This window comes from Ambystoma mexicanum, chromosome 1p, assembly GCF_040938575.1.
Source record: "Ambystoma mexicanum isolate Mex_15411 chromosome 1p, UKY_AmexF1_1, whole genome shotgun sequence".
Lineage (NCBI taxonomy): Eukaryota > Metazoa > Chordata > Amphibia > Caudata > Ambystomatidae > Ambystoma > Ambystoma mexicanum.
The window spans coordinates 233,429,846-233,501,934 of NC_090921.1; the positions used below are offsets into that span (position 1 = coordinate 233,429,846).

At 47.5% G+C, this 72,089-nt stretch overlaps 2 non-coding genes across 2 annotated transcripts; both read left to right on the plus strand.

Annotated features, from left to right (window-relative positions):
• Positions 1-40,593: 40,593 nt before the first annotated feature.
• TRNAS-CGA (transfer RNA serine (anticodon CGA)) lies at positions 40,594-40,675 on the plus strand. The gene has a single exon. It is a non-coding gene; the product is annotated as a tRNA-Ser (tRNA).
• An 18,541-nt stretch (positions 40,676-59,216) lies between these two features.
• On the plus strand, positions 59,217-59,298 carry TRNAS-CGA (transfer RNA serine (anticodon CGA)). The gene has a single exon. It is a non-coding gene; the product is annotated as a tRNA-Ser (tRNA).
• Positions 59,299-72,089: the final 12,791 nt, after the last annotated feature.

A 72,089-nucleotide genomic window follows, 5' to 3' on the forward strand; every position in this document is an offset into this window, starting at 1 on the left:
AATAGAGCCCTGCTCCATTTGACACTGGCACAGGCCTATTGACTTTATCTGTCTGTTAGAACACGTCCTCTGATTCGGGTGTCTTGACAAAAGTATTGCCTATGATTTTTTATCCCCTATTCCTTTGTTTTTATTCAATGTGCTAAATGTGTTTTGACTATGGTTACCATTCATTCCGCGGGTACGCTTTTCTTTCGTAAGACCGAACTGTCATTACTGTCAAAAAGTGAGCGCTGCTTAAACCCCGGTAACGTCTTTTGTTTCACAACACCGGTCTGTCAAATCCCAATGTACTTACCTTGAATTGACCTGAACCAAAGGAATTGGTTGTGTGTGGTATATTTAGAGTGTGGTTTTGTTTAATAGAAGTGAAGTATTTTGTGAACAGATGGTTTAAAAAGAAATGTACTTATATTTTTTAACCTGAAACCTTGAGTCAGTGTTTGCTTGAGTCACAGTAATTGTAGTCCTTAGTGTAATTCCTATTACTGCTCATTTGCTCTTGAGATAAGCCTGGCTGATCCGCTACTGCTACCGCTATAACTGTTTAGTACAGGCTTGTACCAAAGGTGAAATTGTACTACCTCTTGTGGACTTAATTGTCTGTAGTGTTCCGTAAGGGTACTGCAGAGGATTCTGCCTAACACCAGGTGACAATCGATGATGAGAAAGAGACAGTTAACTGCCACAACCTTACCACCCTGAGAATGTGTCCACGGAAGTGCCACATTGTGTGCATCCCTAGCTACTTAAACACAACCAATCCCATGTGACCAAAAGGAACACATGCATGGTGCATATCCCACCCACCCCCCTGCAAAACAGGGCATGAAAGTACTGGTATGCCACCCAAACCCTCGCAACACCCATGACCCCCGTCTGCCACACCATACCATGGTATCCAATAGCAAAACATCAAACCATATGCACAACACATGACACAATAGTCATGAAGTGCCACGTGAGAAATGTAAATAGACACCAGACAATTACACCTGACATGGAATCTGAAGAAATAGCTGACCAAAACCTCACACCCTGAAAACTGTGGCACAAATGCATGCCACCAGTGGTGCAAGCAACAAAAGTCAGAATACCTGTTGCCATGCACATTGGACAATAGCAAATTGACATTACAAACACTGTGTGCTGCGTGTGTGTCCCCTGCAACACACCGCTCACTGGACAGCACAGTGAGTGTGCATTGCGTTGGGGAAACCCCTTGAGCGTCATAAAAATTAAGTACAATCAACAAAATAGTAGACAGTGATGCATGTACACGATCAATGAATCGGAGGTGAACATGGATTGTAGGTACACAGCATGCCTGAGAAGGCAATCTGGGTGCACGTATGTGCATGGTGTCGCCATAGTAGGTGTGGGGTGGCGTTGCCTAAGCATATGTAAATAAGGACATGTATCGAATACATGCATGTGAAAGGAAGTGAGCCTCAGTGTCCTGTACACAGCACATGTGAACATTGCACTCAAGGACCCCCCTGTGTGTTAAACCACACCAATCCCCTGACACCTCCAAATCAAACCCAACATAGGATCAGCTATTAACCAGCAAAACATATCATATACAGATTACCCCACATTGACAATGGCAGACAGTGAGCAATCACTGATTCATTGAAAATCTTTATAGGGCCTACACACAAAGTGCATCAAAGCGCCTCAAGGAGGGAGGGAACAAAGGAGAATAACAGTACCTTCCTACAAGTCCTTCAAACAGTCCAGAATGTGAAAATGAATAATCAAATCAAAGTACATAGTACAAATGCCTGTAACAATAAGGGAGAGTCTAGGGAGGGAATGTGGGAAAACAAAACTAGCATCAACATTGCTATGCCTGACGGCAATAGTTGCAGTGCAAGAGTCACATAAGGAGGGGGGGTGAGGGAAGAGGTGAGGAGAGTAACAAAACAAGTGACAAACTATGGAAGGTCGATGAATAATCAAGATAGTGCTGGGGAGGGGGAGAAGAAACACAGATGGGAAAGGGGGAACAGACGACCTGTAATCAGTGGTGGAGGGACTGATGATAAAAGTAAGTGCCAAAATAAAACTCAAAGGGGTGAAGGTGGGGGGGGTGGATGGACGGAGGCAGAGGGGGAAGTTTCTGCAAAGAACAAGCGGCTACGTATCACCATGCCTGACGGCAATTGGGGTAGTTCTGGAAAAAGACAGACAGAGGACAAGGAGGAGTGGAAAGGGTGGTGGAGAGGGAGGAGAGAAGGGAGGAGGGGTCCACGGTGTAAATGCAGGAATGGGGAGAGGGCGAAAGAAAGCACATGCAGGGGGCAGAGGTAAAGAAGACGTGCAGAAGGGGAGGGGGTGTGATGGTGAAGGGAAGACAGAAGGAGACTGGCGGGGGCAGGTGGAGATTGGCGGGAGGCAAAGGAGACAGGGGGAGACTGGCAGGGGGCAGGTGGAGACAGGCGGGGGCAGGTGAGACAGGGGAAGACTGGCAGGGGGCAGGTGGAGACAGGCAGGGCGCAGGGAAGACAGTGGGACAATCAAGGGACCCAGAAGGGTGGTGGACAGGGCTAGACAGGGCCTCCATTGTGGGCCTTTGTTAGTGGTGGCAGGATCCAGCCTCCCGGTTGGCCGGATTGTCACAAGGGCCAAGTGCAACCAATGGGAGGGGGGAGCAGGTCCAGGCCACAAACATGACAGTCAAATCAAAAGCAATGTGACCATACTTCAAATGGCACAACAAAACACCAGGCAGGGCTGCCAGATGGCCAAAGCAGGGCAAGTAAGGAATTGGGGGTCGTTGAAATGCGTGGTGACAAGGATAACTCAGCGTGCAGCGTTCATGTGGCATATCAAAATCACTGTAGGCCAAGTGTCCCAATGCAACATTGTCAGCACACTGACCCCTCCCATCATCAGTGTGTGTTACACAGCCAAAGGGTGCATGGTACCGCCTACAGCAGGAAGTGCATGAACATAGACAGTCAATTCATAAATAAATCATAAGCAACATGATGAAATACACAGTCAACAGAATACTCACCAAAATGAAGTACAGACATGCATTGGAGAAGCCATCCAGAATACCCACTATGGGTGTACACACAAGTAGGACTGCAGGCTGGCCACAGATATGACGGAAGCCCAATGCCCCTGTGTGAGATGCTGTCACACCGAGCCATCCTTGCGAGCCCATGGAAAGGGGAAGCAGGAGTAGCATATGTATCAGGACCCCAAGCAAAACACATACACGAGACAAGCCTGAATGGGCCCTGTTCGAACACACAGTGGATGCCTGCAAATGCCACAAAGCACCACACTGTCACATGAATGCACAATAGACAAAAAAAATTAAATTAATAATAATTTGTAGGAAAACAAACAAATAAAAATAGTTATTTGTAGAAAAAAAATAAAAAATATTTTGCAGGGAAAATAATTATTTTGTGCAGTAAAAAAGAATTAAACAAAATATTATTTGCAGGAAAATAAATTAAAAAATAAAATATTTGCTGGAAAAAAAAGATATTTCTAAAAATATTTGCAGGAAAAAAGTCACAAAACCTTAGCAGAAAAAAACATTCTTTAAAAAAATATTTGCAAGAAAAAAAATTACATTTCATATTATTTGCAGGAAAAACATTTTTGTTTTATTATTTGCATGAAAAAATAAAAAAATCATTTTATTTTCAGAAAAGAAGAAAAAATCAAAGAAAAAAAATTGCAGGAAAAAACAAACAAATCAAAAATGGCCATATAGACCTGGGGGTGGGCACCTAGGAGGGGGAAGGTACAGGGTGCACCTCAACACCCATATGTGTTGATGTTGAGATTAAAAAACCTCTGTTGGAGATAGGTTGTCGTCGTCACCCTCTGGATGGAAATCAGAAGGTGGATGCGGCTCAGTTGCCTCACCACGCCTATCTGCGCCTTCCCCTCAACGGCAGCAAGAATGCGGGTCTGGTAAGGCAGGCCCTGCATGGCAATGAAAAGTAGGTCAGCATGCATTACCTCACATGTCACACGTGCTTCCTCCTGCAAGGACTAACGTGTAAGATGGAGTTCTGCCTGCATGGCCTCACATGACAAACAGTGCGACTCCCGGCTTGCATGGGGCTCAGCTGAGATGGTTCTTTCAAGGTGCACCATCCTGTCTTCCGCCCGTCTACTCTCGTTCATCCAGAGCGCACCCAGAGTAGATCAGAGGGATTGGTGTTCGACCCTCAGGGCCTCACGGTGTGCCTCTGCTTGAGCATTAAGTGCTTGATGCAGAGCCACCATTTCAGCCTGGCGCTTCCTGTCAGACGCCACCATGCCCAGCTTGAGTAAGCGGCAAGTGGACCGCGTAGCCCGCTGCTGGAGCTCCACTTGCCTTTCAGAGGGGAGGATGGAACGGACCAAACATTCCATACATTAAGCCATCATCTCAAATGCTCCCGCCTGTTGCTGTGCTATGGCATACATGGCATGCTCCCACTCAGTTGACCCCGGTGGAACACAGCCACCGCGTTTCCGGACACCACACTTGCTGGGCCCAAGTAACCGTGGTCCTTGCTGGGATGGTGCCACCCGCGGCTGTAGGACTGCATCCCTCCGTCGAAATGGTGCCTCCAGGAACCTGGCCAACTGGTGTGGAGTGTGACCCTGCACCCGTAACCACCACAGGCGGACATTCCAACCGCGCCTGGCACCCTACTGCCGGTGTCGCGGACAGAAGATCATCCAACACAGGATCACTTACCGGCGACGATACGTCATGATGCAGATCTGGCTCAACATAGTGGTCAGAGGATACATCAGAGCCTGACTCAGAGTCAGCTCTGAACATGATGGCCTGGAGCATCAGTGGGTTCTCGTGGGCTGCCACCCCACGACCTCCACTGGTGCCTAGTTGTTGTGAACTGACCACCGTGTCTGGGATGATATCTTCATCCTCTGCCTCCAGTGCGTCATCACCTGCAACATAAACAAAAGAAACATGAACACGCATGTCAGTAGCACATACCACACACATAGAGATCACAACATTGACAACCAACACATGAAGCAGCCATGTCACAGGCAACTCAAACCCCAACATGCATCCAGTGGCATTGCAATGCAAGGTTATCCCAAAATCAGAAACGGATGTGTGCAAAATGTGATGGCAACACATGTATTGCATGTTGCACATCACCTGCATCACACACAACCTCTAGCAAGCACATATCCAAAGCAGAAATGAGAGATGGCAACAAAGAGATGGCACGTAGCATAAGCATGGGGGAACACACAAATAGCCACAGCTGGCAATCAAACCAAACACACCATGACACATGTAACATGCATGTTCACGTGCACCACTGAACTACCTTCGACTATGCAGACTACATGTGTCACAGGAGGCACCACGCGAGTGTGTTTCAATACAGTGAAAGGAGGGACATGGCTACATACATGGCAGGTCACTATCACACAGCAGCATTGTGTTGCCATGTTGAAGGGCTGAACTTGGCCCAGGAGTGGATGTGTGCGGTGCAGTGCATGTGTAGCCCCTCGACTTCCAATATCAACATGTACGTAGTGATGTCAATCTCCAAACCTGACTGTAGTGTAAGGGCAATTGCAGCCATCATGTGTTAATGGCATGCATTATGTAGCATGGATACTGTGAAACCCTCACCGTCTGGGGAATAGCAGGGAGGCACTGAATGGCAATGAAAGGTTCCCCAAAGAACTGTGCATTGGTAGACAGTGTTGGCATGCGTCTATTGCATCTCGTCAGTCAAATGTCACTACAGACGATGAGAAGTGGACATGATGCAGGACAGATGATGAACCATCATTAGTACACCCATGCATGCAGAAGACACAACAGCAGTTGAACATAGGCAGGGGGCCTGTAACATGGGGGAGCCACATGCACGACACAGATGTGGACACCCTGAAGTCGTGCGAGATGACACACAGACCCACAGCGAGCATGAAATGGCTGTCCAAGTAAAATGACACTTGGATCATCCTGGAGACGTACTACAATGAGAAGGCGGTCAAGGACACCTAGGGGCATACATGGAATGCACATGGAGCATGATTGTGCACAGATGTGCACGGAGAGCGACTGCCATCAGCAGAGTCAGAGTGAGACACACTGCACTAAGGACAAAGGATGTATATGACATGATATGACATCTCATTAAGATTGCCCTCATACACAAGTGGCTCAGAGCGCAACCAAGTAAAGGGAGGGGAACAAGGGTGAAAAGAAAATGTAAACAACGATCTTTCTGGGCACAGTGACATTGAGAACACGCAAGTGCATGGAGAAGGGAAAAAGGGGTAAAGTCCCTGGAAGAGAGAGAAGTGGAAAGTGCTGAACAAAGGAGACTTAAAAATGAAAATGAAGTCTTATGATAGAATAGGCATTGAAAAGGTGGTAGTGCAGCTAGCAAGTAGCAAGTGCAAGATCATTTGGATAGTGCAAATCTGATAAGTGCTGAAGTAGAGTGGGGGACTGTATGGGTACACATACAGGACCCATTGCAATGGGAGGTCTGTAGGCAGTGCAGCAGGGTGAGCAGGTACTTGGACCCGAAGGACAGAAGTTGTGCAGGTGCACAGTGCCAAAAGAGGAAACTGTTCAGCTGGGGAGAAGAGGGGCTAATGCAGGAGCAAATAGGAAGGTCTTGAGGTGCTTCCAGAAGCAGATATGTTTCTCCTCACGTTTCAACGTGGCAGGTAGGCTGTTCCAAAGGGAGATCCTAGCCGTAGACACAGATCTGCCGCCAGCTTATTTCTTTGATACACGACTGACCCGGAGGGAGTGTGACGTAGAGGAGCAAAGGACTCGAGAGGGGAGGTATTGGCAGAGGGATAGTTGAAGGTATTTTGGACCCATGCCCCAATAATCCTTGTGCACAATGCAGAGGGTCTGAAGTATCATCCTTGCATCCACTGGTAGCCAATGAAGGGATTTCAGAGCTGGAAAGATATGATCCCAGGGCTTGAGGCCAAGGACAAGTCTTGCAGTCCTGTACTGGGATTAGTGGTAGAGGGCGGAGTGTGGAGGCAGGTAGAATATTGAAAGAGCCTGTCACAGTAGTCCAACCTTGAGACAACCAGAGCTTGAGAGACTATGAGCTTGTAGGTGAACAATAGGAAAGGCACAGTACCCTGAGGAGGTTAAGCAGGAAGTTAATATATCTCAAGAAACATCAGAAATGTGTGTGGAGTCAAAGGTGACCCCAAGGTTGTTGGCCTTGCAGGTGGGGGTAGGAGGAGGGCCGAGGGGGGCTGGCCAGAGAGTGAGAGGAAAGGATGGTGAAGGTGTACCGATGAGGAGGATGTCAGTCTTGCTGGCATTTAGACAGAGATCGTTGGCAGTACACCAATTTCAAATGTCAATGAGGCAATCAGAAATGAGGGAGGTAGAAGAGGTGGCCATGGGCAGCCTGGAAATGAGTTGAGTGTCATCAGCATAGCACTGGAAGTCATAGTAGAAAATGAAAATGCAGTAGGCGAAAGCTGCCAGGTGCTATTGTAAAGCCAGGCTGAGAGGTCAGACCCCTGGTGAACACCACAGGTAGAGAGGGAGATTGATGAAAGGAAGGACCCAAGTTGTAGCTGGGAGGGTCACACACGCCAAACACACAGTAACACGCATCAATACTCACCGGACGATGCATCATAATCCATCCTCTCTCCCACTCCCAGGATTTGTTCTTCCGGGATGAACTCTGCAGCGATCTCCTCATGCTGAGTGAGTTCATCCTCCTTTGGTGGTAGCCTACCATCAGTCACCAGAGACATGGAATAATTGGAGGCACGCTTTTGTTTTGCACTGCGTCAGAGGTAATTCCAACGCTTGTAGCAGCCCTGAGCCGTGCTCACCTGGAATCCCATGGCTGTCACACCATCCGCAACATGCTGCCAGTGGACCCAACGCTGGGCAGGCGTTGTATGGCACTTTGGGCCCACAAGCATATCGCGTTGATGTGCCGACACGTAGTCCACAAGGTGGTCCAGTTCCTGCTTGCCGAAAGGCTTCTTCCTCGACATGCCGGAGGCCGGAGCTGTGTCTGGGGTCCCAGCCTCTTGCGCAGGAGCACCACCCTTCCTACTTTTGGGCAGTGGTACTGACCCTGAGTGGGAAAGGTGGCCCTGATCAGTGGGAGCAGTGGCGCTGGTGGACTGGACCAAGGCAGTGGGTGTTGGAATGACGGAAGGTCTGGCTTGGGTCGGACTCACTGCCGGGGTGGTGTTGGCTGCATCTGCCCATGCAGTTACGACCACCGGCTGCTTGGGGCAGCAGATGTCATAACTGCCCCAGATAGGTGTGCCCCAGTCACAGCTACACTGGACACATATGACCCGCACCTCCGGACAAGATGGAAATCGTCCTGGGGGACCTCGTCACGCAACGCAACATGCGCTGCCTAACCCCAAGCCCGGGTGGTGGTCCCCACAGCTGCACCTGCAGCTACCACCATCGGTGGGCCCGTGACAGCAGATATAAGTTGCTGTTGGGTCATATGGGTGCCAGGTTGTGATGCAACAGCTGCATCACCAGGAGCCACAGGGGGTGGTGGCATGTCTGCACCAGCACGTGGCTGGGCATCCTGCCCCAGTGGGGCACCCCTGCCTCTTCCCCCTCTGTAGCCACCCCGGCCACCCTGGACTCCCTGTCCTCCCTGGTCTCCGTGCCCACGTGCCCGACCATGCACACCCCTGGGAGGACACCCAGCTTTGCCCCCCCTACCCTTTGGTGGCCTCCCAACCATAGCACAGATGGTAAATAGCCGATGGGAGGTGCACTCAACAATTGTCTTGGGCAATCGGGTTGAAGGGGGCATGGTACTGGATGGAATAGGTACCCCTGTGCTCCTGCAAGGCTGTCTGTGACCCCTGGGGAAAAATGACAGTTCACGCAACGCTCAGGCCCCCCCAAAAATAAAAACATTTAAAAAGGAAAAATAAATAGTGAAATTACAAAAGAAAAACGTGCATGCGTCCCTGGTAGCCCACGTGCGTGGATTTAACCTCCAGCAGTATGGTGTGGCACCAAGGGACACAAAAAACACATACACGTGGAACACTCAGGCTACTATGACCTCGAAAACGGTACGCGATGCACAGGGGGAACCACAGTGGGAAAAATAGCATGCGCGACTCACCTTCTGCCTTGCGTGGAAAAGAAAAAGAAAAACACACGCGCTTGTGTTCATAGGCAACACCCCACCAACAGAAGAGGTACAAACTTCAAATGCTGTGAAGTAATCGCGTGTGAATCCAGAAGAGTAAACACATGCGTCGGTCTCCACGAACAGCACGTACAGTGGACTGCTGGCCTGCGCTCACCTTTAACCCGTACGAGGGAAAGCCCTGCGCACATCACGTCACTTACGTGCTTACGCGCTAAGGCCCTTTCCTCGAATTACACGCTGACATGCTGTTTTTTCATATGCCAATTCACTCTGCATCAAGCTGGCTACGCAACAACACGCGGAAGACCACACTTTTACCCAGAAGGCCATTTTCCTGCCCCCCAGAGCTCCGGGGAGCCTCCTACAAGCCATCTGCTGCTGCCTGCCTGCTGCCAACAGTACCCTGCCATTTGGTGCCTGCACATCAGCCATCTGCAGTGGTCCAGTTGCTGTGACCACCCCTGCTGGAACAGAAGACTCCCGACTGGTAGTCCATCGCTCCACAACCCAGCCCCAGGACCCAGTTGCCCACTCACAACTGCCTCGGGGGTTGCCATGTCCGACACAACACCATCCGGCACCAGTGGCAACCCCCCAGCATGGAGGCAGAGGGCTGCCAGCTTTAGTGCTAATGAAGTTGGCATCCTGGTGCAGCAAGTCCTGGGGCATTATGATGCCCTCTTCACACCATCGCGCCGATAAGGAACAACGAAAGATATTTGTTGATTTAGTGAATTGGTTATGTAATATGTGTTGATATATCTGTTATAATTTTGTGTAAAGTTCAAATTTTGGACTAAAACACAATGAAGATTATTTTTATGTAAGCATCTACCAGTGGTGGGACGTTCTATCACATATCTAGTTTCAGATACTATATACCATTTGTAGTGTAGGTCACATTGGAATTGTCCTGCCGACGGGAGTGGGTGTGCGGCATCCCATTGAAATATCCTCTCTTGGGAGGGAGTCAACGGGTAGAGGTCTCTTATCCTCTGAAGAGGTTTGCATTCATTACGTTGACGCTGGCTCCTGTGTCCACAATGAATTGATGATACAGCCCTCCTATCTGGATGGTGACTCTTGGGGATGTGCCATCATCTGCCTCTGCACTTATGAGACACTCGTACTGCCTGCTGTATCGATCCGTTGGGGTTTAGTCTCCCTTAGCATATGTATAATCTTCATGCTCCACCGGTGGGTTCTCATATGGGTTTCTCATGTACTCCTGGTACTCCGTTTCGTGGTGATGAGTATATTGCTCTATAGGGTTTTGCTGGTAGTCTCGCTCTCTGTGGAACGGTAGCAGCATCTGCAGTGTAAGGTCATTCATTGTTCTGATAAATCTGTTCAGGGGCTGAGGCGGTGGTATGGGCCTCCCTAATGGCAGTCTCTGGACAGTCTGCTCTGGGTACATTCTTGTGTTAAATGCCCGGGCTGGTTCCTGGGGCCCCATCGGTCCTCCTGGCATGGGGTTCCTGTAATTTGGGATAGTCTGTGCTTCTTTCCTTGATCATCACCTGGAAATGGTTTTCCCAACCACATCTCATACACATTTGCCCTAGGGCTGGGCACTGTCCTCGATGGAGAGATTATTTATCGCCTTTAGATACCTTTCATATGGACTAGTTTGTCCTGCTCTGCTTGGACCGCTTTGGCTCCTGAAGCCTGCTGTCAGTGCCGATTGTATTTCGACCTCACTGTACGCCTTCTTGGGGTTCTCCATTGCAGCTGCTTGGACATCCACTCTCTCGTTGACTCTTTCCAGATCCAGGATTTCTGGGAGAGACAAATGCTTTTTCAGATGTTTCTGAAATATTGATGACGTGCACCCCTCTATTATTCAGAGTCGGATGGTTTCATCCTCTGAGAAGTTAGCAAAGTCACAATGTGTAATTTTCTTTGGAGTCTGAGTACACACTCCCCTATTGTCTCATGGGGCAGTTGGGTGCATTGATTGCAAGAGTACCTTTCATAGTCTCGGTTAGGCAGAACTACCAGTTTTCTGTTCACCGGTGCCGTCTACATCATATAGGTGGTTCGCTCTTGTGGAGTGATAGTCTTTATGAAGCTTTTTATTGCTTTCCCTGCGAGATCGATAAATATGTCTGCAATGTTGGGTGAACCTTGGTCACCCACCGTCTTTATAAAGTCATCAGATTCCTCCATCCATTCCTCCAGCCTTTAGCCTTGGTCATATTGAGGTTGTAATGAAATTGGCCCTGGTCTCCATAGGAATGCTGCTCTTGATGACATGCTTGCCATGATGCCAGCAGGCCCCCCTGCCTGCGTTCCCGGATCTGCGACTGCCTGAGGGTTGTCAACCATGTGTCTCGTGGGTATCTCCTCTTTCCGTTCCCCTCTCGCCTGTGACGGATGGGTGTTCTGCGCTTTTCTCGTTGTTTGTTGCTGCCTTATGGGACGGCGTCCTTGTAATTGCGCACTGTGATGTTCGTGGTGTTGCCCACCTTTATGTGGGCAGGCCTTGTGTCCCATCTGCTATCTCTTTTGTAATGTATACAGCGGTATCCCCCTGGTTGTTCGGGTTTGCAAACCTTTGTATCAATGTCCAACTTGGGCCTATCCACTCATCTGACAGTGTGTGCCCTTTTCCATTTGCTTTTGTATTTCCTTGTCTGTGATTCCTGCACTTTCTTTTTTCTGTCTTTATTGTGTGCTTTTGTTTCTTTTATCTTTTCTTTCATGCCCGTGCTTGCACTGCAGTCTTTATTGCTGTATTATTATTTTGTTTCTATACCTCACATCCTGCGACAAAGTGATCAAAGGCCTGATTCATGGAAGTGTTTTATAATGGCGCAATCCCATAGGAAAACGTTCCATGAATCACCCCCCTAGTCTCTTCTGTCCTGACTGTGCGTGCCCTGCAGTCTTTATGGTCCCACCTCTTTGTTTGTATATCCTGCGACGGCGGGATGCGGGGGCCGATTCATGGGACAAATAAGTGCCGAATAAGTGGTGCATGCTGGCACAAGCGTGAAAAAGCAAGCGCACGCTTGCGATTCATAGAAGGCGTTGCGCGTGTTTTCCCTGGGATGTGCGCCAAATCCGTGGGTGGCGCACATGGGCGCACACGTCACTGCAACATCCCGAACACTGTGCGCGACACGCACAGTGAAAGCGCACACCATTAGCGCACACACCAAAAAGGGGGCGGAACACGGGGTTTATTTATTTGATAATGCACACCAAGCCCTTGCGAAGATGGGCGCAACAGTACAAGAAGTCTCAAAGCTTAGTTACAGTGCCTACCACAGGCTAGTACATGCATGTAAATACAAAGTAAATTACAGTATATAATACAGTACAGATAGTTGCCAGGGTCAGCAATAGAAGGAAGTCTTAACATATGCATAGCAGGATCAGGCTAGGGGGGGGGAGGTTACATGCCGTTGGTGTGAAGCCATTTGAGAGCCTTATTTCTGAATCTGGTGTAGGGTAGTGGGCGTCTGAGGTCCAAAGGGAGTGTGTTCCATGATTGTGCAGCTTTGACAGGGAAGCTAGATCCTCCCGCCGTGGCCAGTTTATATCTAGGGATTTCAAGCATTAATGTGTTAGCGGATCTCGTAGGTCGGGTTGAGGATCTTCTGTTTATTTTTTCAGATAGGTACGGAGGTGCTAGATTATTTAGGCATTTAGGAGTGAGAGATATAGTTTTAAGGAGGTTTCTGTCCTTTATTTTTAGCCAGTGGGCCTCTGTCCGGTATTTGGAGATATGCTCTCTACGTGGGATGTTCAGCGCTTCTCTTAGGGCGTTATTTTGCAATCTTTGGAGTTTGTCAGTGACAGACTTGTTGGCTCCTGAGTATAGGGCGTTGCAATAGTCTAGTCTAGACATGATAAGAGCATTGGCCAAAGTGAGGTAGCTGGCGCTGGACAGGAATGGTCTGGCAGCTCGGATGAGTTTGCAAGTGTAGGTTGTTGTGGAGGAGAGGGAGTTCACTTGCTTCTTAAGGGTGAGAGAGGAGTCCAAGTAGAATCCTAAAGTTTTAACCTCTGGCATAACCTTAATGATGTTGTTGTCAATATTAAAGGATGCATAGTTCGGGGTGAGGCCATGGGTGGCTATCCATGCCTGAATGAGGATGTATATCTTATTCACCATGGCCAGGTCCGCTTAATAGTTGCCCGAAAGGGGTATGAGGATCTGAGTGTCATCTGCATCATTTGTGTAGGTGACGCCCAGTCTGTCCAACTTGTCAAACAATGGCTTGGTGAAAATGTTATACATGGTGGGTGAGACACAGGAGCCCTGTGGGACTACACATGTTATTTGGATAGGATCAGCGCAGGTGGATGCAGAGAAAACTCTCATAGTCCGGTTGGCTAGAAAGGATTGGACCCAGGCTATAGCTTCCCCTGTGAACTTGGCAGCGAACCTGAGGTGTTGCATTAAACTGCGTGATCCACCAAGTCAAAGGCTGCTGACAAGTCACCAAGCCCCAGCACACAGACCAATACGTGATCAATACGCTTGCTTGCTTTCCGTCCCAGCCGTAAACAGAGCCAAAGCGAGCGGCACAAGCTTTGAAGTCCTAGCACCAAAAGCTTGGAATGCGCTCCCACATAACCTAAGAAATGAACAATCCCTCACAACCTTCAGGAAGGTGCTAAAAACTAATCTCTTCAACTAGTCTATTGCCAAATGTACTGCCTCTAATACTGCTCCTATGTAACCCTGGAACGCTGTCATGTTTCTTTTTTACCTGTACCACTGCCTATGAACTATCTGTACCATGTCATAAGTGAATATTCTGTAACAGCGCCACGATGCCCTCGGGCCGCTGGGCGCTTTATAAATTCAAATAAATAAATAAATAAGTCCAGTAAAAGTAGCAAAGCTGTTTTTCCACTATCCTTTAACTCCTCAGTTTTAGTCTTAAGATCTAGCAAGGCTGTTTCAGTGCCATGGAGGGGACGGAAGCCCGATTGCCGAGAGCCTAGTAGATGGTTGGCTTCCAAGTAGTCTTGAATTTGGAGGTAGGCTACTCTATCGATAATTTTAAGTAGGAAAGGTATGGTAGTAATGGCCCTATAGTTGGTTGGGATAGATGGATCAAGGGTTTGTTTTTTAAGTATGGGAAGGACCCAGGATTCTTTCAGGTTGGCCGGTACTGTGTTTGATTCAAAGGAGGGTTTAATGAGCTTCGAGATAAACGGGCTAGGTCTCTAGCTGCATCCTTTATTATTTGTGCTGGGCAACTGTCGCCCTTACAGTTGGATGGCTTCAGGGAGAGGATGACCTTTTCAGTGTCGATAATTGAGATAGTTTTGAAGCTAAAAGGCGGGATGGTGTTAGGCTCAGTGGTCCATGGGATTTGTTGATTAGCAGGGGGCAGAGAGTCCTTTTTATTGGTTATTTTGAGTTGGAGGGTATAGATTTTAATCGATAGGGCGTTTTGTATGTTAGTACACCATATCTTGTCCTTGGGGACAGTGTCGGCTGGTTGAAGGGGGGATTGCATTTCCCGGTGGATGGAAACGAGTTCCTTAGTATTTGATTTGGCATTATTAATTCTGTCATTGAATAGATTTTTTTTTGTATTGATAATTCCATTCTTGTAAGATTTTGAGAATTGAGTTGGATTGGCTTTTTATTGTCGGTGGGCGAGTTGCGCCAGATAGCTTGGAGCTTTCTTTTCTGCCTTCTTAGGTCCTTAGGTTGGAGTGTGAACCAGGCATTCAGGTGGGCTTCTTGATTGCCTTTGCGTAGTGTGGGTGGTGCAATAGTATCTAGTCACAGCTTTATTGAAAGTGTCCACTAAGGTATCTGGGTCAGTATTATTCTCCAGGTAATTGATAGTGGGAAGGAGGAGGGGGATGAGTTTTTCTGTAGTAATGACTTTTTTGCTTCTAGTTGGGAGTGGTGGTGTCATTCTTATAGTTTTGGGACTGAGGAGATCAAGTGTGGCAGTGAAGTTTATTAAATGGTGGTCTGTCCAGGGTTGAGGGATGATGTCGGTAATGGCAATGTTACAGTTGAGTTCGGCTACCCAGTCGAGGGTTCTACCTTTAAAGTGGGTAGGGGTGAGGACTTTTTGGGTGAGCCCATGGTCATTGAGTAAGGCAGTTATAGCGTGGGCATTTTTTTTAAAACTCTTTATTGGGTTTTTAGATAACATTACAAACAAACAAACTAACACATCATAAATAAACATGAACAAAACAAAGCTGGCTGTCGGCCCCAAGCGGGGGTATTCCTCCGCCTGTTCCGTCTTCGAGTAAGCAAGGAATCTCTTCGCTTTAAGCTGTCTCTTTCCCTGTAGTGGTTTTGAAAGTGTCTTAGTTCATGGCCACCCATGCTTGGAGGTCTGACGTGTGTTTTTCCCTTTACTGCTCCTCCTCCCCTCCCGGCTCCTCCTCTCCGCTCTCCTCCCTATTTTCGAATAAGCTCTGCATCAGTGAGTTCTATGCCGTTATTTTTTGTCCTATTTCCCCTTCACCTTTCTGTACCGTCCTCATCCACACCGCCGTTTCAGTCATCGCCCATTTCTGAAAATCTGCCCACCATGAGTCTATCCTCGGGCCCTCTCTCGATTTCCATGCCATTGCTATCCGCCGTTTGGCTAGTATGCATATCAAGTCTTTCATTTTTGCGAGTTGCGACGTATTCTTGCCTCCTCTTGGGAAGAGGCCCAGCAGGTACATTTCAGGATTTCCTGTTTGTATTTGGAGTCCACTTCCCGCCACTTTGCTTCTGATTCCATCACAAAAGACCTGTATCACCGAGCAGGTCCAGAACATGTGTATCATGTCCGCTTCCTCTTCCGGGCAGCGGGGGCATGTGCAGGGATCTCCCAGCTTCATCTTATTCATTCTCTTAGGTGTGAGGTACGCCCTATGTGTAGTATATAATTGTGTCACAAGTGCTGGGATATAACGAAGAATCCTCCAAATCAGATAAGTCTATGTCCACCTCCCCTTTCTCCTCACCTGTCTCTTCCAGAAGACTTCCTCGTCTGTGGGACTTGTCCTTTGGTTTTTTCTTCTTTGTGAAGAGATATGGTTGTCCGCGGGAAGAAGCCACCCTGATTCCCTGATAAACAGGGAAGCAGTCGGCCCCTGTCCCGAAGATGCCAGGAAGAGAGGAAAAAAGCAGCCGCTTAAAAAACCTCTCACCGGATGTAGTTGTCAGTGTCGGAGGAGTTGACTGGTGAGTCCGGAATGCAGGTGAAAACAGGAAAATCTATCCGATGAAGTCAAAGCTGTAGTATAGTCCGGGATAGTAGAGGTTGAAGCAGGAGAATCCCGAGGAACCGGGATGGAAGTACACACCAATGCCAGATACCGGAACGTGATCCGGAAAACAGGAAGGGATAGAGGAGCCCCGAAAGGCCCGGGAACCGATAGAACGGAAAAAACAGGGAAATATAAGGAAGGGGAAGAAGCAGTAGAAAGGAATACTGCTTTAGGTACTGAGTAAATCAGTCAACAGGAAAAAGTACTGGAAACACAGTAGCACGGCAACAAAGCGAAAGAAACAAAGTTGCAACGCACAGAACCCAGAGAGGGGCGTGGTTAAATACGGAAACAAGAGAAAAGGCTAGACCGTTAAACCAGGAAGTGAAAGGAAAGACACACAGAAGAAAAAGACTAGACCGCCAAACCAGGAAGTGAAAGAAAAAACACACGGAACTTCTAATGGCGCCGCCAACGCCAAGCCTTCCATAAACGCCAGCGACCACAAAAAGACCGCGGCATGACAGTATGCCCCCTCCTAAGCGGCACCCCCCCCGGTTTACCCGGGAACAGACGGTGAAACCGCTGAATCAACGCTGGAGCGTGTACATGAGACACTGGTTCCCAGGAGTCCTCTGAGCGTGGATATCCTTTCCAGTGGATGAGATACTCCAAGCGACCCCGATGGTAACGGGAGTCCTGAATGGAGGACACCTCATACTCATCAGAAGGAACCATCTTGGGAACCGGATCTCGTGGCAAAGTGCGACAGTAGGGATCACCCTTGCATTCCCTTAGGAGAGAGGAATGAAACACCGGATGGAGACGGTGCATATGTTTTGGCAACTGGAGACGAAAAGCCACAGGATTGATCTGGTGAAGTATAGGGAAAGGACCCAGATAGCGGGGAGATAGTTTAGAGGGGCGAAGCCAACGAGGCAGAAACCTAGTAAACAACCAGACCTTGGTACCCTTACGCCATGCCGAAACCGGCTGGCGCTTAAGGTTGCAGTAAGATCGGTACCGGAGACTGCTAGCTCGCAAGCAAATCGTGGCAGACTTGTGAGCATCCGAGATACTGGTAAGTAGGGCATCAACAGATGGAGTTGTAGAAGGAGGAAAAGAGAGAGAAGGAATAAAGTTGGGATGGAAACCATAGGAACAAAAGAAAGGACTGAGACCAGTGGCACTGTGCTCTGCATTGTTATAGGCAAACTCCGCAGTAACCAACAGACTAACCCAGTTGTCCTGTTGGGCATTAGTGAAGCATCGGAGATATTGCTCCAGAGTGGCATTTGTTCTTTCTGTCTGTCCATTGGTCTGTGGGTGGAAACCGGATGACAAAGCACGTTCCATACCCAGTCTTTCACACAGTTCCTTTCAGAACTTTGAGGTATATTGTGATCCCCTGTCAGAAATAATCTTGTCCGGGGTACCATGTAAGCGAAATATTTCTCTGGCAAATACAGCCGCCATCTCAGCTGCGGTAGGAAGACCCGCCAAGGGAGTGAAATGTGCCATCTTAGTGAAGCAGTCAACAGTTACCATGATGCATGAACAACCCTCTGAAGGTGGCAGATCCACAATGAAATCTGTAGAAATAACGCTCCAGGGTCTCTTTGGAAGGTCCTGTTGTTGGAGATACCCAATTGCCTTTTGAGTGCTGTGCTTGGATCGACAACATACCGGGCATGACTTGACGTAGGTTGTAATTTCTTTGGCCATCCCAGGCCACCAGAACCTGCGAAGAAGCAACTCCAAAGTGTTCTTTATTCCTCTGTGTCCTGCTGTTGGATCATCATGGCACCATTTTAAAGCCGACTGACGGGTGAAACTGTCTGGTAGAAATAATCGTTGTTGTTGAAAACATAAACCATCTTGCATGGATAGATCCTTCGGGAGAGGGTAAGTGGACCGCGTGACCTTACGGACTCTGTCCAAGAATGATTCCACAGAACAGATCACTTTAACTTCTGGTAACATGAGGCTGGGAAATTCCTTAAGAACCCTGTCTGGATCTGGTCTTCTGGAAAGGGCATCAGCAAGTATGTTCTTGGAACCTGGTAAGTAAGTCAGTACGAAATCATATTGGGAGAAAAAATGTGCCCAGCGAGCTTGACGTGAGTTGACGCATTCCATCTTTTGCAGGATTTTAAGATTCTTATGATCTGTTCTGATTTCAAAAGGATGATTAGCTCCTTGTAGGAGATGTCGCCATTCTTCGCATGCGGTTTTCATTGCCAGTAGTTCTTTTTCTATTACCGAATAGTGTGTCTGGCTGTCATTCAGTGTTTTGGACATGTAGGCAACGGGATGTTCTAACCCTTCATGTTCCTGTAGGAGAGCTGCCCCAATTGCTGCAGAAGAGGCGTCAGTTTCCACAATGAATCTTAGATTCTGATCTGGTTGATGAAGTACCGGAGCAGAGCAGAATTCCTCCTTGAGAAGTTGGAAAGCCCGGTCTGCCTCAGAAGACCAGGTAAAGGGCATGGATGACTTCTTTAGCAACCTTGTAATGGGTAGAACTCGATCCGAAAATCCTTGGCTGAATTTGCGATAAAAATTGGCTAAACCTAAAAACCTTTGGACGTCTCTGATGGTATGAGGTGTTGGCCATTGCAAGATGGCGTCGATCTTATCGGGATCCATGCGGATACCTTCTGAAGACAGGATAAAGCCAAGATAGTTGACCTCTGAGACTTGAAAAATGCACTTGTCAGCATTGGCCTTGAGTAGATTGTCTTGCAATCTTTGAAGGACTTGGTGGAGATGATTAGCATGAAGTTGAGCGTCTTTAGAATAAACCAAAATGTCGTCGAGGTAGACGACAGCACAATGAAAAAGTAGATCGGAGAAAATGCGATCCATGAATCTTTGAAATACAGATGGAGCATTGACAAGACCAAACGGCATAACACAATATTCATAGTGTCCGAAGGGGGTGCGAAAGGCCGTCTTCCATTCATCACCGGATCGTATCCTCAAAAGGTGGTAGGCTCTTCTTAAATCAATCTTTGAGAAGATCTTCGCCCCTTGAACAGCTTCCAGGATGTCTCCGATCAGTGGCATGGGATACCTATCTCTGAGAGTAACTTGGTTAAGACCCCTGTAATCAATGCAAGGGCAAAGTTCATCGGAACCTTTCTTTGGAACAAAAAAAAGTGAAGCCCCAGCAGGAGAAAACGAAGGTCGGATCAGGCCATGATGTGAATTAGCATCCAGGTATTCTTTAAGTGCCTTCTTTTCCTTAAGGGAAAGAGAAAACATCCTTCCAAAAGGTACAACAGCGTTGGGCTGGAGAACGATCTGACAATCCTCTGGTCGATGAGGTGGTAACTTCTGAGGACCTTCGTCCGTAAACACCTCCTGGTAGCGGAGATATTCTCTAGGGATGCTGTTTACCTTTAATACCTCCGAACTAGTATTTAGCTCCGGAAAAACATGAATCGTAGTATGTTGGGTCTGTGAGGAACATGAACTACGACAAAAAGCTGATGTAAATGACAGTTGGTTCTTTGTCCAATCAATAGTCGGATTATGCTTCCGAAGCCGCGAAACTCCCAGGATTAATGGAAAATGTGCTGCTCGGATGAGGTCAAATTGAATGGTTTCGTTGTGATGTAGGATCTTCATCTGTATAGGAGGTGTAGTATGAGTGATAAGGCCCGAGCTGAGTGGTCTACCATCTACACCCTCTACCTTTTGATCCTCGTCTTTTTGCAAACGGCGAATGCCAACCTTTTCCGCCCAAACCAAATCCATAAAGCAACCGGCAGCTCCACAGTCCAGTAGTGCCAAAACCTCATAGGACTGTTTAGAGAGGCATAACTCTACTCCCACTACCATAAGACGGTTGTCTTCTGTGGACGGTGTGGGTGTGACTGATAAAGAGACGGAGGGACCAGGAAATCCCCCTCGGTAACTTGTCCCAACTAGTTCCGAGGACTGGCGTTTCCCGAACGTCTTGGAGGCACGTTAGGACAGTCTCTAAGAATATGTTGATTGGATCCACAATACATACACAGGTTGTTCTCTCTGCGTCTTCTTCTTTCTTCCGAGGTAAGTGGCCCTCGGGTAGTCCCAATTTGCATTGGTTCCTCTTTCGACATACAGGTGGGAGAGGGACAGGAAATCCCAGGATCAGGTGTAGCAGGAAATCCACGCTGTTTTCGACGTTCTGAGATGCGGAAGTCCAGCTGAATAACAGTTGACCACAAGTCGGTTAAAGTAGCTGGTCGGTTAACCCTTGCTAATTCATCTTTAAGGTCTTCCCTTAATCCTCTGCGAAAGATGGTGTACTGAGCGTTCTCTTGCCAGCCTGCGTCAGCAGCCACCCGTTTAAAACGGGAGATGTATGACAGAAGATCCGAACTACCTTGTCGAATATCCAGTAACTGTTCACTGGCGACTACCGCAGACTCTTGCCTTTCAAAAGCCATCTTGAATTGGGCGGTGAACCCGGCATAATCTTGGAGTAAAGGGCTGGCACTGGTCACCAGAGGGGTAGCCCAAGAAAGAGCGTTACCCGTAAGGTTAGAAATTAGAAAACCTATACGGGCTGAGTCTGAGGCATATGTTTGTGGTCTGAAAGTGAAATAGATTATGCATGCCTCCATGAACTCTTTGAATCTAGCTGGAGAGCCATCGTATTTACCGCAGGCTAAGGGCATGGGAGGCAGATCACTCCGGGACTGTTCGAAGTGATCGACACGCTGCCTCAAAGCAGCGTTTTCGGCTTTCACAGCCTGTAATTCTAATGTCACATTCTGCATTGCAGTGAGCAAATCTTGGACCTGTTCCGAAATAGACATTGTGTTCTCTTCGTGGCATTGCAAACTGTCACAAGTGCTGGGATATAACGAAGAATCCTCCAAATCAGATAAGTCTATGTCCACCTCCCCTTTCTCCTCACCTGTCTCTTCCAGAAGACTTCCTCGTCTGTAGGACTTGTCCTTTGGTTTTTTCTTCTTTGTGAAGAGATATGGTCGTCCGCGGGAAGAAGCCACCCTGATTCCCTGATAAACAGGGAAGCAGTCGGCCCCTGTCCCGAAGATGCCAGGAAGAGAGGAAAAAAGCAGCCGCTTAAAAAAACTCTCACCGGATGTAGTTGTCAGTGTCGGAGGAGTTGACTGGTGAGTCCGGAATGCAGGTGAAAACAGGAAAATCTATCCGATGAAGTCAAAGCTGTAGTATAGTCCGTTGTATGTTGTTTATCTCCGGCCCGCAGCTTTGCGCCTGTGGTTTCCTCGCCCACAAGCTCTGACGTTCTCCCCGGCTGTTCAGCTACTCGCGCCCGCCATTTTGTTTCACGCAAGCAGCTTCTCTTTTGCCTTTTCTCTGCAATCCGACCTCCGATTTCCTTCGGGAGACTCAGCAAATGTTCTGCAGATATTCCGACGTCTATTCTGTCACTTTCAGATAAATCACCAACGTTTTGGTACCAGTTTGATTGGATCTTCTTCAGGATCTTGAAGGAGCTCCTCAGTCGTGCCTCCTACCGCATGGCCACCAAGCCACGCCTCCCTCATAGCGTGGGCATTTTTGTTGTCTGGCTCGTTAAAGGCAATGTTAAAGTCACCCAGCAGCAGCGTTTGAGAGTGGTTTTGAGTATTGTTCGCTATAAGGCTATTAAGGTCATCTTCGAAGGTTCCTAAGGGTCCTGGGGGCCTGTAGATCAAATGGATAGTCAGTGTGCGTCACTGAGTCTGGGGTAGACAGGATGTGTGGCCGGGGGAATAGGCACCCTGGGCAGGGTTACCTAGGCAACCCAAGTCACACTCTGCCCTGATAGGCTGGGGGATTATCCCGCCAGGATAGACACCCCACTGCGTGAGTGACAGCTAGGCTGTATGAATGGGGGGTTTTATGCATAAAAGCAGGGATCTGAGGACTGGAAGACAAGACGTCGCCACTGGACCTAAGAAATCCAAAGAGGATTCTAGTTCTAGTCTAGCTCCAAACTAGACTATTGTTGAAGCCTATTAGCAGGCTCCAGTAAAAAAATCATCAAACACCTTCAGGTGGTTCAGAACGGAGCTGTTAGAGTGGTATCTGGTCTTGCATACAGGGTACATGTCTTGGAGGCACGTCGAGCACTACCCTGGCTGCCCGTGGAATCAAGAATCTCCTTCAGACTTATGGTCATCACTTTTAAATGCCTTCAGGGCAAGATGCCCTCCTACCTGCAAAGGTACATTGGAATAAAATCTTCTGCCAGAAACCTTCGGTCCAACAACCGGAACCTGCTCCAGCAGCCCAGAGTCAAAGGCAAAAAGGCACAATGTGGTGCTTTTGCCTCAGCTGCACCGGCGCTTTGGAACACTCTGCCTGACCAACTGAGGAATTCATCATCCCTGAATACATTCAAGAAGGGCCTTAAAACCTTCCTCTTCAAATAGTTGCCCCTGGTTTTCAGTTACTTTTTCCATTAGATCGTTCAGCCTCTCTATCTCCCCTTTCTGCTATGTTTTTTGTCTGCGCCCTCACACCTATGGGTTTATGGTGCGCCATACAAATGCTATAAAGTAAAGAAAAGTAAAGGAGAGAAGCCGAAGACATCTGCAACGACTGAACCACCGGTGAAGCCCTGCTGCAGATCCTCAACACTTTTCTCCAACGACAAGGGAAGATCTTCACCTGCAAGAGCCTTCTTCCCTTGAGCTGGTGGGACCAACTAGTTCGCCGATTGCCTTCCAAGACCTACCTTGGTCGAATCGCCAGTGCCAAGCACTAGGAGACCGGATAGCCAGGCACCCGTCCACCATGACCGCGATTTAAAGGAGCGTACCTTTTATTCCGTTTTGGCAGCACCGCGGCTGGTTTCATCCCTGGGCAGTGCAGTAACTCAAACCTTCCTCCATGACGAGAACCTCTCTTCCTCTGCTGGATCTCCCGAACTGCAGTAACTGCCAGGAACTACCCCCACCGCAGGAGCTCTTCCACTTTTAAGGTACATTGTTCCGCCAGGCCTCCCGTTTCGTTGGGTATTGCTAAAGGTGTTTTAAATCCTTTACTTAACTTCTGGGCTGGCCGCCCCTTTCGTCTAACATTATTTTTTTACCTTCTGCACCCTCCTTTTTGAACCGTGGAACAAAGACTTGACTGCAGCTACTAGAACCGTTTGATCCTGGGCACTTTGCCTTGTACCATTGACTCTTGCACAGGGCTATTGCCTCTGGCTATTTCAGTTACAACTACCTTCTCTAGATTGCTTTACACTGAGAAATGTGTTGGTGCACCTACAACTCTTATAACCACCTTTCCTTCCCCTTTATATATTGTTGAAGTGCCATTTTGCTCGGTTTTCACCTAAGTATTGGTTATGCTAAAGTACTACTTTGCCTAACTTGTTCACAATCCTATTGGGAAGTATTGCTGGTCAGTTTAGGAGTCTAACCCTGTATAACGTGTCCTTTCCCTCCCTCTGAAGAAATTGTTAGAGTGCCATTTCTGCTTGGTTTACACTGTGCCATTTTGCTCAGTTTTCACTCTTGCTCAAACTTGCCTACAATTTAATTAGAGAGTTGTGTATACTTTTCTTGACTGTTTTAACTTGCTTTAAGGATAGTGATTTGTGTGTGGAGTTAAGAGTGTATAAAATAAATATATATATATTCTTTTTTGATACAAAGCTTTGGTCAGTGTTTCCTTGTTCCATAGTATTGTAGCCCTATCGTGTAAACCCTGAATACTGCTCATCTCCCTCTTGAGATAAGTCTGACTGCTCAGCCACAGCTACCAACTAAATCTGTGTGGTTGTTAGGCAGAATCCTGTGCAGTTCCCTTAGGGAGCACTACAGAAGGTTAGGACTACAGGTATATGCAATAAATCCCCTTTGGTATCTGTCTGTACCACAAAGATTTAGGGGCTGATTCATGGAATTATTTGCGCCGATAAATGGGGATTTGTGCTCCATTCTGCCCGCAAATCCCTGTTTAACAAATGGGGATTTGCGGTAGAATGGCGCCCAAATCCCTGTTTTTCGGCGCAAATAATTCCATGAATCAGCCCCTTAGTTGGTAGCTGTGGCTAAGCAGTCAGAATTTTCTCAGGAGGGAGATGAGCAGTATTCAGGGTTTACACATTAGGACTACAATACTATGGAACAAGGAAACACTGACCAAAGCTTTGTATCAAAAAGAATATATATATTTATTTTACAAACTCTGATGTTCACACACAAATCACTATTATAAAAGCAAGTTAAATCAGTCCAGAAAAGTATACACAACTCCCTATTTAAATTGTAGACAAGTTTGAGCAAGAGTGAAAACTGAGCAAAACGGTACAGTGAAAACCAAGCAAAAATGGCACTCTAACAATTTATCAAAAGGGAGGGAAAGGACAAGTTATACAGGAATATACTCTTAAACACACCAGCAACACTTCCCAATAAGATTGTGAACAAGGTAGGCAAGGCAGTACTTTAGCATGTATAATACTCAGGTGAAAACCGAGCAAAATGGCACTTCACAAGTTTAAAAAGAGGGAAGGAAAGGTGGTTATAAGAGTTAGGTGCACCAACACATTTCTAGGTAAGAAGCAATCTAGAGAAGGCAGTTGTAACAGATTTAGCCAGAGTCAATAGGCCTGTGCCAGAGTCAGTGGTACAGGGCAAAGTGCCCAGGAGCAAAAATGTTCTAGTTGCTGCAGTCAAAGTCTTTGTTAAACGATTTGAAAAGGCGGTTGCAGAAGGTGAAAGACAATGTTAGATGATAGGGGAGGCCAACCCAGTAGGTAAGTAAAGTATTTAAAACGCCTTCAGCAGTACCCAACGAAAAGGGAGGCCTGGCGGAACAATGTACCTTAAAAGTGGAAGAGGGTCCTGCGGTGGCGGTAGTTCCTGGGAGTTCAGGAGATCCAGCAGAGGAAGAGAGGCTCTCGTCATGGAGGAAGGTTCGAGTTACTGCACTGCACAAATACGAAACCAGCCGCGTTGCTGCCAAACAAATAAAAGGTACGCTCCTTTAAATCGCGGTCCGGGTGGACGGGTGCCTGGATATCTGGTCTCCTAGTGCTTCGCACTGACGATTCGACCAAGGCAGGTCCTGGAAGGCGATTGGCGAACTGGTTGGCCCCACCAGCTCAAGGGAGGAAGACTCTTGCAGGTGAAGATCTTCTCGAGTCGTTGGAGAAAAGTGGTGAGGATCTGCAGCAGGGCTTCACCGGTGGTTCAGTCGTTGCAGATGTCTTCAGCTTCTCTCCTCTTTGGCTTCTTAGTTCCAGTGGCGACGTCTTGTCCTCCAGTCCTCAGGACCCTGCTTTTATGCAGCAAGACCCCCATTCATACAGCCTAGCTGTCACTCACACAGTGGGGTGGCTCTCCTGGCTTGAGAACCCCCCAGCCTATCAGGGCAGAGTGCGACTTGGGTTGCGTAGGCAAACCCTGTCCAGGGTGCCTATTCCCCCTCCCACACATCCTGTCAACCCCAGACTCAGTGGTGCCTAGAGGAGGGCTTCTGTGCAGAAGCCTGCCAAAAGAACAAACAAAGGATCCCCGACCTGGATTAGGACTATAGAGAAAGACACGAGAAAGACATTAAATCAAAGTTCTGGCAACAAAAACCTACCGGAGTAAAGTTAATATTAAAATAAACCGGCGGTATGTTTGAGGCTGTCAGTAAAAGTGGTAGCCTCGAACAATGGAAAATCACATAGGAAAATATTTGCGGTTGAATATTTACGGTAGTAACCACTGCCACCAGCCAGAATCTTTTGAGAGAGGGACTGTACGGTACCCCCTCGAAAATCAACACTAGGGAAAAACTATTAACCCTTTCCAGTACCTCCATAGTAAGATGGGTTGTACTGGTTTTGTTCATAAGATTTGACCAGTAAAGTCAATGGGTACTTTACATGCCCTGGGATACAGTAGTCAGTCCCGGGGTATGGAGTCTATGTTTGGGGGTCGCTACAACACCCCTGTGGTACGGCACGGAGGGTGCTGTGTACCACATATGTAAAAAGATGATTCCTACGAGGGTGAGAAAAACTCCATAGACCATAAGCACACAAAATAGCCTAAAACACACACAAGCAGTCTGTCTAAGAGTGGGAAAAAGGGTCTCACTCTTAGCAGGAGAAAAAAATAAAGCCTTCAAATCCAGCAAAGCTGCTGGGGGACTCTATAGGTAAGGGAAATTAGCCATAGAAGAGAATTCTCCCTAACACTCGCCCCCCTTCCACCTAGACTAACGGACAGGAGGATCTAATCCACTCCTGGATGAGTCTCTTACCTCTAGTCGGTTAAAAATATCCTAGAGAGTCCATCAGCATTTTGGTGGTGACATCCTGACCTGTGCTCAATGGTAAAATCAAACCCTTGGAGGCAGATTGACCATTTTAACAGTTTTGGGTTTTCCCCTTTCATTTGCATCAACCATCTCAAGTGTTGGTCGTCAGTCTGAATGGTGAAAGTAGAACCATACAAGTATGGCCTAAACTTCTTCAGAGACCACACAATGGCAAAACATTCACTCTCAATATTTTCTTTTTTTTTTAAAGTTTTTATTACGTTTTTAAACAAACAAACAATACAACCAAACAAACAGTGCATGTTCAACAGTTTCATTACACTTTTTAAATTCCCTAACCACTACTCCCACTACCCCACACCCCTTGCAAGTCTATCATCTTGAGTCATCAGATTCCACACCCTGTGGTTCGGTCTCCTCCTCCACAGGTTCAGTCGGGTCATCTAATGACCCAAACAATCCTGCTATCAGTGATTTCCAGGCCATCACGGACTCATTCTCCTCCTCCCCCCCCCATTGCTGCACACCTCTTGCCATGCTATGGTTTCGGCTTCTGCCCATTTTTGCAAGTCTTTCCACCACACCTCTATCCTCGGCACATGGCATGACTTCCATCCCATGGCAATCCTTCTCTTTGCAAGCACATAAGCCAGGTCCCTTAGTTTGTTTACATGCCTGAGCTTCTGTGGTCTGGGGAACCCCCCCAGCAGCCAGGCCCATACTGTGTCCACTACTATCTTGACCCCTCTTCCTTCTAGTTTCTCTTTTACACCCCTCTAGAACCTCTCTATGATCAAGCAAGACCAAAATATGTGCACCAGGCCTGCGCTCTCTTCGTCGCACTTGGGGCATGCTTGCCGACCTGCGTTCTCGAACCTCGATATCCTCCAAGGCGTCATATAAGCCCTGTGTGTTATGTAAAGCTGTATCTGTTTCAGTCTCGCATTTCTAGACACCTTCTTATGATACCTTTGCACCCGTTCCCACATCCCATCTCCCATTTGGGCCCCAACCTCCGTTTCCCAGTCCAATCTCAGCTGTGTGACCTCCTTCCCCAGTTTAGACATCAACATCTCGTACAGTCTGGAGACCTCATGGCCCCCCTCAGCTATATCATATATAACGTCTATGGTGGCGTCCAGTTCTTCCTCCAACACAGTTTTGGGCCACATTCTCTTAATCCTCTGTACCATTCTGTGGTACGTGATGTACTGCCCTTCGTGCAACCCAGCCTCCTCCCGCAGCCCCTTAAAGGTAACACAAGAGCCCCCCTGCCAAATATCCCCCATTGTTGCCCCCCCTGCCGGCTCCCAGTGGGTCCGGAGTATCAGTCGCAGCTGAGCGTCTGCCCCTGTCAATACCACCAGTGGCATCTGCGGCGAGCATGGGGACGGGTTCCCCATCAATTGGCATGCCCTGCGCCACACCTTCCACCCCATCAGCATCATTTTAGGGCGCCCCACCATCTCCGCCCTGGGTGCCCACATAACTTCTTTCAAATAAAAGGGTGCACAATCCAGCCCAAACAGCCTAAATTCGGAGGTCTCGTCATCCGATAGCCATTTGGCAACATATTGCAACTGGCTCGCCACATAGTACGCCTCGTAATTGGGCAGCTTTATACCCCCTTTGTCATAGAAGTTCTGGATCTTCCATAACGCCACTCTGTTTCGCGTGCCATGTCACAGAAAGTCCCTACACATGCTATTCAGTTTGGCAAAAAACCCTTTAGGAATCAGATATGGAATATTCCCGAAGTAATGTAGGAGCCTTGGCAGGACCACCATCTTTAGCATCGCTCCCCGCCCCATCATCGCCAAAGGCAGCTTTGCCCAAAACCGCATGCATTTCTCAATTTTTTGGATTGCCACCTCTGTATTACACCTATGCTTCCCCCCACGGTGTGATATATATCTATCCCCAGGTACCGAAAAGTACTAACCGCCCACGGTACCTGTAAGACCGGTAACCTCTCCGCTGGAACCCCTGTATACCCCCCAATGGGAGCAGACTAGACTTCTGGGGGTTCACCGCTATGCCTGATAGCACCGCGTATCTCCCAAGCACTTCCAAAATGTACTGGAGGTTCTCCTCCGGATACCGCACATACAGTCAGTCAAACAACTTTATTCAGCCTGAGAGAGGCCATCAAAGTACATCCTAAAAATACATTACTAAAATATAATTACAATAGACATGGCAAAAAGAAGGAAAAACATACCCAAACAAGAGCAAAAGGCTGCACCCTAACCCGAGTGCTGCCCGACAGTACTTTTGGCCAAGAATCAGGAACCGCCGTCCCCTTGACCCTCCCATCTCCCAAACTGCCTCGGACCCAGGGCGGTCAGATTAGCCCCTGAAAGGGGGCTGTAGCTTGGGGGGGTCACCCATGGGTTTCAAGCTAACAGGGATGAGGGTAGAGCTGACTAATGTACCAGATTCCCACGGGCGCCCTCGACCATTGCATCTTTCCAAAACCTCACTTGCCAAATCTGCGTCCCCTAAAACCACTCTAACAATGTCCGTTTTAGCTGCATAATTGGACAGTCTAGTGCACTCTAACAAGGAGTCTGTTGACACAAACACACACTCCCCTACAGCCCGTCCCTTGGTTCTCTTTTGTCCATGGATAATTTAAGGACTCTCTTGAGGAATACTGTGGAGCTGGAGTGGCCTTGGTGGATATGGTGCCCAGACGTAGACCTCCCCCGCCCGAGGGTTGACACACCAGTCCCCCTCCCCACAAAGCACATGTTACGCTGGACTCTACCTGCAAAATTCTGAATTGGCGGTGGCGCAATAGCTGTAGTCCCATTAAGCTCCCTCAAAGGGGGTGGTGCTGGGGAATGGGCCACCCCTGAATGGCTCCTTTTGGGCCGGGAGTTCTGGGAGTGGGCAGGGGTGCGAGGGATACAACCCTGAGTTAGAGACTGGCTTCGGACCCCCAGGCCCAGTCTCCGCTAACACCTCTCCTCTCCTCCACGCACTACCCTCCCCCCTGACCCCAAGCACCTCCTTGGTCAAAACCATTAGGAGGTTTTTGATCTCCACCAGCTCGGGGAGCAGGAGTTGGCACCGACAACTAGGCAGATCGGCACATGCAATAGAAAGAGGGACTTGCGAGCACCGGGCTCCAGTTGAGAGGGGGTCCGGGGCCTGGAGAGGGCTGATCTGTAAGGGGGAATCTAACCCCCATGGGGGCAGCAGGCCTGGGCACGCACCCCTTGCAGGGAAGGGGTCTAGATTTTGCACTCTTACCCAGATCAAAATTGCCCACCCCCCTAGTGGCAAGGGCCAAAGGAGCAGAAGCAAAAACGGACAATGAGTGGACTTCAGGGAGAACCACTGTCGACAGCGGGGTTGGTGGAACAAGGTTCGGGTCAGAGGGTGGGTGGGAAGGTTCCAACGGTGGGGCCAATACAACGAGCCCTTTTGGCAGCTTTAAAATGCCCAATGAAATCCTCTCACATCCAGTGGCCAGAGTGTCCAGAAGAGCGGAGGTGGCTACACAGTCAAGGCCCCCTCCAAGGGTTAAGAGGTTGACCGGTGGCAATTTTCATCCAGAAATTGGCTTTGCAGGGCAGAAGTGAGACGAGGTGATGAAGCAAAACCACATGTGGACCCAGAGGAACAAAGGAGGGCTGTGGGGCTATGGGTACTTGGTAGAGGGGTGCAGGGCAACTTGGGTGCAGGCCCCTGTCCACTGGGCATAAATGGACGGGTAAGCCCTCCATTCACAAGTAGGCTCCCAGTACAGGCTTCAGTAACGTGCATGACCCCGGGTGCCTTGTGTTGCAAGCCTCCCCCTAGTCGTCTCCCCATGATCCATTTTCGGTGCTCCACTGGGGCCGAGCCTTGTAAGCTGGACAAAAGAGTGGATTTGGAGAGATGGATGGGGGTGAGAGGGGAGGAGAGGTCCCTCTCTTCCGTAGGACCGTGGACTCCAAAGCTGGCACCCCCAAGGAGGCTGACCATCCTGTGATGAGGAGGGATTTTGGAGATCAGAATCCAAATTCCAGAATCCAAAAGAAAAGGAAAATCTCACCTTACCCCCTACACAGTGTTAGGGACAATGAGCTTCGGCACTGGTTCTTGTGCCGTGTGTAAGGTCCAGCACGGTGTTTGAAATAAGATGCTAGGTGCTAGGTGCTCCACGCCGTCTGGGTGCTAACACCCAGGCGGGAGCAAACACCCGCACCCTTTCCTCCCGCGGGCTTCCACCCTCGCGGGCTATGGCGGCGGCTTTAGTCCTGCAGGGGGTGGGGCCAAGCAGCAGCAGAGGACAGCCTCCCAGCTCCCAGGGCCGAGAACACCCGCGCCATTTCCTCCCACATACAGCAACATGTCGTCCGCATATAGGGAGACGAAGTGCCGCTCCCCGTTCACCTTGATGCCTATGGTGTCATATTGCTGTCTCAAATAGATCGCGAGAGGCTCCAGGGCCAAAATGTAGACATAGGGGACCACGGGCATCCTTGTCTAGTACCCCTACTACGTTGCCACCTCTCTGATATCACAGATCCCATCTTTACTCTGGCCAGCGGTTCACTATACAAAATCTCCGCCCATCTTACATAGCCAGGCCCTAACCCATATTGTTTCAGGGCCGCCAGCAGCCACGGCCACTTGACGGAGTCGAAGGCCTTGATCGCATCCAGGGACACGATTGCCATTTCCTCCTCACTTCCGCTGCCAAACTCAATGATCCTCTGAAGTCGCCTATGATTGTTGGTGATGTTTCTATGGGGGCATAGCCTGTTTGATCCGGATTTATTAACTTACCAATGACCTTTTTCAGTCTATTCGCCCAGACCGCAGTTAATATCTTCCAGTCTTGGTTCAACATTGACACAGGTCTGAAGGAACCACAGCTGCGCCCTGGTTTATTTGGTTTAGGGAGAGGTACTATAACAGCCTCTCTCCGTGACTCCGGCAGGGTACCCGTCTGAAACGCCTCATTTATCATCTCTAGCAGCGGGGGGAGGACCTCTTCTATATAAACCTTGTAAAATTCACTTGGCAGCCCGTCTGTCCCTGGGGTCTTACTAGTAGGCAACTGCCTCACCACCTCCCCCAGTTCTTCCAGGGTAATCGGGGAGTCCAATTCCTCTCTTTCCTCCTCACTTATCTTGGGCTGCCCCATATCCTCAAGCGTTTCTTCTATCATTGCCCGGCTACTTTCCCCGTCTTCCCCGTATAGCACTTTATAATAATCCACAAACGCTTGGTTAACTCCCTCCTGGGTATCCTTTATGCTACCATCTTCCCTCTCAATGGTTCTGATTGTGGCTCTAGGGGTCTCGCTCTTATATAACCACGCCAAAAGTCTCCCCGGTTTATCACCTCCCGCATGCTGTCTCTCTATGTACCTTTTATAGTTAAGGTTGCACAACCTCTCCCTGTAATCTGCATATTTTTGCTGCAGCTTAAGTATCAAATTTAGTTTCTCCGCTGTATCGTCGCCGGCTTTTAAGGCCTCTTCCAATTTTGCTTCCGCCTCCCTCAGTTCTGTTCAAACCCCACCCTGTAGGCCCTTGGATTTCGCCATGGCCGCCCCCCTCATAAACACTTTAAAGGCCTCCCATAGTGTCCCCGCCGAGTCCACACTCCCAGTATTGGTTTCAAAATAATTTACTAGCTCCTCCCGTAAATCTTCTCTAAAGAAGGGGTCTCTCAACGCCTCCGCTCGTAGGCGCCATGTCGGGATCCTCACCCTCGGGGGGCAATATTGCCACGCAAGAATCAGGGGCGAGTGGGCCGAGAGGACCCTGGCCCTGTACTCTATGTGCGCAATTTCCGCTATCATTTCTGGTGATGCGAAGACAAGGTTCAGCCTTGTTGATAACTGCTGTGGGGCCGAGTAATGCGAATATTGCCTTTCCCCAGGGTGCCACACTCTCCATGAATCTTCCAACCCAAAGTCATCAAGCAGTGTCTTTAGCGCCCTGGCTGCAGGGGCCGGTCTATCCAATTTCCCTTCTGATCTATCCACCCTCGGGTTCAATACACAGTTGAAGTCACCTCCCCAGATCACTGCGCTTCCCACACACACGCTCAGATTCGCACTCAGTGTCCTAATGTACGCTGCCGTGTTCTGGTTCGGGGCGTACGTGTTAACAATACTATTTATTTAATTATTTATTTATGATATGTTCATAGCCAAAAAATGGCTTTACATATACAAACAATTTACACATATAAATAGTTTAAAACACTGTACACACAATCCATGAAAATTAAAAAACAGTTTTCATACAAAAATACCCTCTGATAGATCCTTTAAAATTGTTAAAACTAGTTCATACAATTTCATCATGTGATATATTAAGTTAATATCATTTCCTTCCAACAGTTTTTTTCCAAATGATTTCAACATTCTCTGTTAAACAGGAGTTTTTGTAGCGTAAAAGGAACTTTTCGCGAATAAGTGCCAAACTCTCACAGTAACATATTAAGTGTTTGGCATTTTCAATTGCTATCAATCCACATAATCTGCAAAACCTTGTATTCCTCTCGAGTCTCAATTTAGCTCCGAGGATTTCCAACGTATCACTACGGTTAAACTTGAACAAAAAATACTGTCTTACAGTTGCAGCGGTAGGGAAAGCAAACTGATATTTGGGTTTCTCAGATGTTAACGACCAGTGTTCAAAGAATAAATCACTTGTGGACTTTGTGGACAGAGTAATCATGTCACGCTCCTTTGCATAGCTATATATCACTCCTTGTAATCGTTTTTTAATCTTAGTTTGCTTTATGGGTAACCAACTCTTCGTATTAACTGTCGCCCATTTCTCATATACAGCATGAAGTCTGCTTAAAGATGAAAACTGTTTTTTGTGGTCTTCCTTGATGAATGTTTTCATCAGTTCAACCACAAAAGTACTAGTAGATAGCATACTTAATTTTGCATACTTAGTTTTGCATACAACACTGCTGATTTATATTCCAAAATGTCTTTCGCGAATCTAAAATTATATTCTAGTAAAATATATTCACATGATGTTGCGCTAGGTAACCTGAACAATGATTTTAGAATTTTTCCTTCTAATATACACATTTCATTAGCATATTTACCTCCCCAGATGTCAGCGCCGTATAATAAGCAAGATATTACCTTACTTGTATATAAAAGTAGAATGGTATTTACAGAGATACCTCCTTGCTTTCCTATGAATTTACTAATTCTGCCAGAGTTATTTAAGCATAGAAGTTTAGTTGCCTCCCAATGGGGTTTCCATAGTAACTTAGAATCAATTATTACTCCCAGGTAACGATAACATTCAACTTTTTCAAGTCTTTCTGAATTCAACATCCACTTAAAGTTGTTGGACCAAGTTAGTTTAGTGGTGCCTAGAAAGGCCATTACCTTTGTTTTTGCAATGTTAATCTTTAACCCGTTGTTTTCAGAAAAATGCAGCAAATGGTTTAATCTTATTTGAAGTCCTGCCGACATATAATCTAATAGGACCAGGTCATCAGCATAGCCTAGCCAAGGTAGCTCTATTGTACCAATCTTCACTGGGTTAACTATGTTTTTGTTTACCTCGTTCATACAATCAGCTAGGTAAAGATTAAACAATGTTGCTGCAAGTCTGCAGCCTTGTTTTACTCCACAGGTTGTGGGAATTGATTGGGAGAGCAGTCCTTCACCATCTAGGCGAACTCTAACTGAAGTGTCAGAATAGAGTAGCTGTATCATGAACAAAAGCCCTTCTGGGATCCCCCCCAGTTTCAGTTTGTACCAGAGTTTGTCTCTTCGCACAGTATCAAATGCTGCAGAGAAATCTATGAACACAACATATACTGGTAGCTTGCAAACATTTCACGAGTATTCGACAGCTGATACTAGATTAATAATATTGTGAGTGGTGGAAGATTTTGCTCGAAACCCAGCTTGGTAGATCGGCAAGATCTTATTCCTCTCTATCCATATATTTAGGTCATCGAGTAAAACCTTTGCAAATAATTTTGCCGGAATGTCCAGCATCGCTAAGAATACTTATCTCCCTATTCTCTACCAATCCCCTCAGCATAACCATCCTCCCGTCTGTCTCAGCCACCACTTGCAACCGCTGAAACGGGACATGTGGCGCCACCCATATAAGTACTCCTCTTGCGTAGGCCGAGTACGAAGAGCCCACCAGCACCCCCTTCCACTTTCCCGCAATTGTGTCAATCTTCTCACGTGCAAGGTGAGTTTCCTGTAGCAATGCAATATCTATTTTCTGCATGCGCAGATACAGCATAACCTTGTTCCTTTTTAAATAGCTATTAAGCCCCCGCACATTCCATGTGAGTATTTTAAGGTCCCCCATAGCCCGGTATGATCCCATTCCCACCCCACCAGGTGCAGTGTAACCTTGAGTTCCATTCCAATCTATATAGGCTCGCATCCCCTTCTAAAACCCTGTTAACCACAATCACACCAAACTTCCCACTCCCTCTCCCCCCCGCCTCCCAACCCTTCCCCAACACTCTCCCCCCAACTGTTGCCCAACTCCATCCCTAGATCTCAGGCTCCCCCGCATCTAGCTCTTTCCGGCTTTCGCCTGTACTCGAAGCTCTGCAGGGTGAGGCCGCCCTAGTGGCCAACCTACTATAACTACAACTACAATTCGGGGGGTAGGGTGCTACCGCCCTGCCGCTCCAATAGCACATCAAAGAACTACACATTGCTATACAGTTTAAATATATGTAACCACCACTATATTCAAGTCCATCAATTCTCTCACAATCCGCAATATGTTATCGGATATCAGCCTCCTACCGCCAGGCCCATCGTTCTCAGCCTTCGCCTAGGATGTCCGCTCGCTGCCATAGCAAAATGCATACCGTGTGTGAGTCACTTTTCACGTCCATTTTGTGTCTCCTCTGTGTCTTGATCCGGGCAGCCCTGCAGATCCAACCACCTTGTCGCTTCTTCCGGAGTGTCAAAAAAGTGCATTTTGCCCTTATACACGACCTTCAATTTCACAGAGTACAGCAGCATATATTTTATCCCAGCTGCCCGCAGCCTCCTTTTGATGGTTACATAGCTGTACCGCTGCCTCTGGACCAGCATAGTGTAATCCGGGTATGCCGTGATAGTGCTCAAGGCCCTCTCGATTTTTCTGCCTTTCCGAAAATACTCCAATATTTTTTCCCGGTATTTATAGTTCAGTATCTTGCCAATTATCGCTCGTGGAGGGGCCCCCGGTCTCGGCTTCCGCATGAGGGCTCTATGTGCACGCTCGACCACAAATCCTTGCGAGAGTGTACCGACACTGATTCCTTGTAGGAGTAAGTTCTCGATATAATCAGTCGGGTCCTGGCCCTCCTCGCCTTCCGGCAGCCCCACCACACGAATGTTGTTTCTCCTCGCTCTCCCTTCTGCTTCTTCTGCTCGAGACTCCAAGTTGGCCACTTGTTGCTTGAGGACATGGATCTCTTTTGTATTGTTGGCACCAGTGTCCGTATTAGATTTCACCGCGCCCTCCAGACTCCTTGTGCGTTCTGCCAGTCCCCTGACATCCTGTCTCAGCAGGGAGACTTCGATGCCCACTGCTTCAATCTTAGCCTCCAGGGAAGTGCGTAGGTCCATCATCGGAACCCCCCAAGATTCCTTCAGCTCCGTAATGGCTTCCAAAATCTGACGATTATCAGCCGCTGTCGCGCCCTCAGCCTGTGCCATCGGGCCTTTGGTTGAGGTGGCCGCAGGAGACAGTTGTGCTTTCGCAAAAATGTCCATCGTGGGCTGTTTGATCTTGTTCTTGCCCACGGCCCCTCGCGCCGCCATTTTCTGGTTACCATTGGGTCTCCCTATCACGATTCAGCGACCCAGTGTCTCCCCAGGCCCAATTTCCGCTCTTTACCGACTGTCGCGGTGGTCTCCAGGCAGTCGCAACCTCCACCTCCTCTCGCCGCTGCTAGTTCAATGCCGAGCGAGCGCTTCTCGTGCTGGTCGTGGTGCGGCCTGCATTTTCACACCTCTGCTGCCCTCGGGCCCCTGCCGTACGAAACCCTGGTTTCGTTTCTTTTGTTGTCGGCCATCTTGTGTGACAATGGACCGAGCCGCCGCCGTCATTCGTCGAGCAATTCCTCCAGACTCCCGCTTACGATTTTTCTCGATCTTTATACAATGAGCGAAGCATCCATTCCCATGCGTGTGTTATCGATTCTGGAACCAGTGGCGCACTTATAAAGGTAGTTTGTACGGATCATCTGTCGGATCCTCCGGAGCTCCACGGGAAGCACGACTTACTCCATGGCTGCTCAAGCCACGCCCCCCTCTCAATAGTTGCCCACCTTGTCTCAGGTTCCTTCAGTTTCATACTGATGAAGCAAATGGGGTGTTCTCTACCTTTCTCATCCAGTTGATTAAGGAATGCACCTATACGTGTATTGGAAGCATCTGTTTGCACAATGAAGGGTTGGTGGTAGTCAGGAGATCTTAGAACTGGAGCTTGACAAAGGGCTCTTTTTAGGCTTTCAAAGGCCTGATTGCACTCCTCATTCCATTTGACCTTTTTAGGAAACTTAGGAGAGGAGATCACATTCAGTGGAGAAGCTATGGTCCCATAGTTCTCAATGAAATTCCTGTAAAACCCAGTGAGACCTAAGAAGGCTCTCACCTGGGTTTGAGTAGTAGGTGTTGTCCAATTTTGCACAGCTTCTATCTTGCTGAGCAAAGGCCTTATTTCACCACCTCCTACCTCATGTCCAAGGTAGACCATTTTACTCTGACCGGCTGGTTATGGATGTATAAATCCATGAATACGCTGTGCGCCAAAATGGGTTTTGGCGCACGCGGCTGGCGAAAGCTGCTACAGGCGCACTCTGTGTGCCAGCCGCGGCCGCCACTTCTGCGCTTAATTCCATGAATTACCCCCGCTGTCTCTTAGTAGGCTAGTAGTAGGTGGGGGATAAGATAGGCGGCGGTTGGGGAAGCCTTCCATAGAGCAACCTTTCTTTGAATGCAGGCTTAAACTGACAAATATAGTTCACAGTTGCCGAAAGGTGATTGGTTTCAGCCGTGCTCAAAATTGGCTTTCACTAGAAATACACCGACTACAAAACTGGAGGTGTCCTTTAGGCTCCAGTCTCTCTGGAGGCGTGGGAACGAATCCCACCGCTGCCAACTGTTTTATTATTGTGCGCTTTTGAAAATATATAATGCATGTACGATTTTTTTCACCCATTCCTCGGATTTCTACTTTCACCGGGCTCCCTTAGATAGACGCACTTTGTAATGCACGCTTGCTTTTTCTCAAAAAGGGAGACTTTTGTGCTCATTCTGTTTTATGACATGAACGTCTTCTAAACACCGACTATATCGGTATTGCATAGTTGTTGTTTTTTTCATACTTGTTTAAACTAACGTTTCCAAATATGCAACTTTCCCATATGTTGCTTCCTTAGTTGTACATTCCAGTCAGAGAACCAATCCCGATAAGGGAAAACAGTTTTCCACCTGAAGAAGGTCTAGCAGTGCCATCTCCGCAGGCAGTGCTATGTCCCTTTATGAACCAGGAGGCCAGAAGGCGGAGTTCTGAGATGATGCAGGAGTTGGAGAGGGGGAATTCTGGAGGATAACTGAAAAGGGAGACAGTAGGAGGCTGGAAAAAGATGGTTAGGAAGAAAGAAAAGTTGATTGGGAAAAAAAGAGGAATAGGTGGAAGTGAAAGAGGAGGGGAAGAGGGGGAACTTCATGCGAATGAAGGAACAGGCGGGGAAAAGTCAGTAGTGGGTGGTAGAATAGAAGGTAGTAGCTGGAAGTGGGACGATCAGGAGAATTGAGGAAAGGTTGAAGGAGATCAGCACATGGCAGAGGGGGAAGGTGTTAACTAGAGATTGAAAGAAGTAGAGAGGAAAAGATGAAGGAGGGAGTTAATCTAGGAGATAAGAAGGAAGAGAAGAGGAATGATCTGGTGCTGGGATGTAACAGCAGGCCTTTAAGTGTACCAGGGCTAGCCTGGACCGAGCCCCGTCAGTTGCCAAAAAGCCCTGCCGGTGGCCACCCCGAACGAGCCCCAGCCGCTCAGAAAACATCTGTCAAGCAGCCTGTGTAGCTGAAGTGCTGCAGTTACACAGGCTGCATGCAGGTGTCAGCACCTCGGAGGTACTGACACCTGCAAGCAGCATGTGTAACTGTGCAGTGCTACACAGGCTGCTTGAAGTCTCTGTACTCAGAAACAGGAGGAGGGCTTGACTGCCCAGCTCTCCTTTTGTTTCTGAGTAAATAGTCATCACGCAGCATGAAGCCAAGGGGCTTCATGGCTTAATGCTTAATGCTTGATGACTTAACTCGAAAACAAAAGGAGTGCTGTCAACCCGCCTCCTGTTTCTGAGTACAGAGACATCAGCAGCAGGATGACATTTCATTCAAAGAGCTGGTGGTTTAGGAGTTGCCTACCACCGGATCCTTGGATAAAGGGACTGCCTGCTGTGTGTGAGCTGGGGCACACTTGTGTCACACCTTTGGTGCACCCAACCCCTTCTTTTGTTTAAATGAAGTGACTGAGTGCATCAAAGGTAATAATGCCAGTGCAGGCCAGCTCTCCTTCTGTTACCAGCACTCCCCTAACCTTAGGCGAGGGAGGGCTTTCCTTGGGGCGTGGCCTGCGTAGGCCACACCTCCCTCAGGAGACCCGTCCCCCTGGATTTCTAATCTCACTTAAAGCAACGTGTAACAGCCATGGGGAAAGTGAGCTCCCAGACAAGGAGGGGCTTGCAATAGAAGAGCAGGAGAACCTGGACAACGAGGGGCTTGCAATAGAAGAGCAGGAGAACCTGGACAAGGAAGAGGTTGCACTAGAAGAGCAGGAGAACCTGGACAAGGAGGAGGTTGCAATAGAAGAGCAGGAGAACCTGGACAATGAAGAGGTTGCAATAGAAGAACCGGAAAACCTGGACAGGGAGGAGGTTGCAATAGAAGAGCCGGAAAACCTGGACAGGGAGGAGGTTGCAATAGAAGAGCAGGAGAAGCCGGACAAGGAGGAGATTACAATAGAAGAGCAGGAGAACCTGGACAAGGAGGAGGTTGCAATAGAAGAGAAGTAGAAAACTAGTGTAGGGAAGGTTGGGCGTTCATGTTCCGCTAGAAAGAAGCTGATAGGCCTTAAGTCCAAGGAGCATCGGGAAATAGGGGTGGACGATTGAGCATGTCACAGAACATGGAAGAGGTAAAGGAAAAGTTAGAGGAAGGAACTAGTGGAAAGGAAAAGAGAATGAGCTGAGGAGGGTACCCTGGTAGTGCTTTAAATGGAAAAAAAGAAGTGCAGGTATTCACCAAGTTACAAAGCTGGACATTTCGGCACAGTGCTTTTGGCGCTGGACCTTTTCGGCACACCCTGTTGTCCTCAGGCATTGCCCAGTGAGATTGAAGTATGTGCCAAGGAGCACACACTTTGGTAAAGCAGTGTATCTGAGATCCTTGCAAACAAACGTCCAGTTTGTCGTTATGTAAATTGTGTTGAGAAAGTTTGAATATCTAGATTAAATGAGGCTTTCTTTTTTGCGTATCAAACTCGCAGATCATAGATGTAAACTAGAATGGGAGTTTTATTATTGCGCGCGTTCATTGCCTAATAAGAATGTTGGTAGGTAACTGGATTGCCAGTGAAGGCTGCCGCATTTTAATAAAGCAGGAAAAGAACCGAGCAACACGTGATCTGAAAACTCTTGAATGATGCAGTCAGATAACCTGGTACAGGCGCAACAACAGTCTTGTCATGTGTGAGAGGCAGCCGTGAGAGGCGTGCTCAAGTCTTTACATCTGAACACGATATCCGAGCTGAGGTCGTTCACCAAATACCTAATTCCTCCTCTAGGTCATTCTGCGTCTATGCAAGTTGGGCAATCTTGCCTCTTCCCTAAACTGCGCTTCCGCTTTGTAACAATAGTTTCTGGTTTCTTTGCCAATTCCTACCACAACTATTTATTGTATCACTGGGCAGCGATAATACGTATACGAAAAGCACAATTTACGTTTTCGCAAGCTGTGATGGCCGAGTGGTTAAGGCGTTGGACTCGAAATCCAATGGGGTTTCCCCGCGCAGGTTCGAATCCTGCTTACAGCGTGTGTTTTTATTTTCAAACGCTTGGTACTTTATAACGCAGACACATCGCATTTGCTGTTAGTCCCATACCCCAATTCCCATCAATTAGAATTCAAATTTCACTTCCCAGAACGACTGATGAAACCAGTCTCCTTTAAGTGTCACCGGAATATCAAATTTTATTCAGAAAATAATAAATTTTAAATCCAAAGCAAGCACTTTGCATAAAAATAAAGCAAAAAAAACGCTGTGAAGGGCACAAAAGTATTATTTTCCCATAGGAGGCTACTGTGTTAAGTCCATTCAGCTTATTTATCACATTGCTTCAAGGCAACAATATTGTATAATATACTATAGAGATGGGCCTCGTTACAAGGGTGGCGGCCACGGTATGAACGGTGCCGGTAAGCCACCGGCACCGTTCATACCGGGCAGCCGCATTAGGAGTTCTGCTCGTGGGTTCCTGACAGCCCGCCAGGTGTTATTGGACAGAATGGGGATTGGGAGCCCGGCATTACCTCCACCCGTGAATGGGCAATTAGCGGCCCACTCATCTCGTAATGGGCCGGTTATTGCCCAATCGCGAGCGGCGGTGCCGGTAGCAGGCATGGCGGTAGCCGTGCCTGCCATACAGGCACGGCTACCGCCATGCTCGTAATGAGGCCCAATGTAATGCAAAACAGCCTTGCAAAGAACGTAAGCCATTCTAGCTGCCTATTGGGGCTAAAATAAGCATTGCAAGTTGTGTGCACTCAGTAAACAACCAAATAACAGGCAAAGCACATTACCACTGAACAATAACAACTTACATGCATGGTAAGTCTGTTAGGGAGAATTCTCCAAATGTGCTAATTTCCCTTACCTTTTGAGACCCCCCTGTGCTGGATTTCTGGAATTTAATGTTTTACCTGAAAAGAGTGTGAGTCTTTTTATCCCACTCTTTCATGTATTTTGATGTGTGTTTTACTTTCGTGTTCTTTGGTTATGGAATTTTAAAACAACTCCAGTGTCATCATCTGTTTCTGTGTGTCACACAGCACCTTCAGTGCAGTGGCACAGGAGTGTCTCTCAGACTCCCCCAGGTTTAAATACTTTCTTTGGGACTGACTATTGTCTCTCAGAGCATGTAAAGTTAAATTGACTTTACTTTTCTCTTTAAATGTATTGACCCAGCACAACCTATCTTACTATAGAGTGCTGGAGGGGTTGCCTCGCTTTCCCTGAGTCAAAAAACTCATGTAACAGTAAAATGTTACCTTTTCCTATTTTAAATGGCTGGTGGCAGTGGTTTAGATCAACTACCGTGATTTTTTCGACCGCTAACAACGGTAACTAAAAATCAGGATTAGCCATGTTTTTCAATATGGCGCCCCAGACCTATCTGTAAAAACAGACTCCGGTCATCTTTTTTTCCCCATTTCTTTTAGGAAAAGTCCTTCTTGTGTTTGTATCTGCACGCCAAACCAGGTTTGGTCCCTTTGTTCGTGCCCTTTGGCGGGCTTCTGAACTGAAGCCCTCCTCTGGTGCCAGAGTGTCTGGGGTGGATAGGATGTGAGGGAGGTGCCCGAAACTCTCTGTGCTTAGTCTCCTAGGAGTCCTGAATGCACTCTGGTGTGATTGGCCGGCTGGCTGTCCGGCAAGGACAGCCACCCTGCTGTGTGAGTGACAGCCAGGCTGGAATGAATGGGGGATAACTGTTCTAAAGCAGGTCTCTGGGACTTGGAAAGCAGAGTCGACCACTGGAACGAAAGAACCGAAGATGAAAGGAAGAGGACTGCAGCAACTCCTGGACGACCGGTGAAGCCCTGCTGCAGGTCCGAATTGCCTGAAACTCCGACAAAGAAGCCATTCAAGGTTCACGTCTTCCCTTTAGTTTGGTGCGAACAATCAACTCGTAAGCCACCTGGACACCGTCCTATTCTGGTCGAATTTTCATCAGAGTGTTGTTGAAAACCGTATAGCCAGAGGGAAGGAAACCAGGGGGACCCCTAAGGCACTCGCACCTTAAACCGACGTCTTGCTACAGCTTTTGGCTTCTTCCCTGGACAGTGCAGGAACCTCCCGACATCCTCCTTCTTTTCCCCACGACTGAAGCATAGGAACAGCGAGATCTGTTCGAACTGCCAGGAACAACTGATTCAGCTACAGCTTTCTGCATTCAAAAGGTACTGTGCAAACGCGGTCCGGAAAACTTTTCGGCCATTGAGAAAGTGCATGAAACTTTCCTCAACTACGAAGGCTTGTCCTTCCCTAAACATTCGTCAAACTTTTCGCCTAGCCAAATCCTTTAAAAATCTGTGGCAAAGACATAACCGTTAATTTACCAGTACTGTGCTATCCTATACAAAATACTCTGAACCATTGACTTTGGCCCAGGCCTATTGAGAAGATTTGCTGGTTGTATTTAACTGTTACCCTTGCCCTGCCTATGAATGTATTTGGGCTGTCTATTCTTATAATCTTGTCTTTTCCCTCCCTTCTTAAGTATTTGAAGTGCTGTATTGCGCACACTTCATTTTTTAGCTAAACTTGTTCAATTACATACCGGTTGGATTTTTGTGGTGTGTTAGTGTGTGATATTGAGTTGCTTATGCTAGTGTGTAATGTTTTTATAAATGACTGAGTAAATAAATGTATATTCTTTTACTGAGAACCCTTGAATAAGTGTTTACTTGAATCGTTGTATTGGTTGGTCCTTTGTGTAACTTGTTCTACTGCTCACTTAAACTCTTGAGATACGTCTGGCTGCTCAGACATCGCTACCACTTTACTGTGTAGTACGGGCTTGTACCAAAGGTGAAATTGTGCTTACACTTTTAGTCCTAATTACCTGTAGTGTTCACAAAGGGTACTGCAGGTGATTCTGCCTACAGCGGTGAGGATAAAGTATACTTGTTACATTTAGGGGCCGATTCAGGGAACAAATGTGCACCGAAAATCTTGGCGAAAGCCGGCGTAAGTGTGAAACGATAAGCGCACACGTGCGATTCATGGAAGGGCCTGCGTGTGTTTCCGGTGGGATGTGCGCCAAATCCGTGCGTGGCACACACGGGCGCACACGTCATTGAAACATCCATAACGCACAACGTTAGTGCACACACCAAAAAGGGGGGGGGACACGGGGCGTAACGTGCAGAATGGGGAACAACGTGTGAAAATAAGGGAGTAACTGGGGATGTACTGCTGGGAAGCACACGGAACGCCCACACGCACGCGAACCACACGTATTCATGGAATCGAATAGAGGAAACCCGCGCACGGCCAAAGACACACACAGGCCGAAACACGTCCGCCACACGAAGGCAGGCGGTAGTGTCCATGTGCATTACAAAAGTGTGTGCAAACAATAAACACTTATATACAGCTACGATTAATGTCACATTCTGTGGCCCCCTAGGAGAAATGATGTGTCACGCAACGCACAGGCATCCCAGAAAAGTAAGAAAAAGAGATAAGCGACCCCTGTTGCCCACGTGCGTGTAAAAAAAACACATGCAGTACGCTGTTGCAGCCAGGAACACAAAAAATATGTACGCGAACAACACGCAGGCTAGAATGCCCGTAAAAAAAAGGGGTAGGTGACAAACATGGACACCCGCAGTGGGAAAAATAGCGTGTGCAACTCACCGTCTGCCTTGCGTGTAGAAGAAGAACGCGTAGCCAACACCCACCCGCTATGAAGTAATCGCGTGTGAACCCCGGCGCCTGGAAAACACATGCACAACTTCCCATGAAAAGAACGTACAGAGCGATGGAAACCCACGTGGGATCTTCAACCCGTGCCAGGGGAACACCTGCGCATGTCATGTCACAGATGCGCTTACACGCTAAGGGCCTTTCCTCGAATTACACGCTGACGTGCAGTTTTTTCCCGTGCCAAATCACCCCGTATCAAGCTGGCCACGCAACAGCACACGGAAGACTACGCTCCTGCCCAGAAGGCCATTTTCCTGCCCCCCAGAGCTCCAAGCCTGCTCCCACCTGCCATCTGCTGCTGCCTGACTGCCTGTTGGCCACGTGCCCTGCTGTTTGGTGCCTGCACATCAGCCATCTGCAGGGGTCCAGTTACTGTGACCACCCCTGCTGGAACAGAAGACTCCCTACTGAAGTTCCATTGCATCACATCCCAGCACCAGGACCTAGTTGCCCACCCACACCTGCCTCGGGGGTTGCCATGTCGGGGGAAACACCATCGGAGACCACTAGCAACCCCCATCAAGAGAGGCAGAGGGCTACCAGCTTCAGTGCGGCAGAAGTTGGTATCCAGGTGGAGCAAGTCCTGATGAATGATGATGCCCTCTTTGGAAGTTCACGCGGCGACAATGAAGGATGGATGAGGATCTGGAAGGACATCATGGCTGCCATCCACGTGGAGGGGGTGGCAGCCACAACATGTAACACGTCCGGAAGCACTGGGAGGACTTCAGGTCCAGGACCCTCAGCAAGGCCCGGCGCCTCTTGAAGGCAAAACATGCAGAGGGATGCTGGGTCAGCCTTACCAACATCCAGATGAGGGCCCTGGAAGGCATAAACTCAGTGCTCCACCTCCAGATCCTTCAGAAGCAGACCCGTCCGGAGTCGAGCGGTATGTGACCATGCATACTGATTGGACGCTGTGCATGTTGAGGTGTGGCAGGAGTGTGCAGGTTGGACATATGTCTTGGAAGGCCCATGTATGGATGTGTATGTACAGGGACATGAGCCTGCCGCATGTAAGTCCAGTCATGTGTGAGGCACATCAATGTTGTATGTGTTTGAATGCATGGTGCCCAAATGCATGTGTCGGTACACACATGTTTGAAATTATGTGTATGTACTGTGGCATGGTTGTGGTGTGACACATGGATGCTGGTTCCACCTTCATGTATGTGCACAATGTACACATGCGTGTGTGTGTTTGTATTTGACATGTGTGCCACTGTGATACACCATGGATGCATGTGACACCGACATGTAGGAGGTTGATTGGCAGATGTGAAATGGATGCCGATGATTCAACTGCGACATGCATCTGTACATCTGTACAGATGCATGTATCTCTGGTGGCGTGTGTGCATGTGTTTGGCACTCCCCGTGTTGCATGTGACGTCAGGCTAACCTTCGGATGCTCATGCTGTTGTATGTTTGTGGATGGTGCTGCCTGTGTGTGGGTTCAAATTATAGGTGTGTTGGGGATTGTGATGCCATGTGTGAAGTTTGACACTGCCACTCATGTGCAACTGTCATGTGTGTATCAGACCATTGTACAGTGCCCTGATGCCTGTGTTCTGTCTCTCCCTGTCTGCAGCATCAACTGATGAAGAGGGCGGAGGCGGTGCTGTGGAGCACAGTGGCAGGGATCCTACCACCAGCCGGAGACGCAAGGCTCAGCTACCCTCCCATGTTGTCATCAGGTCGGGGAGTGAGGCGTCTGGTGCCGCGTCCACAGCCGCAGCTGCCGAGGGTAGGTCCAAGAGGCGGAGGTCGTAGGTGGACTCTTCGGCAGCAGAAGGGGCAGCTGAGACCCCACAGGGGCCTATGGAGGAAGATGGCACCGAGTCATCCAGGTTGATGGAGGGTTTGGTTGAGGAGGGGGCCGTGGAAGGGCCACACACAGGGTCTGGAGGGGGATTCCACTGGTGTTTGTGGTGCAGTCCAGGGACAGCAGGCAGCACAGGCAGCCGCGGAGGTGCCTGTGTGTAATCCTGTCCCCGAACCTGTGACTGCATCATCCGGCACCAGCAGGGATGCCTTCGCCCAGACCCGTTTTCAGCGATGGGATGAGCAAACAACAACTGGCCTTCCTCTCCCTGCAGATGTGGCAATCCGGGACCATGTTGAGCCTGTCCTGGCTGGGGTGGCGTTGCGTTGCGTCAACCTGGCATCCGGGATGAAGTGCAGGTTTCTCGTGAGGACTCTGCACGTTATTTCGGATGCCTCATTGACCGCGTCGACCTACTAGGACGGGTCACCAGTGCTGGGTTCCTCCGTGTGCTGGACCTTCTACCGACCCCCTCCTCAACTGAACCCCCCATGCACCAGTCGTCCTCTGTGCCATCTTCCTGCCCAAGTATCACCTGGGCATCCTGTGGAGCTGCCTCTGACCCAGCGGCCAGGCTGGTGGAGGACACATCCCTGCCACAGTCGGGAGTCGGAGGTCCAGCAGGGGTGGCTACCACAACAACTGGACCCCAGCAGGAGGAGGACATGCAGGCTTCATCAGGCAGGGCACATGCACGGCAGCAGCAGGGTCAAGGTGGGAACGATGATGGCTCGGGCAATCAACATCAGAGGGGCAGGCATCGGCCAGAGGGCAGCAGGACCCTGGATTGGGAGTGTCTTCCGTGTGGCAGCGGTTGGCCCGGCAAATAGATGCGGAGTGGCGGCAGCGGAAGAGGCACGGCGCACTATGGTCATGGCATAGAACTTCATACGCAGGGCGTTGAGGCGGGCTGAGTGCCTTGAGAAAATTCGCAGGGAGTTGGAGGTGGACATGGCTTTATCCCTGCGAGACCTCGGGCCCAGGGAACAGGCCCGCCTCCAGGACGTTGAAGTGGAGTATGATGATGCCCTGGCCCGGGACATCAACAAGTGAGCCGTTAGACTTGCCTGCCGCCATTGTATATAGTTCATTAGTCTAAGTTTTCTTTCTATTTCTTTTTCATTTGGGGTGCATGGACTATGCCCCACCTTTTTGTATATAGTTATTTATTAGGTAGGGTTTTTTGTAGGTTTCCTTTGGATTGTTGGGCTCATGGACACTTGGATGTTCTTTTGTAAATAGTTTTCGATGTGGGTTTAATTTTCTTGGACCCATGGTGGAATACTTTGCTTTTTTTTAGCTCTGATTTTTTTTTTTAATGGACAGACCCATAGGCCATTTTACTTTGGATTTTATTGGTTGCAGGATTTATTTTTTTTAATAATTTTTGGAGTTCCGGACATGGATTCTTTCTTTTCATTAGTGTGTGATTTTGTTTTATTCTTTTCGTTGATTCTTCAATACACTTTTTTTCTATACTTTTCTTGTGTGGTCTTCTATCATTTTTTTGTACATGTCACAATGTTGTTTTTCACAGTCATGTGTCACCATTGTGTGGGTCTGAGGGACACGTATTCATGGGCATGCTGGTTATGTATTTTCTATCATGACTTTGGGAATTCAATGTGGGGTGTTTGGACTGGGGTGGCCTGGGTGGCCATAAGGCCCATGGGTCTGGAGTGTGATGACGTGTCGGATGGGGGGACATGAGTTGGGGCCTGCTGGCAGGTGCCCGTCACTGCTGGGTGGGTGGGGGTGCAGGGGGACATGAGCCGGGGCCTGCTGGCAGGTGCCCGTCACTGCTGGTTGCGTGGGGGTGCAGGGGGACATGAGTCGGGGCCTGCTGGCAGGTGCCCGTCACTGCTGGGTGGGTGGGGGATCAGGGGTACATGAGTCGGGGCCTGCTGGCAGTTGCCCATCACTGCTGGGTGGGTGGGGGTGCAGGGGGACATGAGTCGGGGCTCACAAGTGCGCTCACAAGTGCATGGTGCCATGTGGGCTGCCTGCAGGGCATGGGGAGGGTTATAGGGTAGTCCCCTGTGGTGTGGGCTGCCTGCAGGGCATGGCGAGGGTTGTAGGGTAGTCCCTGTTAGGCAGAATCCTGTGCATTTCCCTTAGGGAGCACTACAGAAGATTAAGACTACAGGTATGAGCAATAAATCCCCTTTGGTATCAGTCTGTACCACAATGATTTAGTTGGTAGCTGTGGCTAAGCAGTCAGACTTATCTCAAGAGGGAGATGAGCAGTATTCAGGGTTTACACAATAGGACTACAGCACTAGGGCACAAGGAAACACTGACCAAAACTTTGCATTAAAAAGAATATATCTATTTATTTTACACACTTCTAGTTCAACACATTAATCACAGTTAATAAAGCAAGTTAAAATCAGTCAAGAAAAGTATACCCAACTCCCTAGTTAAATTGTAGACAAGTTTGAGCAAGAGTGAAAACTGACCAAAACGGCACAGAGAAAACCAAACACAAATGACACTCTAGCAATTTCTCACAAGGGAGGGAAAGCACAAGTTATACAGGAATATCTTCTTACACACCCTAGCAACACTTCCCATAAGTTTGTGAACAAGTTTAGGCAAAGCAGTACTTTAGCATAGAGAATACTTAAATGAAAACCGAGCAAAATGGCACTTCACAAGTTTTAAAAGTGAGAAGGAAAAGGTGGTTGTAAGAATTGGGTGCACCAACACAGTTCTAGTGGAGAAGCAATCTAGAGAAGGCAGTTGTAACAGATTTAGCCAGAGTCAATAAGCCTGTGCCAGAGTCAGTGGTACAGGGCAAAGAGCTCAGAAGCAAAATGTTCTTGTAGCTGCAGTCAAGTCTTTGGTTAACGATTCAAAAAGGTGGATGCAGGAGGTGAAAGACAATGTTAGGCGATAGGGACGGCCAACCCAACAGGTAGGTAAAGGATTTAAAACACCTTTAGCACTACCGCACGAAAAAGGAGGCCTGGCAGAACAATTTACCTTAAAATGAAGAAGAGGCTCCTGCAGTGGCGGTTGTTCCTGGTAGTTACTGCAGTTCGGGGGATCCAGCAGAGAGGCTCTCGTCGTGGAGGAAGGTTCGAGTTACTGCACTACCCAGGGAAGAAACCAGAAGCGGTGCTGTCAAACGAAATCAGAGGTACGCTCCTTTAAATCGCGGTCCGGGTGGAAGGCTGCCTGGCTATGCGGCCTCCAAGTACAGGGCACCCACGATTCGACCAAGGCAGGTCCGAGAAGGCGATTAGCAAACTGGTTGGCCCCACCAGCTCAAGGGAAGAAGGCTCTTTCAGATGAAGATCTCCTCTTGTCATGTGGAGAAAAGTGATGAGACGCTGCAGCAGAGCTTCACCGGTAGTTCAGTCGTTGCAGATGTCTTTGGCTTCTCTCCTCTTCGGTTCCTCATTTCCAGTGACGACGTCTTGCTCTTCCAGTGCTCAGGACCCTGCTTTTATGCAAAAAGATCCCAATTAATACAGCCTAGCTGTCACTCACACAGTGGAGTGGTCATCTTGGCGGGAGACCCCCCAGCCTATCAGGGCAGAGTGCGACATAAATTGCTGTGGCAACCCCGTCCAGGGGTCCTACTCCCCCTCCCACACAGTGGGACCCACCCCAGACTCAGTCGCGCCGAAAGGAGGGCTTCTTGGCAGAAGCCTGCCAAAAGGACAAACAAAGGATCCCCGACCTGGGTTAGGAGTTTAGGGAAAGACACGAGAAAGAATTTATATAAAAGTTCTGGCAAATAAAACCTACGGGAGTAAAGTTAATATAAGAATAAACCGGCGGTATGCTAGAGGCTGTCAGAAAATGTGGTAGCCTCGAACAATGGAAAAATCCCATAGAGAAATATTTGCGGTCGAATATTTTTGGTAGTAACCACTGCACCAGCCAGAAACTTTTGAGAGAGGGACTGTAGGGTATCCTCTCGAAAATGAACACCAGGGAAAAACTATTAAACCTTCCCAGTACCTCCATAGTAAGATGGGTTGTACTGGTTTAGTTCATAAAAATTGACCAGTAAAGTCAATGGGGACTTTACATGCCCTGGGAGACGGTAGTCAGTCCCAGGGTATGGAGTCTACGTTTGGGGGTCGCTACGACACCCCTGTGTCACTGCACCGAGGGTGCTGTGTAACACATATTTATAAAGATGGTTCCTAGGGGGTGAGATAAACCCCATAGACATTAAACACAAAAAATAGCCTAGAACACACATAGCAAATATGCCTAAGAGTGGGAAAAAAGGGTCACACTCTTAGCAGGAGAAAGAAACACACCCTTGAAATTCAGCAAAGCTACTGGGGGACTCTATAGGTAAGGGAAATTAGCCATAGAATGAGAAGTCTCCCTTACAGTCCCCTGTGGTGTGGGCTGTCTGCAGGGCAAGGGCAGGGGGGAACCGCACACCCGGGAGGGCCCACAATGCCAAATCGCGTGTGAAACTCCCTGCGCACCCCCCAAATACACGTTCCCCACTTGCCCAAGGCCTATCGCGTGTGAAACTCCCCGCGCACCCCCAAAATACACTTTCCCCTCTCGCCCAAGGCCTATCGCCTGTGAAATGTCCCGTGCACCCCCCAAATACACGTTCCCCTTCTGCACCAGGCCCATCATGTGTGAAACTCCCCGCGCAGCCCCCAAATACACGTTCCCCGCTAGCCCGAGGCCTACCGCGTGTAAAACTTCCCGCGAAGCCCCCAAATACACGCAGGCACCCCATCCACCCTGGGCATGCCCCAAAGGCAGCCCACTCACCCTCCCCATGCCCCACAGGCAGGCCATACACCCTGGGCAAGCCCCACAGGCAGCCCACGCCACAGGGGGGTGCTTTTTCTATGCACTTTACCTGGCACGAGCGGGGTACGTGTATTCCGAGGGGTGTGCGGGGAGTTTTACACGTGATGGGCCTGGCGCAAGCAGGCTATGTGTATTCTGGGACGTGCGCAGGGAGTTTTACATGCAATGGGCCTGGCGCGAGCAGGGTATGTGTATTCTGGGACGTGCGCAGGGAGTTTTAAACGCAATGGGCCAGGCGCGAGCAGGGTATGTGTATTCTGGGAGGTGCGCGGGGAGTTTTACACGTGTTTTCGCTGGCGCGAGTGGGGTATGTGTATTCCGAGGGGTGCGCGGGGAGTTTTACACGCGTTTTTGCTGGTGCGAGCGGGGTACGTGTATTCTGGGGCGTGTGCGGGGAGTTTTACATGCGTTTTCGTGGTTAGGGGGCTGTATGCTGGTCCACTGGCCTTTGCGCCAGGTACGGGATTGGTGCGATTTCTTTGGCACACGGGGCGGGGTTGGGGGCGTAACTGGCGCTGCTGCAGGGTCGCTGCACCACTCTGCGCCACGGCTGCTTATGGATGTTTTAAACCAAGAATACGCTGTGCGCCTAAATGGGTTTTGGTGCACGGGGCTGGCGCAGACTGCCGCATGCGCCATTTGTGCGCTGATTTGTATGAATTACTCCCTTAGAGCGCTACTTGTACTTTTGTTCAAATAATCCTCCTAAGGCAAAGCAACACTAGTAAAGCAATTGTTTTATCATGACTGATATGGAAGGCTACAGACAGGAGACCCTTATGACTTTAACTTTTGATCAATTGAGAGATATGTGTAAATCTAGGAATCTCACTGTAAAAGGCTAAAGGTTGAATTGATAGAAAAGTTGTTAGAATACCAAAGTCTTAGGAGTCGGTCTGAATCCCCCACACTTGCAGCAAATGTGGAAAATGTTGATGAGGATGATAATGTTTCTGAGAGTAACTCAAATGTTATGGATGAGTTAGAGGAGGAAGAAGAGTCTTCAAATGTAGGCACTGTTTTACCTCTATCTGCTCATAGGCCTCAACCTCTGACCACAGGGACCCCACCAGAATTTGTCTCCTTTGGAAGAATGAGACTTGAGTTAGAGTTTATAAGAATCCAAGCACAAACTTAATGCAAACATCAAGAACTTAAACTCAGAGAGATGGAATTGAACCATGCACTAGAGATGAAAAAAATGTCTGTTGAAACTGGTTCCCTCCCAGAGTCTTCTAGGTCTTCCAGTCCTAAGAGGCCTTGCATGCCCAAAGATGCAGTAAGTATGTATGAGGTTGGCTGCTTTTGAATATAACCATGGGATTCAAGACATTACAGGGAATCAGTTGATTCCTTGGCTTTTTTCTAGGCTACTCCCTGTTGCAACTGATGTGGTAAAGGAGTTGGGGGCTATAGACAGAAAGGAGTATGAAACTGTGAAGCTAGCTTTGATAGCTAGATTTGGGAAGACCCCTTCTCAGTATCTCAAGGGGTTTAGAACCCTCAAAATGCATGATAGTACCCCTTGGGCTACCTGGGTGACTGAATGTTTGAAAAACTGAGATGGTTGTGTTAAGGATTACATAGTGAACACTTATGAAGGTATGAGGAATTTGTTTATGTTGGAGTCTATTTATGATGCCTGCTCTCCTGAGCTGAGACAGCACTTGGCTGACTCTAAGGAACTGTATCCCAAGAAGTTAGCAAGGGCTGCTGACTTTTGGGTTGCAAACAGGGCTACTCACAAGGATTCTGGGGCAACTCAGAAGAAGGATGAGGGGAAGCAGCACAAAAAGGACAACAAGGAGAATTCTAATACCTCCAATCCAAAAGAGGGCCACAAACAGAACAAGGGTAAGCCATAAGGGAAACCAAATCAGGCTAGTGTACCTTCTGGGGACAAACCAGAAGGAGGTTGGAACAAACCCCCATTCATAAAGACATTTGGTAAATGTTATGCTTGTGGGTCAACTGGCCATGTGAAAGGGACCCAGATGTAAGGGTAAACTTTCAGGGGTCCACGCTGTCTCCTTAGCCTTCTCCCCAGTGGATGAAGTACCAATGACAAGTGAAAACCTTCACATACTTGCTGAGGAACCCATGAAAGTCTCAGCCAGTGAATCTTTAGTATCGCTGGGTCTGTGGAAACAACAGAATGTAGGTGTTTACAACTCTATTCCAAACAATACTAAAGAGTATTACAAAGACAGTGTTCTTGTCAATGGTCAGGAGACCCCTGCCATTCGAGACACTAGGGCCAGCATAACTGTAGTTGATTAATAATTTTTTAAGGTTGAGGATGTTGTTAAGGCACCCTAAATCTTAACTAAGCTTGCTATAGGCCCTGTCCAAATGCATCCACAGTTACCAGCTCTCATCCAGGGTAATGAATGATATGACTGTCAAGATACCTGTATGTGTGGAGAGTGAAGTACCTGGGAGAGTCCTGTTGGGGAATGACTTAAAAACTCTTGGAGTTGTATCAAGGACTGCCCAGGCCTCCCAGCAAGAGGAAACAGGAGCAGACTAGGAAGCCCAGAGCAAGTACCATAAGGGGCTCTCCTGGTGATTATAGAGGAAACTATAACTCCCAGTCCACAGGACTTATTGACTGCAATTTCTAGGAAGAAGGAGGAAAATGGGCAACCTAAAACCTCCAGGAAGAAACCAGCCAGCACTCCTGTGCTACCAACAAGGACATCCCCGAGAGGACTGTCCAAGATCACACCTGTGATCCCTCCACCAGCTGAGGCTGAGTGTGGGGAACAACCTTGTGTGGTTGAATCAGCTGCTGCGGAATCAGAGCTGGAAGAGAACCTTGCTCCTGTTGGAGATCTGGATCCTGCAGACCATCCTGAGCTGCAGTCTTTACTGGCAGCAAGTGGAGCCTGTAGGACAGACTTCAGCAGAGGTCAAAGAGAGTGTCCTACTCTTGAAGGTCTTTGCTGACAGGCAGCTTCACAGCTGGATGGGCAAGAGCCAGGGGAGCACAGGTTATACTGGGAAGATGGCATCTTCTACAGTGAACCAACTGAGTCTATCCCAGAGGACTACAGAAGACCTCTAGTGCCTCTTGAAAGCAGACTCCAGTTCCTACAGTTAGCCCATGAGATACTTTTGGCTAGTCACTTAAGTTTTAAGAAGACCAAAGAAAGGCTCTCTTTACATTTCTACTGGCCTACGTTGGGGTATGATGTAGATACGTTCTGTCACACTTGCCAAACCTCTGGCAAGAGTGGAGCCAAGAATGTGGCACCCTTGGTGCCTCTCCCAGTGGTGGGAGTTCCTTTCGAGAGGGTAGGAGTCGACATTGTTGGTCCCTTGGACCCTCCCACATCTTCAGGAAACAGGTTTATCCTGGTGGTAGAAGACCATGCTACTAGGTATCCTGAAGCTATACCTATGAGGACTGTTACAGCTCAGGCTGTTGCTAAAGCTACTTGGTATTTTTACCAGGGTAGGTTTTCCTAAAGAAGTTATCTCTGTCGAAGGATCCAATTTTATGTCCCACTACATGCAGCCCATGTGGAAAAACTGTGGAGTAACTTACATGTTCTCAACTGCCTACCATCCACAGACAAATAGATTGGTAGAGCGGTTCAACCGTACAAAGAAGAGCATGATAGGTGCTTTAGAGGAACCCCTCAGAAGAAAGTGGGACCTTCTACTGCCATGCCTTCTATTTGCATATAGAGAAGTCCCTCAGGAGGGAGTTGGATTTAGTCCCTTTGAACTTCTTTATGGCAATCCAGTTGGAGGCCCTTTGGCCCTAATTAAGGAGGGGTTGGAGAGTGGTCCTTCCCCCTAGCCAGTCAGAGTCACTTACTATGTGATAGGTCTCCGGAGGAGAATGTCACACATGATGGCAGAAGCATCTGATAACTTAAACGCAGGTCAGGCTCTGGTCAAACAAGGCAGAGGGCCTTACAGGACAAGTGGATGGGACCCTTCAAGGTTGTGGGTAAACCTGGAGAGGTCAACTATCTGGTGGACCTAGGCAATCCTAAGGAGGCTCCCAGAGTCTTTCACACCAACCGTTTAAAGGCTTATGTCTCAAGACCAGAAGTGGGAGCCTTCCTTCTAGCTTCAGCCGAAGAGGAGGAGGAGAGTGAACCTCTACCTGACCTACTCAGAAGCCAGCCTTTAGATGAGAAAATAGAAGGAGTTAATCTCTCTTCTAATTTGACACCTGAACAACAGGAGGAGTGCAAGTTTATGTTAAATCAGTTTGCCTCCATGTTTTCACTATCACCAGGTTTGACCCCTTGGGGCCAGCATGATATTCAAACTGGTGACTGTTTACCTGTCAAAAACAGAGGTTACAGGATGTCAGATCATGTAAGATCCCACATAAAGGAGGAGGTCAACAAGATGCTTGGTCTCGGGGTGATAGAGCCCTCTACCAGTCCATGGTCTAGTCCAGTTGTTCTAGTACCAAAGTCAGGAACCAATGAGTTGAGATTCGGTGTGGACTATAGAGCTCTTAATGCAGTCATCAAGACTGATGCCCACCCTTTACCAAGGACAGATGAACTGGTGGATGAACTTGGTTCAGCCAAGTACCTCAGTACATTTGATCTCACTTCAGGATATTGGCAAATAGCACTGACAGACCATGCCAAGGAGAAAACTGCATTCTCCACCCCAGCAGGCCTCTACCAGTTTAAAGTAATGCCTTTCTGGACTAAAGAATGCACCTGCTACATTCCAAAGGATGGTTAATCAAGTTCTGAATGGGATGGAGGACTTCTGCATGGCATATTTGGGTGACATTGCAGTGTTCAGCCAGCCCTACTTAGAAAGAACATGTTGACCACTTAGGATATGTTTTGCAGGCTCTTGAGCAGGCCCATCAGACCATAAAGGGATAGTAAATGTCAAATTTGTCAGAGTAAAGTGGTCTACCTTGGACATGAGGTTGGAGGAGGTGAAATCAGGCTATTGCCTAGCAAAGTACAAGCTGTACAAAACTGTGCCACCCCTACTACTCAAACCCAAGTGAGAGCCTTCCTAGGCCTCACTGGTTACTATAGAAACTTCATAGAGAACTATGGGACCATAGCTTCTCCTTTGAATGTGATCGCCTCTCCCAATTTCCCTAAAAAGGTCAGGTGGAATGAGGAGTGCACTCAAGCATTTGAAGGCCTGAAGAAAGCCCTTTGTCAAGCTCCAGTCCTAAGAGCTCCTGACTATAACCAAACCTTCATTGTGCAGACAGATGCTTCAAATACAGGTATGATGTGATATGGCATTTATAACGCGCCTATAGACAAGTGTTTCAAGGCGCGACGAGGCAATGGGGGGGACAAAGGGAAGTCAAACAACGATCCTACTAGGCCAGGTGTCATTCAGATCGCGCAAGTGCATGGGAAGGGGGAGAAAAAGGAAAAGTGCGGGGGAAGGGAGAGCGGAAAGTGCAGTACATGGGAAAGTGAAATAAATAGTGGAATAAATAAGATAAATAAAATGGCCAGCTGGTGGCAAGTGCAAGGAAGTGCAGACATAAGTGCTGGTACGGGGACTGTATAGATACAGAAAAATCAGTCGCCAGGTGCAGGGGTTGCCAGGGAGGCAGTGCAGGTGGGCAATTGACGGGGCCTAGGCCAGAGATCAAACAGGGTGGCCAGGTAACCAGTGCAGTTTCGGTCAGGAATTCAGCACGGTAGAGGGGGAGAGAAAGCAGAAGCAAAGAGGAAGGTTTTGAGGTGCTTCCGGAACCGGAGATGGTTCTCCTCAAGTTTCAGGGAGGCAGGAAGGCTGTTCCAGAGAGAGGCCTTGCCGAAGAGAGTGATCTGCTACCAACTTGGAGAAGCGACTGACACCAAGGTTTTTAGCCTTGCAGGTGGGAGTAGGAAGAGGGCCAAGAGCGGTCGGCCAGAGAGCTGCCTGGAAGGAGGGAGTGGGTGTATAGGTGCAGTCCTTAGTCAACTTGATGAGAAAGGTAGGGAGCACCCCCATTTGCTTCATCAGCAGGAAGCAGAAGGAACCAGAAACAAGATGGGCAACCATTGAGCGTGAATGCTTTGCTATTGTGTGGTCATTGAAGAGGTTTAGACCATACTTGCATGGATCTACTTTTGTGATTCAAACTGGCCACCAACCCTTGAGATGGTTGATGCAAATGAAATGGGAAAACCCAAAACTACTGAGATGGTCAATCAGCCTGCAAGGGTTTGATTTTACCATTGAACACAGGCCAGGGTGTCACCACCAAAATGTTGATGGTCTCTCCAGGATGTTTGACCGACTGGAGTGAGGAGATTCATCCAGGAGTGGATTAAATCCTCCTGTCCCTTAGTCTGGGGGCGACGAGTGTTAGGGATAATTCTCCAAATGTGCTAATTTCCCTGACCTTTTGAGACCCCCAGCAACTTTTCAGGATTTCTGGGATTTAATGTCTTACCTGGGTAAGAGTGTGAGCCTTTTCTCCCACTCTTTCATGTACTTTGATGTGTGTTTTACTTTTGTGTTCTTTGGTTATGGAGTTTTAAAACACCTCCAGTGGCATCATCTTTTTCTGTGTCACACAGCACCTTCAGTGAAGTTTCACAGGGGTGTCTCTCAGACTCCCCCAGGTTTAAATACCTTCTCTGGGACTGACTACTGTCGCCCAGTGCATGTTAAGTTAAATTGACTTTATTAGTCTCTTTAAATGTACATACCCAGCACACCCTATCTTACTATAGAGTGGCAGAGGGGTTGCCTAGCTTCCCCTGAGTCTAAACACTCATGTAACAATAAAATGTTACCTTTTCCTATTTTAAATGGCTGGTGGCAGTGGTTTAGTTCAACTACTGTGATTTTTCACGACCGCTAACAACGGTAACTAAAAATCAGGGGTAGCCATGTTTTTCAATATGGCACCCCAGACCTATCTGTAAAAACAGACTCCAGAGCTATCTGTAAAAACAGGTCATCTTTTTTTTGCCATTTCTTTTAGGAAAAGTCCTTCTTGTGTTTGTATCTGCGCGCCAAACCAGGTTTGGTCTCTTTGTTCGTGCCCTTTGGCGGGCTTCTGAACTGAAGCCCTCCTCTGGTGCCAGAGTGTCTGGGGTGGATAGGATGTGAGGGAGGTGCCCGAAACTCTCGGTGCTTAGTCTCCTAAGAGTCCTGAATGCACTTTGGCCGACTGGCTGTCCGGCAAGGAGAGCCACCCTGCTGTGTGAGTGACAGCCAGGCTGGAATGAATGGAGGAAAACTGTTTAAAAGCAGGTCTATGGGACTTGGAAAGCAGAGTCGACCACTGGAACGAAAGAAACGAAGAGAGGAAGGAAGAGGACTGCTGCAACTCCTGGACGACCGGTAAAGCCATGCTGCAGATCCGGATTGCCTGAAACTCTGACGACGGAGAATCCCGTCAAAGTTAACTTCTTCCCTTGAGTTTGGTGGGAACAACCAACTTGCAAGCCACCTGGACACCGTCTTATTCTGGTCGAATTTTCATCAGAGTGCTGTTGAAAACCGGATAGCCAGAGGGAAGGAAACCAGGGGGACTTTAAGGCACTCACACCTTAAACTGACATCTTGCTACAGCTTTTGGCCTCTTCATTGGGCAGTGCAGGAACCTCCCGACGTCCTCCTTCTTGTCCCCACGACTGAAGCACAGGAACAGCGAGATCTGCTCGAACTGCCAGGGACACCTGCCTCAGCTACAGCTTTCTTGTATATGAGATCCTTACACACAAACTCCAGTTTGTCTTATGTGAATTGTGTTGAGAAAGTTTGAATATCTAGATTAAATGAGGCTTTCTTTTTTGCGTATCAAACTCGCAGATCATAGATGTAAACTAGAATGGGAGTTTTATTATTGCGCGCGTTCATTGCCTAATAAGAATTTCGGTAGGTAACTGGAGTGTAGTTGGATTGCCAGTAAAGGCTGCCACATTTTAATAAAGCAGGAAAAGAACAGAGCAACACGTGATCTGAAAACTCTTGAATGATGCAGTCAGATAACCTGGTACAGGCGCAACAACAGTCTTGTCATGTGTGAGAGGCAGCCGTGAGAGGCGTGCTCAAGTCTTTACACCTGAATACGATATGAGGTCGTTCCCCAAATACCCATTTCCTCCTCTTGGTCATTCTGTGTCTATGCAAGTTGGGCAATCCTGCCTCTTACCTCAACTGCGCTTGCGTTTTGTAACAATAGTTTCTGTTTTCTTTTCAAATTCCTCACACAACTTTTTATTGTATCACTGTGCAGTGATAATATGCATACGGACAGGGCCAGATAGGTTTCCGCAAGCTGTGATGGCCGAGTGGTTAAGGCGTTGGACTCGAAATCCAATGGGGTTTCCCCGCGCAGGTTCGAATCCTGCTTACAGCGTATCTCGCTTTTACTTTGAAACGCTTGTTACTTTCTAACGCAGACACATTGCATTTGCTGTTTTGCAATGTCCCATTTAGTCCTATACTCCAATTCCCATCAATTAGAATTCAAATTCTACTTCCCAGAACGACTGATGAAACCAGTCGCCTTTAAGTGTCGCTAGAATATCAAATTTTATTCTGAAAATAATAATGTTTAAATCCAAAGCAAGCACTTTGCATAAAAATAAACGCTGTGAAGGGCACGAAAGAATTATTTTCCCATAGGAGGCTACCGTGTTAAGCACATTCAGCTTATTTATCACATTGCTTCAAGACAACAATATTGTATACTACACTATAGACAATGTAATGCAAATCAGCCTTGTAAAGAACGTAAGCCATTCTAGCTGCCTGTTGGAGCTAAAATAAGCAATGCATGTTGTGTGCGTTCATTAAACAACCAAATACCCACATTACCACTGAACAATAACAACTTAGATGTATGTTAAGTCAAACGAATTCCGAAAGCGCACGTCTACCCAGTGCGAGAGGGCAGGGGTGCAACTAGACTGACACTCGATGGGGGGTGGCAACATGTCAATTGGTAGGGCAGAGTTTACCTTCGAAGACTTTGTCTGGGTGGGCGTTGCAAATTTACTTTTATGGTGCCCTATTATTCCCGTTGGCCCAAAGGAATGTTCATGGAAACTAGTGTCCAACTAGGAGCCAATGGGGCAATGTAACTAATTTCCCAAAAAACATCCTGATGGCTGTGGACGAACTACTCGTATTTGGTTTTGACCTAACTCAGGAACTAATACTTGCTCAAATATGAACAACTCGAGACTGAGTCCTGCGTCCAACGATAATCACCTTTGATAGACGCTGGGAACTACGCAAAGCCATCAAAGTCTCTGCTAATCTTGGTCAATCAAATACGACTTCCCAAAGGAGTACTTCCCACACCAATGACATCTGGAAGAATAAAGCATCCACCAAGTAGCCACGACAAGTTACATGCGATCAAACATGTGAATTCCTGTCGTGGAATGCAAGGGGATTCAGCCATCTTTTTAATAGGTTTGATGTTCCAATGGGAAATGTGTTCGTAATATGTCTCCAGGAAACCTGGTTAAGCGAGATACCTACAAAAGACAGCTTTGTCATTGTAATGAATCCAGCTATTAAAAACGAACAAGGGAGACCGTCATCTGGTCTTTTAACCCTAGTAAAAATCAATACCTGGTGGTCAATTGTGACTTCTTGCTGTCCAAATCCCTATGTCCAGATGGTTTTGATGCGGTCTGATGATGTCAATATATCTACAAGGAAACATCTGCTAATCTCAAATGGATATTGGAATCCGGAAAAAATTAGCACTAAGCCCTTCCTAAACTCGGTCACATGTATGATAGATGAAGTCATAACTTTGTATTTGAATATCTTGATCATATGTTGTGGCGATCTAAATTGCTCCTGGTTCAAAATCGACCACAAACCAAAGCACGTTTTGCCACAACCGATCGACGAAGTAAATGTTAGAGGTCAAATGTGGAGCTTGGCTTTGCAAAACAGAAACTGTCAAATGGTTAACGGTAACGTGAAAGGTGACCAACCACCATGTGCAACGTGGTCGAACCAAAAATCAAGTTTCATTATTGACTATTTCTGGGTATCCCAAACCTTTTTTACCCAAGAATTGAAGCTCGAAGTTCGCAAGATGCCTGACAGTGATCACGACCTGTTGTGCTTCTCTTGTATGTTGGAATGGTCACAATGTGCAAAACAGTACGCTCTTCCGTTATCAGTGAATCCTGGGGGAAACCGTCTTCGGATTAATGACTCTCAAATCCATTCATTGAGTCTGCAATTATTCAATCAGAAAGAAGGATTGTCGGTTGAGTATGCACCACTTTTAGTCAATTTTATCATTGTCAAATCTGCAGACAGAGTGATGGGAATATCCCACAAGCATCTCACATCGTCACTACAAACTACAGCAAAAAGGGAGATGCGTCGTGAAATAAGAGCTATGAAAAAGTCATCCCTCACTAGTTTTTGCGACAACAATCTTGAAAGTGCAATTCGAGCACGACGCCAAAATTACCGGAACTGGCTAAAATCTGCAAAAATGATTATTGAACAAGATAAAGCAGAACTAATGATGAAACAGTTGCTGACTAAAAATTCAAGCAAAATTTGGAGGATTTTGAATACAGGATATTTGCGACATTCACCTTCTGTGCTTAACGCAATTGATGCATTCACATGGGAGACCCACTTTGTGAAAATACTTAGTACTCCCTTGAGTGAAGGATCGCCTGATTCATCTGATAACATGATCCGATGGGATTTGGAAATCCAGCAAGACGACATCAAAATTGCAATACGCCCTCTGAAGAATTCACACGCTGCTGGTCTGGACATGATATCCAACATGATGCTAAAACAAAACGAAACGCAATGGTCAGTCTTCATAGATGCCTTGTTTTGTTCACTATCCTCCTTAAGGACTATTCCTGAATCCTGGCGTGAAGCCATCATCGTACCTATATATAAGAAAGGTAATCGGGTGGATCCCGAAAACTATCGCCCGATTGCTCTGTTAGATACGATAGGCAAGTTATTTGCCTCTTTTCTACGACAACGACTTGCGCAGTGATCCATGCAAGAAGAAATCTACGATGTTCGTCAAACTGGCTTTACTAAAGGAGTTGGAGTTGAGGTTAACCTACTGATCTTAAACATATTGAAATCAGAAACCCGAAAAGCAAAAAGGCGACTACATCTGTCATTCATCGATCTGCGAGGAGCGTTCGACAGTGTCAATCGTATCAAACTCTGGCAGAAATTGTCAAACTGGAATTGTCCTCAAAAGTTGCTACAACCAATTAAGGCGCTGCATTCTAATACTTCCATTCAGATTCGTTTAAATAATCAAGGAGACCTATCGAACAAAATCTTTACCAACAAGGGGGTGAAACAGGGATGTCCCCTGGCAGCCGAACCTTTCAAATTGTTCATTTCTGACTTTCCGAAACATCTGGAAGCTGTCAGATGCTTCTCGCCAAAGATAAAAAAACACCGAAATTCGCTGCATAACTTATGCGGACGATCTTGTCCTAGTAGATCTTACACAAACTGGTCCTCAACGCTTGTTAACAAGTCTGTGTGAGTATCTTAATAGGAATGATCTTGAATTAAATACAGGTACAACAAAGATCGTGACCATTGGTGCTGGTGTTTCCAGAAAATATAAGTCCTTCTCCTGGAAAATCAATGGAATCTCTTTGAGTTCAGTAAATTCCATTCGATACCTTGGAATAACTTTCAACACTTCTATCAGTGAACATCACTGGAAGTTGGACCTCACAAATCGGATGATTCAATTCAGCATTCAAGCCTCAAAAATAAACAAGCAATATGGCAAATTTTCTCTTGAACCGGTACTAATTTTCTACATTCAAAAGGTTATACCCGCTATTACGTTTGGATCTGAATCAGGCTGGAACATTGATGCCCTATTCTGGCAGAAGCTTGAAGGCTTATTTTGGCATCGGGTATTGCATCTACCCTCATACATTTCAATGGTGTCTCTTTGATATGAATTATCAATAAATTCAATACATAGCTGCATCATGTGGAAATCAATAATGGTGCTACGAAAGATGAAGCTGCACCCACTGCCTCCGTCATACCAACTTTTTGAAAATTGTCCAGGCTCTGGACGACCGGGCCTTCTTGGAGACTGGCAGCAATTACTGGAAGCCACTCTAAACAATGCCGATTTGAACAATCCTCAGTGCGTAAAAAAGAAATTTGACTGATGGTGTTGGATCCAGAATTACGATCTGCTGAAAACAAAGCCTACATTCTTGAGATCAGGAATAGGCGAACACAAACTCAATGCTTATTGTTGTTACTTGGTAACTTGCCCCTCACAACATCATTGTGACCAATTTTTGAGGCTGCGTTTGAATGCATTAAACACCAGGGAAATGCAATTTCTACGACATATTAATGAAGCAAAAGGCAATCTTTGCAGATTCTGCAACCTTCGAATCAAATCTATCGAACATCTAATTACCGGATGCCCTGCGCTAACTTCACGTCGACTGCGTCACTTAGGAGACTTTACCCCTGTTGAATCAGACAAACAAAATTGGTGGTCTTATGCAGTTGCCGGACATAACTTTAAGTTGAACTGCGCAATCGTTAACTTCTTGGACTCTCTAAATTGAACTGAAAAATGATGTTGTATGGAACTCTTAAATTGTTATTAACACAATGACATGATACAATTTTATATGCTGGATTGCTGATTGTTTTTTTTCATATTGTAATGGATAACAAGACATATATGACGATGTGTTGTAACAAAAGCTTGGCGACTTGTTAGCTTGCCAACAGGTTCGCTGCGCTGAAGTTTCAATAAAAAATAAATTTAAAAAAAACATGGTAGGTTTTCGTTAGCGAGAATTCTCATTTATGGCTAATTTCCCTTACCTAGTGAGTCCCTCAGCAGCTTTGCTGGATTTCTGGGGTTTATGTTTTCCACCTGGTAAAGAGTGTGAACCTTTTTCCCACTCTTACATGTGTTTTGCCATGTGTATTTCAACTGTTTGTGTGATCTTGGGCTCTGGAGCCACACCACTCCATGAGCCCCACTTTTTGTGTATGTTACACAGCACCTTCGGTGCAGTGACACAGGGTTGTCTCTAAGACTTCCCCCTGACTCCATTTTTCTGGGGCTGACTACTGTCCCCCAGAAAAAGGTAAAGTTGCCATTTACTTTATGTAGTCATTTAAACTGCAGACCAGTACACCCCATCTTACATGGAGTACTGGAAGGGGATAATTCCTACTCCTTTTTGTCTGCGCCTCTTGGAGCTTTGTTTTCGCTCCCTTAACACGAAGACTTAGCTGGTGGCAGTGGTACCTACCCTATCTTTTCTACCGCGATTATATTATATAAACGTGGTACTGTTTTAGGCTATTGTATTAGCCTCGAACTTAAACCTGCTTGACCAAATACTTTTTAATTTGGCTCCGGTCGGGTTTTATCTCAATTTCTTTTTGTTAAAATCCTTCTTGTGTTTTACTTTGCGCGGCAAACAAGGTTTGCCTTCTTTGTTCGCTGACCTTTGGCGGGCTTCTGTCCAGAAGACCTCCTTTAGCGTCTGGGTGTATAGGTGGGCTGAATGGGAGGGAGGGGTGTAGTCACCCCCTGCACAGGGTCTCCTTGGAGACCCAAGTCACACTTTGTCTTGATTGGCTGAGATGCTTGTCCGAGCCGGACAACCCCCCTGCTGAGTGATTGACAGCCAGGCTGTGTGAATGGGGGATTTTGGCATAAAAGGCAGGACTCTTGGGCTGGAAGTCAGAGTCGCCACTGGAACTGCAAGGAATCGAAGAGAAGCAGAGAAGAAGATGGCTGGTGCAACTCCGGAGTCCCGGTGAAGCCCTGCTGCAGTCCTGAGCTGTCTACCCTTCAACGACAAGAGAAGATCCAGTCCAGAGTCTTCTTCCTTTGAGCCTGGTGGGATCGACCAGCTCACCTTTTTCAGCCAGAGGATCCTCTTCTTGGTCGAAATCGCTGTACACATCTGTAGTCGTCCGGATAGCCATCTGAAGAGCCTCTCCTGTTTTAAAGGAGCGCACCTTTTATTCACCGTTGCTTTGCTGCTGCTGGCCTCATCCCTGGGTAGTGCAGATTGCTCCAGACGTCCTCCTTCTTGTCCCCACAACTGAAGCTCCAGGAACCGTGAGTCTGCAGGAACTACCAGGAAGAACAGCTGTGGCACCAGCTTTTCTTCGAATGAATAAGGTACTGTGTCCGACTTCGAGGAACTAGGGTGAACCCTTTTTTCCTCACCAAAGGCTTGTCCTTATCTACCTTCCCTCTTATAACTTTTGCCTCCCTTGTGACAATATCTAAGTACTCCTGGCAATCATGAATCGTGAACTGTTCTAACCTTGTGATCCTCGACAACAGGACCCCTGTCCCATTGACACTGGCGCAGGCCTCTTGACTTTTATCTACGTTTTAGAAAGTATCCTCTGATTCTATCTGCCTTGACAAAAGTATTGCTTATGATTTTTATCCCCTATTTTATTGTGTTAATTCATGTGCTAAGTGTGTTTGACCTCGGTAACATTTCTTCTCGCGGGTACGCCTTTCTTTAGTAAGACCGAACTGTCATTACTGTCAAAAAGTGATTGCGTATTAACCCACGGTAATGTCTTTGTTTCACAACACCGGTCCATCAAATCCAATATACTTACCTTGAATTGAACTGCACAAGGGGAATTGGTTGTGTGTAGTATATTTGAAATGTGGTTTTAATTTAATAGAAGTGAAGTGTTTTATGAACAGATGGTTTAAAAATAAATGTACTTATATTTTTTAACCAGAAACCTTGAGTCAGTGTTTGCTTAAGTCACAGTAATTGTGGTCCCTTTGTGTAATCTCTGCTAGTGCTCATTTGCTCTTGAGATAAGTCTGGCTGAATTCAACCTAACAGTTTTAAATACAAAATGCGCTTGATGGTACCTACCAGTATGATATTGCTGTGGTTGTGTTGTGGTGCATGTGCATGTCCCCCAGAAGCGGCGAGAGCAAGGAGGAAGATGTATGGTAGGCCGATACAGGGCCAAGCTGAAACATTGAATAAGCGAGTTCGCACAACCCGAGCTACAAGATAGAAGAGCCTTGGAAGGCTGATGCAGAGCCCATCTGAAACCTTGCGTAATTGACTTTGCACTGATCGAGAAGCTGCAAGGACCAGGGAGAAGAGTCCTGGAAGGCAGACATGGAGCCCAGTTGAAAAGCTTCGTAAGCGCCTCTGCGATGAAAGAAGAGGTGACCAGGCTAAGCGCCCCTCCTGAGCACCACTACTCAAGTCATTCAGGTGGACCGTGGCTCAAATGGAAATGGAGGCAAGCAAAACAGGGAGAAAGAAGAAGAACCCAGAGTGGGGAAAGACTAAAAATGCCCCAGGGGAGTTGTGTGAGAAGGGGAAGAACCGCAGAGTCACAAGAGTGTGAGAGAACCCAAGAGTGCCCAGAGTTGAAAAGAAGCTGGAAAACAACCCGAGATCAGGGGAAGGCAGAGAAAGCCCCAGAGTGCGGAGTGAAATAAACAGGAGCCGCAGAGTGCGGAGGGACTGAGAGAGCCCCAGACTGGGGAAGAAGGAAAACAGAAGGCATCTGTGAGAAACCTACCAGTTCCCAGGGATCTCTCTCTCAGGTGGCCAGGGCACAGCTATCGCCTTTGGATCCAGACCTGGGGGTGGACCAGTGTGGGAGGATCACCCGTGTGAGGGGTCTTCGGGGAGTGGGGGTGAGGCAACCAATAGTGAGATGTGGTATTCCCTCCTTTCATGTGCCTATGACCCATCCTATTTTATAGGATCCTCCAACGTCCCAACCCCCCCCTCCCTTTTCTACCCAAACAATAGGAAGAGGGCGATTGAGAGTACAGAGGCTAACCCTTACATATCTCATTGGACATGTCCCGCTAATTGGGTCAGGCACTTGACTTTAATTACATACATCTGATACTCATTAACTCTCCCCACATGGATAAAAGGTGGAACATAGAGACACACTCGTAGCAAGGTGGAACACAAGAAGGAGTAGAACTTCTGAGGCAAAGCCAAACCTATTGGAGCAAAATGACCCACAGAGGGTCAACAGCAAAGGGTAGAGGAACCTAGGAGATCCCTGCAGGAGGTTGCTGCCTCGAAAGAGGTGTGAAAGATATGTGGGGAAGGCCAAATCCCAGACAAGAAGACTGCATTGTGTTTCAAGGGCGCTAGTGACCCTCCCGGGTGATCGACAGAGTTGGAGAGGCGAGGCTAAGCATGTGACTTGTGAATTAAAACTGCAAAGACAAGAAAGGAATGCACACAGCCGGTGATCTGGCGAGAGACATGAAAGGCTGATGTGTGTTAAGGAAAGAATGAAGGTGCAACAGTATATCTCACAATTGAAGGCTGCACACGTGTGGACGAGCGATGGAAGGCTGATCTATTGGGAACTTTAAATTACCGATAACTGGGAAGCCAGTGATACAGAGTAGTGGAGTGGCCCGGCGAAAGGAAGTAGCCGACTCGAAAGGCTCTGTGAAAGGTGGAATGTTTTGTTATAAAGCGACAAAATGAATTAACTCTAAAATGTGTAATGATCAAGATTAACCCTGCAAAAGGGCAAGTGAATGTTGAACTTTGGTGCTTGGGATACTGAACTACCCAGACCAAGAGATACTGGGGTAAATAAAACAAGAGTCTGAGCTGAAGGGAAAGTTGAAGTGGTCATGCAGAGGTCGATAGTAAAAACCTTGCACATTCAAAAGTCTTCGACATTAGGAAAAGGTCGGTGCCCGACTGAGGGAGACCAAAAGTGTGATTAAATTAGGGGAAGGCAACCCCTAAAGAATGTGAATTAAGCTTGAGGAAGAGAACCCCTGCAAGTTCTGTGATTGAAAGGTTTGAGCTTGCCTGAGGGAGACCTACGTGAACTTTTTGCTGTGAGAGGTCCGAGCCCGACCGAGAAAGACCTACGTGAACTTTTGTTCAACTGTGAAAGAACTTTTGAAAACTGAAATAAGTGACTTTAACGTGGAAGACCAAGTGGGCCTCGATCCACATTTTGAACTGCTTTTATTTTGAGAACCTGAGCTAGAGTGTGTGATCCTGTGTAGGGGACCACCTTACTCCGTGCTGTCCAACGTGGAAAGGAGAGCTGACTCAACCACATTGATTCTTTATGTTATGATACTGATTTTCCTTTGCATACATATTCCCCTTTTCACCCTTTTTGTTTAAGAGATGGGCAGGCACTAGGTTTTGTTAGCATAGCCATCTTTGATTTGGCAGAGCCTGACTAGGGCTTTGCGTCTTTATTATTTGATGGTAGAGACTACTCCCATCATAGCCATAGGGCAAAGCAGTTTTTTCAAACCCCTGAAATTGAATAAAGCTTTTGAAATTGGATCTCTCGTGTCAGTGTCATACTTGTGATACCATGCCTCCTTTACATATGCTGTAGAAGTGGGATGCGACTCAATTGAGACTAATTGTGGGACCCTACAATTCCAGAAACGTAGTCACAGAGTTTCAGACCCCTCTACCGCCACAAAGGAATCCATATGCTTTGATTATCGTAGCAGCAGTGAAGCCACTATCCCTCCCGTGAAAAGAGGGATGATTCCCACTGACTTAGTCCTAATACCCCCTGCAGGTTGTTATAGAAGATTGGTCCCAAAATCTGGCCTAGCCTGGAAATTTGGTCTAGATGTTCTAGCAGGCATTATAGATACAGACTTTTGGGAGTTCTCTTACAGAACCATGGTGAGACCCCGTTTGAAATACGCCCTGTGGACAAAATTGCACAGGGAATTCTTTAGAAAGCTCTATTTCCCCGTTTTAGGGTAGAAATTGAACCAAAGGAAACTGAGAGAGGTAACTTAGGCTTTGGAGAGGCCGATGAGATATGTACCACCGAAGCAAAAGGGAAGAGGAACCTAACAGCCTTCCCGACCTAGCCTTCGACAAGGGAAATGATCCAGTGCTTTCTTACAAGTGATTCCTGAGGGAGAAGGATAAGAAAAGGGAAGCCCCTTTTTCTTCCTGAAACAGAGATTACTATATAGAAGGGAAACCTCCAGGTAAGGCCTAAGTAAGACTCAATTAGTAATTCCCAAAACCCATCACAAGATCGTGCTAGAGATTGCATACTCTCATTTAACAGGGAGGCACTTGGGACAATCTAAAACCCAAGCTCACATCAGTGGGAAATTCTATTGGTTGGGTATCCATGCTGACATGAAGAACTTCATTCAGACATGCAAGATATGCTCACATATTCCCCTACCTGCCCCTCTAAATCCATTACCAATAATAGAAGTCAATTTCTCTAGAATCAGGATGGCGATCATTGGACTATTGGAAACTTATAAAGTGGGAAATAAATATGTTCTCATAATTGTTGATTACGCTACCCAGTACCCAGAAGCCTTCCCCATGCGGAAACAACACAACCCAGCAAATTTTAAAACACCTGTTGCCATATTTTTCTAGGTTTGGTTTGCCGAAGGAAATTCTAATGGATCAGGAATCCAATTTCATGAGTAAGTCCATGGGTGAAGTTAATGAATTACTACACAGTACCACCTTAAGAACTTCAGTTTAGCACCCCCAAACAGACGGATTGTTAGGGAGATTTAATAAGACCCTCAGAATGATTCTGAGAAAGTTAATAGATGAGGATGGGAAGGACTGGGATTGTATGATCCTGTGGACCCTATTTACAGTAAGAAAGACCCCTCAAGCATCCACTGGTTTCTTCCCTTTCCAGTTACATTACGGAAGAGAACCAAGAGATATCTTAGTCATGCTCCGGGAGACCTGGGAAGAAAGAGAAGAGGCGCCAATTCCCCTCTCACAGACAGCTACCCAATTGCAAGAACACATGAAACTTGTCCGGAGTCTAGTCCACACATGGGCCCTAGGAGGTACTAGAGCAAACAGGAACCTGTACCTATAAAATAGCCCAACCCGATAGAAGGCAAAAGACCCACCTCTACCACATAAATCTTCCGAAAGAGTGGAAAGAAAATCCTTCCACTAATACCGCCTCTATATTGCATTGTTTTGTAGCTGAGGAAATAGATAACTCCGAACGTATTCCCCAAGAACTATCTAAACATAAGCAAAAGGATTTGAACGACCTTATTACTGCATACCCCGATGTATTTTGTGAGAACCCAGGGAGAGTACATGGTACTTACCACTGTATAAGAACTCCAAAGGGGAAAGTGCTCCATTTGAAGCCAAACAGTCTCCCAGAAGCACAAAAGCAGGTAGTGATTGACGAGGTTAAAAAAATGTTAATGGCAAACACCATCGAGCCCTCTTCAGGTCCATGGTCCTCACCTATTGTGTTGGCAAATAAACCTGATCACTCTTTTTGCATAGACTTTAGGCAAGTCAACGCCATCTTGTCTTCGATGCCTATCTTATGCCACGTATTGATGATTTAATAGATAAACTTGGAAATGCCACATTCTTGTCAACCCTAGATTTAACCAGGAGATATTGGCAGATCCCTGTGCATGGACCTGATAAGGAAAAGACAGTTTCTATAGACCAGTAGGACTATTCCAATTCAAAGTCCTCCCTTTTGGATTGCATGGGGCCCGCCACTTTTCAACAACTCATGGACATGATATTACAGCCTTATTCTGATTTCTGTGGGGCCTATATTGACGACATAGTCATTTATAGTAAAACTTGGGAAGGTCATCTTTTCATCTTTCTACTATTATGAGGACCCTCCGAGAGGCCGTCTTAACTGCCAATCCATCCATATGTAAGCTAGCTCAGTCAGCATTGGAATGCCTAGGCTTCTTTGTAGGGAATGGCAGTGTCCAGCCCCAGCAAAAAAAATGAACGCCGCCCTAGATGCTCCCACACCCAAATCCAAGAAAGATCTCAGAGCATTGCTAGGATTGATTGGATATTATCGTAGGTTTATCCCATATTGTTCAGATAGAACAGCCAGACGGACAGACAAACTAACATATGCGCGTCCCCAGAAAATGTGTCGGACTGATGAGGACGATGCTTGTTACAATAACCTGAAACAAACCTTATGCCAAAATCCAATATTAAAAGTAGTGGACGTCGCAAAGGAATTCGTATTACAGACTGATGCCTCCCTTACAGGGTAAGGAGCAGTATTATCGCAAATACACAATGGATTACAACACCCAATCCTATTCACTAGCCGTAAACTCTTCCCCCGTGAGGAGAACTACTCTGTGTTGGAATTGGAAACCCTTGCCATCAAATGAGCAATTGTCCATTTTAGGTACTACCTTCTAGGGAGAAAATTCACACCCATCACTGACCACTCACCTGTGGTATCAATAAGTCCACGAAAGGACTCTAACCCTCGAGTCATGCTATGGTTCTTAGACCTGCAACCCTACTGTTTCACTGTGGAACACCAATAAGGTAAGGAACAGGGGAACATTGATTTCCTTTCCTGGTTTTCCTGCGAAACAGATGCAGCTACATCCCATAGGGGAAGGGTATGTGAGAAACCAAAGGGTGTCTCACCTACTAGTCCCCAGGGATCTCTCTCAGGTGGCCAGGCCCGCCATCAGCCTTTGGATCCAGACCCTGGGGGTGGACCAGTACGGGAGTATCACCTGGGTGAGGGGTCGTCGGGGAGTGGGGGTCAGGCAACCGATGGTGAGACTTGGTATTCCCTCCTTTCCCGTACCTATGACCCATCCTATTTTATAAGATTCTCCAACGTCCCAACTCCCCCCCTTTTCTACAAAAACACTGGGCCTTTTCTACAAAAACACTGGGCCGAGGTAGAGGGTAAATGAGAGTAAAGAGGTTAACCTTTACATATCTCATTGGACATGTCCCGCTAATCGGGTCAGGCAAAGTCAGGCACTTCACTTTAAGTACATACATCTGATGCCCATTAGCTCTCCCCAAACAGATAAAAGGGGGAACATAGAGGCACACTCTGAGCAAGGCGGAACACGAGAAGGAGCAGAACATCCGGGTGAAGGCAAACCTATTGGAGTAGAGCGACCAACAGAGGGACAATAGAGCAAAGAGTAGAGAAACCCAGGAGATCCCTGCAGGAGGTCGTTGCCTCCGAACAGCCGTGAAAGATACGCAGAGAAGTCCAAATCCTAGACAAGAAGACTGCATTGTGTTTCAAGGGCACCAGCGACCCATCCGGGAGAATGACACAGTTGGGAGGCGAGGCCAAGCCTGT